General features: G+C 44.8%; 1 protein-coding gene across 2 annotated transcripts; it reads right to left on the bottom strand.

Moving 5' to 3' along the window:
- Positions 1-3,739: 3,739 nt before the first annotated feature.
- Positions 3,740-51,224, bottom strand: LOC110505498 (cysteine-rich motor neuron 1 protein). 2 transcript variants are annotated; one of them, XM_036962754.2, is made up of 15 exons: positions 50,356-51,224; positions 40,704-40,865; positions 40,306-40,479; positions 29,047-29,289; positions 25,074-25,253; positions 19,802-20,005; positions 17,724-17,852; positions 17,280-17,433; positions 14,198-14,319; positions 10,738-10,956; positions 9,958-10,173; positions 8,560-8,772; positions 7,666-7,791; positions 6,891-7,069; positions 3,740-6,290 (listed from the first exon to the last, which is right to left on the bottom strand). In XM_036962754.2, exons 1-15 carry the CDS (start codon positions 50,642-50,644, stop codon positions 6,099-6,101), a joined length of 2,802 nt encoding a protein of 933 aa, XP_036818649.1. In that variant the 5' UTR covers positions 50,645-51,224; the 3' UTR covers positions 3,740-6,098. The 2 variants fall into 2 exon arrangements, with proteins under 2 accessions (XP_036818649.1, XP_036818650.1); XM_036962755.2 differs by lacking the exon at positions 25,074-25,253.
- Positions 51,225-60,948: the final 9,724 nt, after the last annotated feature.

The following is a 60,948-nucleotide window of genomic DNA, read 5'->3' as shown; positions in this document are numbered from 1 at the left end:
AGGTCCAACTTAGTGAAAAACCTGGCTCCCTGCAGGATCTCGAAGGCTGAAGACATAAGAGGAAGCGGATAACGATTCTTAACTGTTATGTCATTCAGCCCTCGATAATCTATGCAGGGGCGCAGAGACCCGTCCTTCTTCTTGACAAAAAAAAACCCCGCTCCGGCGGGAGAGGAGGAGGGGACTATGGTACCGGCGTCAAGAGCTACAGACAAATAATCCTCGAGAGCCTTACGTTCGGGAGCCGACAGAGAGTATAGTCTACCCCGGGGGGGAGTGGTTCCCGGAAGGAGATCAATACTACAATCATACGACCGGTGTGGAGGAAGAGAGGTGGCCCTGGACCGACTGAACACCGTGCGCAGATCGTGATATTCCTCCGGCACCCCTGTCAAATCACCAGGCTCCTCCTGTGAAGAAGAGACAGAGGAAACAGGAGGGATAGCAGACATTAAACATTTCACATGACAAGAGACGTTCCAGGAGAGGATAGAATTACTAGACCAATTAATGGAAGGATTATGACAAACTAGCCAGGGATGGCCCAAAACAACAGGTGTAAAAGGTGAACGAAAAATCAAAAAAGAAATGGTTTCGCTATGATTACCAGAAACAGTGAGGGTTAAAGGTAGCGTCTCACGCTGAATCCTGGGGAGAGGACTACCATCCAGGGCGAACAAGGCCGTGGACTCCCTTAACTGTCTGAGAGGAATGTCATGTTCCCGAGCCCAGGTCTCGTCCATAAAACAGCCCTCCGCCCCAGAGTCTATTAAGGCACTGCAGGAAGCTGACGAACCGGTCCAGCGTAGATGGACCGACAAGGTAGTGCAGGATCTTGAAGGAGAGACAGGAGTAGTAGCGCTCACCAGTAGCCCTCCGCTTACTGATGAGCTCTGGCTTTTACTGGACATGAAGTGACAAAATGACCAGCAGAACCGCAATAGAGACAGAGGCGGTTGGTGATTCTCCGTTCCCTCTCCTTAGTCGAGATGCGGATACCTCCCAGCTGCATAGGCTCAGCTCCCGAGCCGGCAGAGGAAGATGGTAGTGATGCGGAGAGGGGGGCAACGGAGAACGCGAGCTCCTTTCCACGAGCTCGGTGACGAAGATCAACCCGTCGCTCAATGCGAATAGCGAGTTCAATCAAGGAATCCACGCTGGAAGGAACCTCCCGGGAGAGAATCTCATCCTTTACCTCTGCGCGGAGACCCTCCAGAAGACGAGCGAGCAAAGCCGGCTCGTTCCAGCCACTGGAGGCAGCAAGAGTGCGAAACTCAATAGAGTAGTCTGTTATGGATCGATTGCCTTGACATAGGGAAGACAGGGCCCTGGAAGCCTCCTCCCCAAAAACAGATCGATCAAAAACCCGTATCATCTCCTCCTTAAAGTCCTGATACAGGTTAGTACACTCAGCCCTTGCCTCCCAGATTGCCGTGCCCCACTCACGAGCCCGTCCAATAAGGAGAGATATGACGTAGGCGACACGAGCAGTGCTCCTGGAGTAAGTGTTGGGCTGGAGAGAAAACACAATATCACACTGGGTGAGGAACGAGCGGCATTCAGTGGGCTCCCCAGAGTAACACGGCGGGTTATTGATTCTGGGCTCCGGGGATTCGAAAGCCCTGGAAGTGGCCGGTGGATCGAGGCGGAGATGGTGAACCTGTTCTGTGAGGTTGGAGACTTGGGTGGCCAGGGTCTCAACGGCATGTCGAGCAGCAGACAATTCCTGCTCGTGTCTGCCTAGCATCGCTCCCTGGATCTCGACGGCTGAGTAGAGAGGATCCGAAGTCGCTGGGTCCATTCTTGGTCGGATTCTTCTGTTATGGTGAGTAAATGAGGACCCAAAAGCGAACTAACTTAAACAGAGCTTCTTTAATTACCAAACATAGGTAGGCTCAGATAGACCGGCAGATTCCGACAGGACAGGACAAGGTTACAGCAAACATGACGATAGTCTGGCTCAGGCATGAAACACAAACAAACAAGAATCCGACAAGGACAGGAGCAGAAACAGAGGGAGATATAGGGACCTAATCAGAGGGAAAAAAGGAACAGGTGGGGAACGGGGTGAATGGGTAGTTAGGAGGAGACAGGGAACAGCTGGGGGAAAGAAGGGGAGAAAAGGTAACCTGACACGACCAGCAGAGGGAGACAGGGTGAAGGGAAAGGACAGAGACAAGACAACATGACAGATGCAGCCAAGAGGCCCATGATCACTCTGGATGAACTGCAGAGATCTACAGCTGAGGTGGGAGACTCTGTCCATAGGACAACAATCAGTCGTATATTGCACAAATCTGGCCTTTATGGAAGAGTGGCAAGAAGAAAGCCATTTCTTAAAGATATCCATAAAAAGTGTTGTTTAAAGTTTGCCACAAGCCACCTGGGAGACACACCAAACATGTGGAAGAAGGTGCTCTGGTCAGATGAAACCAAAATTGAACTTTTTGGCAACAATGCAAAACGTTATGTTTGGCGTAAAAGCAACACAGCTCATCACCCTGAACACACCATCCCCACTGTCAAAAATGGTGGTGGCAGCATCATGGTTTGGGCCTGCTTTTCTTCAGCAGGGACAGGCAAGATGGTTAAAATTGATGGGAAGATGGATGGAGCCAAATACAGGACCATTCTGGAAGAAAACCTGATGGAGTCTGCAAAAGACCTGAGACTGGGACGGAGATTTGTCTTCCAACAAGACAATGATCCAAAACATAAAGCAAAATCTACAATGGAATGGTTCAAAAATAACATATCCAGGTGTTAGAATGGCCAAGTCAAAGTCCAGACCTGAATCCAATCGAGAATCTGTGGAAAGAACTGAACTGCTTTTCACAAATGCGCTCCATCCAACCTCACTGAGCTCGAGCTGTTTTGCAAGGAGGAATGGGAAAAAAAATTCAGTCTCTCGATGTGCAAAACTGATAGAGACATACCCCAAGCGACTTACAGCTGTAATCGCAGCAAAAGGTGGCGCTACAAAGTATTAACTTAAGGGGGCTGAAAAATTTTGCACGCCCAATTTTTCAGTTTTTGATTTGTTAAAAAAATTTGAAATATCCAATAAATGTCGTTCCACTTCATGATTGTGTCCCACTTGTTGTTGATTCTTCACAAAAAAATACAGTTTTATATCTTTGTTTGAAGCCTGAAATGTGGCAAAAGGTCGCAAAGTTCAAGGGGGCCGAATACTTTCGCAAGGCACTGTATACACTATACTATGTGGTAGATGTCCTAACCGATGTCCTAACCGACTTGCCAAAACTATAATGTGTTAACAAGAAACTTGTGGAGTGGTTGAAAAACAAGTTTTAATGACACCAACCTAAATGTATGTAAACTTCAACTGTGTATATATATGATTTTCTTTTACTCTGAAAACTTGGGGTGCCAAATAAAACTTCCCGCGGGTCAGTTGGGGAACCCTGCTCTAGGCTTTGAGAAACACCACACACAGATCTCTGGCCACATCCTCTAACACAACACAGATAAGCAGAGCATAGCAACTATGCTAAAGAGAAATGGGAATATTAAATCCTTTTGCAAACTAACGGATAGGGAAAGCTGATCACCTTTGGCAGCACTGGGCAAGAGTAGTTAAAGGAACAGATGTCATATCTAACCATGTTACCTCTTTTGAACCCAACAAGCACAGCACACTTCCTCATTGCAAACATGATCTCACCATGGAAATGACACAAACACTGAAATGTCTTCCCAAACGTTAAAGGCAAAGTCATTTTTGTTCACACATTTTATTTTTTCAAAATAAGTGTAAATGTTACAGTTCAACATCTAAGAAAAATGTATTTACAGTTTGCAAAAGTAAATAAATAAGCTTGAATAACAAAGCAGATAGAAATGGTAAATGGTTTACAATATCGAAAATGTACAGCAGATTTGGCTACCAAGTTCATTTGCCAAAAACACATCTCAAACTATAGATTAGTATTAATAAATAAAGCTATGTGAAAAAATAAATAAGGTACTCTTCTGTCCACTACTTTTATCTACCTTTTTTACACATAGGAAAAACAAATAACTGTATGCTTTTACAAGCCGCATCTTCACTTCATTTAAAGCACATGGTTGTGAGTCAAACAGAACCAAATCGACAGAATTACTTTCAGAACTCTTCAATAGAAATCTACTTTTGTCTCCACCCACTTTTGACATCACAATGGTCTTTGTATCGAGAGAGTGGCAATGTAAATAGGAAATCATGCCCAAAGATTTCTTATTAAACCCCAGTCTGTTTTGTAAAGCTCCAAAGCACAGCTCTTTCACTAGATCGATCAGATTGTTAATAAGCCAAGACTGTGCTGCAAAAAGTATGTTAACTTGAGTGGTTTATCATTACGTGCTAAATATGCCTATCAAATCCCCGAGTAGGCCTTTATCCCTCTAGGAATTCTCCCCCACAGCTTTTTAAAACACTGAACACTTACAAAAGTGCTAATTTTCATGAACATGCTCTGATGTTGTAATGTACTATTATTTACAGTTCATAGCAGTCTCCTTGAACCCCTTGCCTTTGTTCACTGTAATACGTTATAAACTGGTGGAATGGGGAGACCTTCAGTCAGGTTACCTGGGTATGGAATACATAGCACATCAGTTGAACTCTTCAAAGTGTACTGAATTGGGCTAGAATATGTTATTGTAGGAGAAACAATGAAATATTATAAACATTTAAGGCTGTAAAAGGAAGGCTACTAATGTTAACATTCTCTGGAAACAGTAGCTCCTGTTTGTGCATGGCTGTAAATTAACTTATATAAGTGAGGCTTACTGTATATCGACATTCCTCATGAGTAACTCGAGAAGGTCTGGCACTGCTTCTGTAGTTTCTTGTAACGAGTCGTCTTATCTGCAAGCTATAAAATAAGTCTGAATTCATGTTAATCCACTTCATCTTGAAGTCCATTGCCATTTCTACATGATGAAGTTCAGTCAATGGGATGATTGCTTCTGAAGGAAACCAGACTAAGAGTTATTGAGTAGAGAAGGATGAAGGACTATACTGTATTACAGACAGACACACTGGCTTCACGGCTGAGGCAGATTACATTCACTCATACTGTATTTGTTCCCTCTCTCCAGGGTAGCTGGTTGTTTTCTGAATGGAATGACTTGGTCATCTTTGAGGCAGACAGGAACCACTACAGTAAGTGGGAAGAGAAGAGCATCCTTCCTCTGCGTTAATGGAGAAAGTTTAGGCTGGTGTTTACAATGTTTTAATCTTGCCACCATGGAGACCATCACAAAACCAAGAAATACACTACAACTAGTACACAGAAATATAACAACAAAAAAAGAATCTAAGATGGATACCAAACATTCTAAAGCAGGAGTATGGGTCTATTTTCCCTGAGTCTGCTGGGTTCTGATGTTGCTCAGTCATTGACTGCGTAGAGGAGAGAGTCATGGATCTAGCCATATACTGTATCTGCTAATCCCTCCCATCTAATTTTGATTACAACTGATTACAGACCAGTTAAATTGGCTTCACATCCAAAACAATTGTTGATCAATTGAGTGCTGCGCTGCAGCACATGGAAACCAGCAGACTGGAGACCCTCTAGTCTAGAACCCAAACTTCTGTCCTAAAGCTTTTATACTCCTCCTATTAGCTTCATGTTCCAGCTCCAGAGGAGGCGAGAAGCAAAAATGATAATGTTCACAGTGCAGAGCTCTCTGGCTGAATAGTAGCCTCTCTGGCTGTCTTTCTGTCTGTGGTGAACTGTATGGCAAAGTCCCAGAATGGCCACATCCTCCTGCCTCCCCTGTCTCTCCTCACCGCAACAGCAGCCAGGCCACAGTAAAGCGCCAAACGCAGGATATAGCAGTATGATAAAGCAACAGGAAGTTGCAATGTTTTGTGTTTTGTTGTGGATCATCAGTTTTACTGCCAGAGAGAGAGGGAGAAGGGGGAGATCCCAGACATGTGTGTGGCTGTACAGTACAATATATAGTTTTGTGGATCGATCACCATGGAAATGTGTGAAAGAAAGAAGAGGAAGTACTGGGTAGCCCTGCGAGCGGTGTAGAGTTTGGGGGTCCGGTTAGGGGGCTGGTGGTCAGGGGCCTGTAGGGATCTAGCGCTGCCCCCTACCCTGGCCCATACTCAGCTTGGCCCGGGGGATGCTCATTCTCTCCACACACGGGGAGCTCATCTCTGGGGAGAAGTTGATGCTGCAGTCATTCTTCACGCTCTGGAACTTGTTCTCCTTTGAAGGTTCCATGTACACCAACGAGTTCTTATTCACATGCTTCTTCAGGATCACAGTCTAAGAAAGGAGAAGAGAGAGGAAAGATTCCCAGGGTTTCAAATATCAATTATTTTGCCAGTTATTGATTGGATCCTACTGCTTTGGGTTAGCGTGCACTGTGTCTAGTTCGGACGGGAGAGACTGTTCAGAAAGTATGTGACGATTTACGATTTTCTGTACCACTAGTCTTATTTCATGGGCGTGTTGTAAAACTATCACACTTGATGATAAACTTGACACAGTTCAAAGTGCTCCTTCAGAATTAAGTCCTGGAAAAAGACATGAATCCCTACTTTATGACGCCCTGAACACAAGTTGTAGCAGGAGCTGGAAGATCAAGGAAAACCCACGACCCACCCACAGATTAAAACCCAAAACAACCGCCCGCCCCACTATGGTGCTATGATTTAGCACCACAAGGGTCTAAGTTTGGGCAGCAATGCTGGGTTGCAGCAGGTAGTTTAGCGGTTAAAAGTCTGTGCCCTTGAGCAAGGTACTTAACCCTAATTGCTCCTGAAGTCGCTCTGGTCTGCTCAAATGTAAAGGTTGAAATTCATTGGTGAAACTGTGCGTTCAGTACAGGGCCTAATGAGCTGATTTACCCACAATGCCTCTCACCTTCTTGGGGGCACTGTAGCAGGACATCTGCACCCACTTCTTTTTCTTGTTGATGAGGAGCGCCACGATGAGGAAGATGATGATGGCCAGGAGTAGACCAGCCAGTATCCAGGCTGCTGATTGGTAGATGAGAGCCATCTCAGTTTGGCTGGGGGAGTTCTCTCCCAGGCTGTTCCCGTCTGCAAGGAGAATCAAACAGTATTAATATCAGCTCTCCCCCACTGACTAGACTACACACACTGCTGTCACACGGGCCAATATTTCCATTACATTATTCCCCTTCTAATCAATTGAAATGAAAAGCAGCTCGTGTCCTTCCTTAGTGTTTGGCAGTTTTCCACGGCCAATACCTCAGATACAGTCTTCAGATGAATGGTCTCTGTCCCAGGACTCTTATGGGTTAGTATTGTTTTGGCCACATCGATTCATCATGTGTCACTGTGCATTTATCTCATTTGTCAAAGTGTCCCTATATAATATATATACTTTTTTAAATGTAACCTTTATTTAACTAGGCAAGTCAGTTAAGAACAAATTCTGATTTACAATGATGGCCGACGCTGGGCCAATTGCGCGCCGCCATATGGAACTCCCAATCACGGCCGGTTGTGATACAACCTGGATGACATGTCAAGTCACAGGGCAGAGTTGAGGCAGGTGTTACCACCCAGTCCCATATTATTACTATTATTAGTTAACCATCGCTGTGGGCCATAGGACAAGTGAGTGAGTAAGTGAAAGAGAGGGACAGACAGACAGACAGTGTTAGTGTTACCTGTAGCAGCAATGATAGGAGGTACGGTGGCAGTGGTGATCCAGACTGTGTTGTCCACTGTGGTAGTAACCCTGGTCTTGGGGTCCTTGGTCGACACCATCATTGGAACAGATGTTGTTGTCATTTCTGTAAATCAGGATATCACAACCATAACTCACATACCCATTCACTCATGTAATGTCAAACACACTTGAACCAAAAACAAATCCCCACATAAGCCAATGTAACAGAAGGTTATTGTTTGGATGAGTGTCTGTAGATAAGGTGTGTTTACAGGACGTGTTCTCTAAGCTTCCATAACCCTCCTTTGTCAAGTGCTGTTTTCCACCGAGCAAATAACCAAAACAAAGATGAAACGGCTACAAATCACAGGGAACAATGCAGGCCTGTGCCAAGGTTTTCCTCTATAGGAAAAGCTAATGGAGCTTTGCCTTCTTGTGCCGCCATGGAGAGTGGCGGGCCGGCTCAGCCGGAGACAGGAAACACGTGTGAATGTGCGGATGCTTGGGGAATGTTTTCTGTCGAAGTGGGTTGTGTCACATGGAATGTTGCTGTGAGTAACCGTGTTTGCCCATGCAGCGCCAGCAAGACTGGCACTCAGGACGCGACTCACACATGCTTGCCTTATTGTAGCTAAAGACTTTTCCTCCCTTCCTACAAGTTACAGTGTGAATAATAATTTTCTCAATAACAAGCTGTACCTTGTCCCAAAGGAACGACTTGTTTTAATGCATACTTAATATGGGTTTCTCACAGTTTTCACAAGACAATACATAAATACTGTATTCTACACACCAGAATTACAGTGGACATCATTAGAGAGGGTAACAAGCAGTGTGCTCTCACCCAGCTAGACTTTCGCACACACACACACACACACACACACACACTCACCCAGACAGTGAGGGCAGCACTGGCCCTTGCGCAGGACGGGCACCCTGCAGTTGGCAGGCGGGCAGCGCTGGGAGAAACACTGAATGGTTCCGTTGTTGCAGGAACAACTGGTGCAGGCGTTGGCCTTCCAGGTGTCCCCAGCCAACAGCACGTCTCCCTCGCTGGAGATACAATACTCCTGCTGACTGGTGCTCACTGGGAGCAGGGGACCCTCTGTGGATGGAGGGATGGATGGAGAGAAAGGGTTAACTTTATCACAGATAATCCCCTGGCTCCCAGGCTAACACCGGCAGTATAACATCTCCCAGGCTAACACCGGCAGTATAACATGTTAATCCAGAGCGGTTATTGGACCTGTAGGTCTGTGTTTGAGATAAGATGATTTTAACTGTACGGTAAAAACTAGCAGGAGGCTAGCTAATGACTAGGGAACACATGGCTGCTGTGCTCTCTGTCAGTTAAATCTCTGGCTTATCTCTGTGTCTCATTGCCCCCGGGCCCATAGATCAGTGGCCTTCCTGTGACCAAAGACTTAGTTAGATTGTACACATATCGGCAGTACTGTACGCATACTGAACATCATGGGGCCTGTCATTGAAATGTGCATTATTCCCACATTCCTAAGAGCCAGGCTCATACATAAGGGCAAACTGCTTTTCTGGGGGAGATGTGGTGATAACGCAGCTAGCCGAGCATTCCCCAGGAGGCTCTGTGGGTTTCAGGAGCAGTCATGCATTTTTTATTTGTGGGGCTCATGCTTGTGGGGCTGAGGGAGGAGTGAGGGGTGGGAGGAGGTGTTGGGGCGGGGGGAGGAGCGAGGGGTGAGGGTACTGAAATAGTGCAGATGATCACCAACTCTGTTCTTCTCAACAGGGGGTGGGGTCACGTGACCTGACCAGGAGAAACTAGTTATATAGGCTATAACTAGGGCCCAGAGTTTTTCCTAGTCATATCACATTGCCAGGAAAAACTCCTGGCCCTACAAATGACCAGTGGAAACGGACAGGGTTGTCCACATGTGTTCCTGTCTGGAGGACATATACCAATGTAAACCCAGCCAGTTTGGTCTGGTTTCTTTATAAGCCTGACATTAAACTGTCCGACAGCGTTTAACATGCATCCAGGAAAGACAAGGCAAGGCTTCACAGTCCACAACCACATGTTGCGGATAATGGCTCCAGCTTAGATTTATCCCACTCTGACTGACCACAAACTGACATTTCTTTCTGGAATTATTCCTGGATGTACTGTAAGGGCTTTTGATATTATCTGAAATTGCTCTTGTCAAGGCTAATATGATGATGGAGTTCTACATTTACAGAGAAGAAAATGGCTTTGCATTAGATGCTTCCTATTAAAGCAGCCTATGACAGATGCAGGGGATGTAAGGTACTGTACCTGGGCAGACATGGCAACAGGTGTCCTTGTTCCTGGTTGGGGCCTGACACACAGCAGGGGGACACACTTCAGTGTCGCACAGGACGCGGCCCTTCCTGCAGGTGCAGCGTGTACAATCGTCCAGGTTCCAGGTCTCTCCCTCCACATAGAGTTCCCCCCCAGGGGCCCGGCACACCACCAGGTCCATGCCCTCCGGCTGACCACTTCCTGATTCATCTGGACAGATGATATATAGGTTAGGAAAGACAGATAACAGCAACACAACAACACACTCAAAGAGTTCAGAGTCTACAAAGAACAAGGTTCCCATCTTGCTACAATTAGATGTGTGACATCAATGCTGAAAGACTAAAGCCTGGCAGTTACACAACTATGTGTGGTGGACCATAGTTTCCTCTAGTCTAGTACAACTGTACAGATAAAACATTTGACTACCCATAGGGTTGACATTCGTAAGGAGTTAATGTCTTGTCTACTGACAAACGGGTGACTGAAGGTTGCAGACTTCTTTCACTCTTAAATATTTGAACAGTCCACTGAGTCACTCCCATATAAATAGACTGACTGGGAGGGGCATGGATGTGTAACTGTGTATCAATGTGTGTTGCTCCTTACAGAAACACAAAGTGTTCATGGAGCCTGAGTCCTGGGTTGACTACTGGGGCAAAAAGTGGGCGCTTAGGAGAGTGAGATCCTAGGGGACTGTGACCTGCCAGACCTGTGTGTGTGTGTCTTTGTATGTGTGTGTTGATAGACCAGGTGGCTCCAGACAAGACATACCTTCACAAGTGGGGCAGCACTGGTCAGGCCTGACCACGGGGTTGGCGCAACTGGGCACAGGGCAGGATATGAGCACACACATCTCTCTCCCAGTGTGGCAGTAGCAGTCGCGGCAGCCGTCGTGCCAGCTCTCGCCCTTCTCATAGCGGTGCCCGTTGGAGGTCAGGCAGTAGCTGGGCATAGGGGTGGGGGCAGTGGTGCTTGGCAGGTGGCCACTCTCTGGAAAACAAACATGAACACAGACAAACAGACGTTAGGCAGGGAGGGAGGCTGGTGACTTGAACCTGTGAGAAACAGTCACCAGGGATGTTTCAGGGCATGAGAAATTCAAAGTGGAAATTTCATTAAGAAGAATTATTTACGGTTTATAGTAAAGGCAGCAAATGTTATTGTCTTGGCTCTGTTACTGTCCCTGGATTCTCTCAGCTCCACCTTCACCAAACACCAATATGTGACCTTCTTTTTAAAGTCCCTTTATTTCCCAATAATCCATTTACAACAGCACCACAAATAAATAACGTTTAATCATTTCCTTGAGATTTTTGGCACCGGACCCAAAAGTGAGGTCCTGTGTTTCTTTTGAGGGATAGGTTTAGTTTATAAAACCCCACAAATGCCAATAACTGGCCTCCAATGTGTTACAAACCCAGTGTGGCTGTTAAGTCCTGGGAGAGCAGTGTTTTAGAATAGAACATACTGCAGTAGTTCAGTGAATCGCACCATGTTTTCACATCCAGGTCGGTGGTTTGTGCCTCTTCTCTCTTAACACACTGATATAACACACTGTTATACACACGAAAAAAGGTACAGCTCCCCAAAAGTTTCCTATCCATAAATACTTGAAAAGCCCACTGAGTACCTGATCCAAGAGTATCAAAATAAGGTCAACAACAGGACCGTGGAATAGACAGAAGTGTCTATGTGTGGGGAAATGGACCCACTGCACCGGCGTCTTGCTAAGCAAGAAACCAAAAATATATGCCAAGCTAAAATATTTATAATATTACTGAAAAAAAAGAAAATAAACATCAAATATAACTGTCAGTGTATAAATAAGCTGTTCGCAAACTTTCTTGAACTTTTGTGGTTGGTGAATCTAATCAGACATGCACACACAGGCCTCAGAGAGAGTTAAATAAAAACAAGAGTCAAAACATCCATTCATAACAGACCAGCTAAAGGTCCCAGCAAATCACATCTGCTACATAATGGGAGAAAGTCAACACTTCAGAGAGACTCGTCTCTCTCTAATTCACAGTATATCGCCTACTCCTCACCCTGAATCCTTTTAACAGGACACAGACACGATCACAATCACACACACAAGGTCACACACACACACAAATACACATGTACTGTATTTATTTATCTGTATGTTATGTATGCTATGTATGTATGTACAGTTGAAGTTGGAAGTTTACACACACCTTAGCCAAATACATTTAAACTCAGTTGTTCACAATTCCTGACATTTAATCCTAGTAAAAATTCCCAGTCATAGGTCAGTTAGGATCACCACTTTATTTTAAGAATGTGAAATGTCAGAATAATAGTAGCGAGAATGATTTATTTCAGCTTTTATTTCTTTCATCACATTCCCAGTGGGGCAGAAGTTTACATGCACTCAATTAGTATTTGGTAGCATTGCCTTTAAATTGTTTAACTTGGGTCAAACGTTTCGGGTAGCCTTCCACAAGCCTCCCACAACAAGTTAGGTGAATTTTGGCCCATTCCTCCTGACAGAGCTGGTGTAACTGAGTCAGGTTTGTAGGCCTCCTTGCTCGCACATGCTTTTTCAGTTCTGCCAACACATTTTCTACAGGATTGAGGTCTGTGCTTATTGAAGGCAACTCCAGAACCTTGACTTTGTTGTCCAGAAGCCATTTTGACACAACTTTGGAAGTATGCTTGGGGTCATTGTCCATTTGGAAGACCCATTTGCGACCAAGCTTTAACTTAATGACTGATGTCTTGAGATGTTGCTTCAATATATCCACATCATTTTCCTCCCTCATGATGCCATCTATTTTGTGAAGGGCATCAGTCCCTCTTGCAGCAAAGCACCCCACGACATGATGCTGCCACCTCCGTGCTTCACGGTTGGGATGGTGTTCTTTGGCTTGCAAGCCGCCCCCTTTTTCCACCAAACTTAAAGATGGTCATTATGGCCATACAGTTCTATTTTTGTTTCATTAGACCAGAGGACATTTCTCCAAAAAGTATGATCTTTGTCCCTGTAGTCTGTCTTTTTTATGGTGGTTTTGGAGCGGTGGCTACTTCCTTGCTGAGCGGCCTTTCAGGTTATGTCGATATAGGACTTGTTTTACTGTGGATATAGATACTTTTGTACCTGTTTCCTCCAGCATCTTCACAAGTGTCTTTTGCTGTTGTTCTGGGATTGATTTGCACTTTTCGCACCAAAGTACATTCATCTCTAGGAGACAGAACGCATCTCCTTCCTGAGCAACCGGCTGCGACTGAGAGGTCCGTGGGGCGACGCACAATTGGCCCAGCGTCGTCCGGGTTAGGGAGGGCTTGGCCGGTAGGGATATCCTTGACTCATCGCGCACCAGCGACTCCTGTGGCGGGCCGGGCGCAGTGCACGCTAACCAAGGTTGCCAGGTGCACGGTGTTTCCTCTGACACATTGGTGCGGCTGGCTTCCGGGTCGGATGCGCGCTGTGTTAAGAAGCAGTGCGGCTTGGTTGGGTTGTGTATCGGAGGACGCATGACTTTCAACCTTCGTCTCTCCAGAGCCGTACGGGAGTTGTAGCGATGAGACAAGATAGTAGCTACTAAAAACAATTGGATACCACGAAATTGGGGAGAAAAAGGGGTCAAATTAAAAACTTAGATAAACTTAGTGTATGTAAACTTCTGACCCACTGGAATTTGAATACAGTGAATTATAAGTGAAATGATCTGTCCGTTAACAATCGTTGGAAAAATTAAGTAGATGTCCTAACCGACTTGCCAAAACTATAGTTTGTTTAACAAGAAATTTGTGGAGTGGTTGAAAAACGGGTTTTATTGACTCCAACCTAAGTGCATGTAAACTTCCGACTTCAACTGTATGTATGTGTATATATACTGTGTGTATGTATGTATATTATTGTACTGCTCTAGGGATGTCATTTACTATCATGTATTGATTTTGACCTTTTTCAGATCATTTAATTACCATAGTGAATTATTGTAATATTTGTTTGTATCAATTAATCCCATAAGGGATGGTTTGCCAATTGCCGATTTTACCCGAAATAAAATGTAATTCACTCACTCACACACGCACACTTACACACGCTCACTCACACACACACACATGATCACACACACACACGCTCACACACACACACACACTACTTTTGTTGTTATGGACGTGTAGTCGTGTGACCGGCTGACCCAGAGGGATGAATATTGATGCGGACCAGATGAGACAGACAGACAGATGAGCACCATACCTTTGCACATGCAGATGGAGCAGCCCTTCCTGTTCTGCCGGTAGCCATCGCTGCAGTGCTTGTCACAGGTGAAGGGGGGACACTTGACACAGCGACACATCTCACAGCCGTGCTTATTCCTCCTGTGGGATAGATAGAACACACAGATGTCTTTATCAGATATGTAATGTGAGAGGGCAAGATAGGAAGGCCGTCTTTACAGCTCAAATTGTGCATGTTTCAGTGAAAGCTCTGAAGCCAGCGGTCGGGTGGAATGCTGCCGTGGAGCCAGATGGTCAGGCATGGTATAATAGATACATGGTTCTGTTATCCCCTGGTATATTAGTTGCCTTTGAAGAGGCCAGATAAAAGCAGCACCCTGGAACACGTGAAAGCCCCATGGTGCACAGCGCAAACACCATACCAATGCTAGAGTCTAGGGCACTGGGTTTAAAGCCAATTCGGATGCTTTCCATTAGATTCAACCTATTCAGATAGTTACTGTATTGCTACCAACTCCTTTGGCGGATATGTGAGGCCCAGAGCAGGGCCAAATGATATTAATGCAGCCAGGTTGATTAAGGGACATAGGTACTGAGAGGCCCTGCTCTCTATTAACTATGAGCTCATCATCATGGTTGATTTGTAAACAGAGCAGGGAGTTCAATTCTGTAGAGAGCAGATACAGACCCAGACACAGGGATGAGTTAGTACCAGAGGAAAAACAAACCCTGAGGAGTTTGAGAGACGATCTACATGGGGACTGAAATGAAAGTAAACCCCCACTAAATGGCCTAAAGGTATGAGGGATACAAACAGAGAAAACAGCCTGTTATTTAACTAGGAACAGACGCAGATCACGTGACCTAGTTGGATCCAGCTATGGATGTCATAAAACGCACACTGAGCGCACAAAACATTAAGAACACCTTCCTGGCCTCCCGAGTGGCGCAGCGGTCTAAGGCACTGCATTGCAGGCTTTACTTGGCTCATCGCGCTCTAGCGACTCCTTGTGGCCGGGCACCTGCAGGCTGACTTCAGTTGTCAGTTGAACGGTGTTTCCTCTGACACATTGGTGCAGCTGGCTTCCAGGGTTAAGCGAGCGGGTGTTAAGAAGCTCGGTATGGCGGGTCATGTTTTGGGGGACGCATGACACGACCTTCGCCTCTCCCAAGCCCTTTGCGGAGTTGCAGCAATGAGACTAGATCGTAATCACCAAAATTGGGGTGAAGGGGTAAAAAATTACAACAAAATTTGTTTTTAAATGAAACCTTCCTAATATTGAGTTGCACCCCCCCTTTTTCCCTCAGAACAGCCTCAATTTGTTGGTGCACGGACTCTACAAGGAAAGCGTTCCATAGGGATTCTGTCCCATGTTGACTCCAATGCTTCCCACAGTTGTGTCAAGTTGGCTGGATGTCCTTTGAGTGATAGACCATTCTCGATACACACGGGAAACTGTTGAGAGTGAAAAACCCAGCAGGGTTGCAGTTCATAACACAAACCAGGGCACCTGGCAACTACTACCATACCCCGTTCAAGGGCACTTAAATATTTTCTTGCCCATTCACCCTCTGAATGGCAAACATACACAATCCATGTCTCAATTGTCTCAAGGCTTGAAAATCCTTCTTTAATCTGTCTCCTCCCTTCCATCTACACTGATTTAAGTGGATTTAAGAAGTGACATCAATAAGGGATCATAGCTTTCACCTGGATTCACCTGGTAAGTCTGTTTCATGGAAAAAGCAGGTGTTCCTAATGTTTTGTACACTCAGTGTAGATGAGCAGCAGGTTGAGAAATTATGTTGATCAGATGGACTCATCTATTACATCACTCTAGCCTCTCTTTCTATATGTGTCTCCCACGCTCTCTCTTTTTCTGGAACAAGTAACCCATCTTTTCAATTAAACATTGAGCTTGTTAGGTGGGATTAATTATACTATTATTCTCTGTCGGCCACATAAATAAAACAGGAGATTAACCCTGTGTCCCACAGCAGCCGATCCACTAGCAGAGGGCACATCTCTGCTGAAACAGCAGTAAAGGCAGTATGGAGAGGCCAGGCTGAGCTCTGAGCTGGCTGGGTCCTCCGTGTACAAACACAGAGACAGAAAGTCTGGCCACCTTGGGAGCTGGGCTTTGTTTCAAAGGTGTTGTGTGGAATTTTGTGCACCATGCTTGGCTCTGGGGCTGCTGTCTCTGTGCCGGCCTGGGCAGCAGGAGAATGCCGTGCACGTCCAGTCAGATCCGATGATGATTTAGACCCATTGAGGAGGGGAAACGCTTTAAGTCCTCCTTTGTGTCCTGCTCAAGGCGCTCAACTGTGCCAAATGTCAATGTAAACACACCTTTAGGGCTCTGACCCACTCTGACAGCCCACTGCTCAGTGGTCACGCTTTCCCCCCTCTACACTGTTGAGATAAGAAAACTGGACTGTTCAAAGCAAGTATAGTTTATGAGGTTTGTATTAATTGTGGTTTAGTCACATACGCCACAAATTATATAGTTGATGATATAGTCTAGAGTTCTCTGCAGAGGTCATAAATGCAGCCAATTTATACAAAGCCGTCTCTGTGTTTTTTCACTGGTCCATTTTAGAAGCACCACTCTGCTAGAAAAGTGATGCATTACTTAGCTCATCGAGGATTCAGACTTCTGAAGCCAGTCCTGAACCGATGCTTATGAGTGATGAAGCCACCGCTTCCTGCTCCTCTTCCCCCTCGGGTTGCCTCTCTGCTGGCATCCTGTGCAGACATATCAGGCCCATCTTGAGCGGAGGCTCCAGAGAGCATGGTTCAGATACCAGAAGAATCTCATTGTATACAATTCATAAAGGCCGCTTTTGTGCAGATGTGTTTTTTAGCGTTGTTTTGAAACGGAAAGATGATTTATGAAATGTGTTTTTCCAGCTAAAGAGAGAGTGGATTGTGTGTCAGGGCCCATGTCAATAATAAACCAGACAAATCACCATTCCTTCAGGCTTTGGTCTTTCAGTCGTGACCAGTGGGTCTGTAACAGCCTTTGAGCTGCGTGGAAAATAAGGGGTGAATAATGAGCAGTGCTTAACTTGAAGATGTGTAGACCATTCAGAGGACTTACACATATCCGTAGGGGCAGGTCTTGCTGCAGGTCAGGGGTCGGCACTTGGGCATTGGAGAGCTGCACTCACACACCTCGCAGCCAAAGTCATCCTTCTCGTATCCCACGGGGCATTGCAGCGAGCAGTATTTCCCCAGGTCAGGGCAGGAGTAATCTGAAACAGTTCACATGGAGGTCACCTTACCATCGGCTGGCTCATCCATCAACACCATGTTAGTTTTCTATAGGGCGTTTCATTAGCGAATTCCAATGACAAAAAAACTGTGAATACCATGCAACCATGGTAACAAATGAAGTGCGACAGATATTTGCTTTATGTTTCTGTATTGGAGATAATGTGCCACGGACTTGACATTTGGAACAAGTTCCAGTATGTGTGTTCATGTGTGTTTATGTGTGTTTATGTATCTGTGTTTAACTCTTTGCGTCTGGTGTGAGACTCACGGTTGAGACACTGGCAGAGCAGGCAGCCGTTGTTGTCCTGCTGGAAGCCGTAGGGGCAGTCCTTCCCTGAGAAAGAGCAGTTCTCCAGACGAGGACACAGCATAGGGCTCACCGTCTCATACGAAGGCTCTGTGGGACAGAAAAGCTGCTATAACTCTCTATGACATGTCATACTATACCTGCCTCTGTGAAGCCTATAACACTCACAGACATGTCATACTATTCTCAAATTAGGATTTTATGAGAGCAAAGAGTAAAGAGCAGAACACTTAGACACACAATGTTACACATCCATCTCCATGCCAACAGAAATGGTTCAGTGTTCACGTTGCTGCCATCTGAGAGAGAGCGCTGTGATTAGAGATAAACGCAGGGCCATTACAGATATAGGTGCTCTCTAGCAGAGAGCTTTGATGAATGAGCACCTCACATGTTGTCTAAACGACCTAGAGGAGTGCAGGAGCACGGCTTGGCTCTAGCCCAAACAGAGAAGCCCCTGTGTGGGAGTCTGGTGAGTCAGAGGTTGGCACTGGACAGACCCAGAGAGCCACATCATCACTGGAGCCCACCAGAGATGAGGTGTAATGCTGGCCTGAGTCACACATGTACAAGCCACAACCAGGGGAAGCTAGGTGGGGGTCTAGTTGGGGGGCCCTCCATTATCTTGCTACATTCAGAGGGAGGAGCACCAAACGAGCTGTAACTAATTACGCTCACAGAAAAACAGTGATCCACTCCAATTAAGCTTGATCCGGCAATGCAGTCGAGAGGCTCCGTACGGTAGGTGTGACGTGATTGCGGAGCCTCAGGAGACTTGTGGAGGCCAAATCAAGCTCTCTACCGCATCGCCGTGAGCCTCCCAAATGTTGTAACAATGCAGAGAGCTCCGTATAGCTCCGCACTGACATGATCGGTTGAAGGTAGGTTGGGGCGGTACGTCCTGTATAAACACAAACTCACTTCCTTGACAACTTCCTTCACAACAGCTATTCTCTGCTCCGTGAAGCGCAGGAAATATGAATGCCCTGACTTCTGCAGAGGCCGCATCGCAGTAAATGCTGTGTGGCCAATACAGACACCGGAATGACCATAAATCGGATTTAACCCTTCAGTGTAAGCCGCGCCTCATGCAGGTGGGTCTCATACTGCAGGCTGGGCCAATAAAAAATCACAAAGGAGCCTGCAGCTGAAGAATGCTCTGTGGCCTCCTCTTTAATGAGCGGCCAACATGGCCTCCACATAGCTTCAGGGGGAGAGACTATCCTACAGTCCAGTTCCACCAGTCAGGTTCTGAGCTCAAACTGACTGTACTGTCAAACACAAATGTTTTTGTAGTTTGGTCCAGCGCAGTAGGAACCATTCCATTTACCGATGAAGACGTTAATTGTCAGATGTACATTGACATGTTATACATCAGATGTAGGTACATTGACATGTGAGGGGGTGGCCATTAATGGGGGTGAATTCCTGAAAATCAGCTGGCGAGTTGCAAGTTGTTTACGATATCAGTTTTGACAGATACACTATGTTGGCTATATCAAGAGCTCAATGGAATGCCAGATGCAATTGGTGGTGGTGCCCCTGACCCTTACACAATACATCAGAAACATTTCAATTAGACATTGTAATTAGATTCAAAACCGTGAGTTCATGTAACGCTCTTTCCTGCCCTATTAGGCTAGTTGAACTGAAAATGCAATCTTCCATCAAAACGTGTGGTATGTCCATTGTCTGTACATGCAATATAAGGCTACTTCAGAAGAAGTGCGACATGAGATATTTCCTTGTGAGGGAATTGACTGCTTATGACTATGTGGGCTATGTCTAGAACATATGTAGCATTACATTTGACCTGTTCCTTGCTAGTTTCAGACTTAAATCTCCAACTACTTCAACACTAGCCAATCGGTTTCTCTCAGTTATAAGCCAGCTGTAGTCCCTGCTACAGGCTGTATGTTTTTATTTTGGACTAGTAACCTTCCGGTTACTAGTCCAACGCTCTAACCACTAGGCTACCCTGCCGCCCCAAGAACAGTATGTGCATACAGATATTATTGTGTGTGTGTCTCCATACGAACCCTCGCAGAAGGGGCAGCATTCTCCAGGGATCTTGACTGGGTTCTGACAGCTCTGTTTGCAGGCCATGGCAGTACAGTGAGGGTCTCCATCCACACACTGACAGAAGGTGCAGTCATCCTCCTTCCACTGCTCCTCGTGGCCACGCAGCTTGTTGTTCACCCAACAGCTGGCTTCTGTGCTGTCCATAGACAGGAGCTCCACATCTGGACACACGGAGAGGGGGACAGACAGAGGCTGGGATCAGAAGGAGAGAAGCGTGGGAACTATACTGTGCTGTTTGGTATGCCATCCTTACTTGTAAATGCTGTGTGGTACATATGCCTTATGACACACACTCTACTTCCTAACAGATTCAATCAGATCATCATCATAGTCATCATCAACGCCGTTGTCATCATCAACTACGAATGTGGGAACACGTCATAGCCACGTAATTGAGTTAACAAAGGATATGGTGGAATCAGAGGTGAGGGAAGCAGGATATTCCTGGCGGGACTAGGAGAAACTGGTCAACCATCAAGACCGGTGGATGAACCCTCAAGAGCTCCTCAAGAAGTTAGAGAGTGGATGTAAAGCAAATGTACTGGGATCTAATGTATGTAAGTAGAGCTGGATGGAAGAGCATGTCATATCGGAGAAAGATTAGTTAATTAAAAACACAGCGAGACATACATATCTAATTTCCTGTCTCTGCAGTGTCTAGTCTTTCCCCATAAGAGGAGTTAACCTCAGCCACGTGCATGTCACACAGATACAGTTTCATCCGTGCCCCCAAAGGCCAAAGAACAGTTCAGGGTTCAGTGCCATAAATTTCACTCCAAAGCAACAAAATCCCACTTAAGAGCATTAGAGTGCCTTCAGAAAGTATTCACACCTCTTGACTTGTTCCACATTTTGTTGTGTTACAGCCTCAATTTGAAAATGATTAAATTTAGATGTTTTTTTGTCACCGGTCTACACACAATACCCCATAATGTCAAAGTGAAATGATGTTTTTAGAGAAAAAACATCAAATTAATTACAAATGAAAAACTGAAATGTCTTGAGTCAATAAGTATTCAACCCTGTTGTTATGGCAAGTCTAAATATGTTCAGGAGTAAAAATGTGCTTAACAAGTCACATAATAAGTAGCATAGCACTCTGTGTGCAATAATAGCGTTTAACATGATTTTTGAATGACCACCTCATCTCTATACCCCTACTCATGTAATTATCTGTAAGGTCCCTCAGTCGAGCAGTGAATTTCAAACAGAGATTCAATCACAAAGACCAGGGAGGTTTTCCAATACCTCGCAAAGAAGGGCACCTATTGGTAAAAAATAAGACCTTGAATATCCCTTTGAGCATGGTGAAGTTATTAATTACACTTTGGATGGTGTAGAAATACACCCAGTCACTACAAAGATACAGGTGTCCTTCTAACTCAGTTGCTGGAGAGGAAGGAAACCGCTCAGGGATTTCACCATGAGACCAATGGTGACTTTAAAACAGTTACAGAGTTTAATGGTTGTGATAGCAGAAAACTGAGGATGGAACAACAACATTATAGTTACTCCACAATACTAACCTCATTGACAGAGTGAAAAGAAGGAAGCCTGTACAGAAAAAACATATTCCAAAACATGCATCCTGTTTGCAACAAGGCACAAATTGATGTAGTTCTGTCCTTGAGCTGTTCTTGTCTATTAGTGTTCTGTATTATGTCATGATTCATGTTGTGTGTAGACTCCAGGAAGAGTGGGGATACTAATAAAATACCAATACCAAGATAATACTGCAAAGAAATGTGGCAAAGCAATTAACTTTTGGTACTGAATACAAAGTGTTATTTTTGATGCAAATCCAATACAACACATTACTGAGTAGCACTCTCCATATTTGCAAGCATAGCGTCGGCTGCATCATGTTATGGGTATGCCTGCAATCGTTAAGGACTGGGGAGTTTTTCAGGATAAAAAATAAATGGAATGGAGCTAAGCACAGACAAAATCCTAGAGGAAAACCTGGTTCAGTCTGCTTTCCACCAGACATTGGGAGATGAATTCACCTTTCAGCAGGACAATAACCAAAAACACAAGACCAAATCTACACTGGAGTTGCTTGCCAAGAAGACAGTGAATGTTCCTGAGTGGCCGAGTTACAGTACCAGTCAAAAGTTTGGACACACCTAGTCATTCTAGGGTTTTTCTTTATTTTTTACTATTTTCTACATTGTAGAATATTAGTGAAGACATCCAAACTGTGAAATAACACATGGAATCATGTAGTAACCAAAAAAGTGTTAAACAAATCAAGATATATAAAAAGTTGTAGATTCTTCAAAGTAGTCACCCTTTGCCTTGATGACAGCTTTGCAAACTCTTGGCATGCTATCAATCAGCTTCACCTGGAATGCTTTTCCAACAGTCTTGAAGGAATTCCCACATATTCTGAGCACTTGTTGGCTTCTTTTCCTTCACTCTGCGGTCCAACTCATCCCAAAGCATCTCAATTGGGTTGATGTCAGGTGATTGTGGAGGCCAGGTCATCTGATGAAGCACTCCATCACTCTCCTTCTTGGTCAACTGGCCCCTACACAGCCTGAAGGTGTGTTGGGTCATTGTCCTGTTGAAAAACAAATGACAGCCCCACGAAGCGCAAACCAGATAGGATGGAGTATCGCTGCAGAATGCTGTGGTAGCTGGTTAAGTGTGTCTTGATTTCTAAATAAATCACTGACAATGTCACCAGCAAAGCACCCCCACACCATCCCACCTCCTCCTCCATGCTTCACGGTGGGAACCACACATGCGGAGATCATCCATTCACCTACTCTGCGTCTTACAAATTTGGACCAAAGGACAGATTTCCACCGGTCAAATGTCCATTGCTCGTGTTTCTTGTCCCAAGCAAGTCTCTTCTTCTTATTGGTGTCCTTTAGTAGTGGTTTCTTTGCAGCAATTCAACCATGAAGGCCTGATTCACGCAGCCTCTTCTGAACAGTTGATGTTGAGATTACTTGACCTCTGAATAATTTATTTGGGCTGCAATTTGAGGTGCAGTTAACTCTAATGAACTTATCCCCTGCAGCAGAGGTAACTCTGGGTCTTCCTTTCCTATGGCAGTCCTCATGAGAGCCAGTTTCATCATAGAGCTTGATGGTTTTTTCAACTGCACTTGAAGACATTTTCAAAGTTCATGAAATTTTCTGCATTGACTGACCTTCATGCCTTAAAGTAATGATGGACTTTCATTTCTCTTTGCTTATTTGAGCTGTTCTTTCCATAATATGGACTTGGTCTTTTACCAAATAGGGCTATCTTCTGTATACCCAACCCTAACTTGTCACAACACAACTGATTGGCTCAAACACATTAAGAAGGAAATAAATTCCACAAATTAACTTTTAACAAGGGGCACCTGTTAATTGAAATGCATTCCAGGTGACTACCTCATGAAGCTGGTTGAGAGAATCCTACGTTTAACACTTTTTTTGGTTACTACATGATTCCATATGTGCTATTTCTTAGTTTTGATGTCTTCACTGTTATTCGACAATGTAGAAAATATGAAAAAATAAAGAAAAACCCTGGAATGAGTAGGTGTGTCCAAACTTCTGACTGGTACTATAAATCTACTTGAAAATCTATGGCAAGACCTGAAAATGGTTGTCTAGCAATGATCAACAATACAATCTGACAAAGCTTGAAGAATTTTGAAAATAATAATCGGCAAATGTTGCACAATCCAGATGTGGAAAGCTCTTAGAGACTTACCCAGAAAGACTGCCAAAAGGTGCTTCTACAAAGTATTGACTTAGGGGTGTGAATACTTATGTCAATAAGGTTTTACCCATTTGTTTGAAGTCTAGGACCACAACATAATGAATCCTGTTTGAGAAGCAACCCAGAAAACACATGGAGCTCCATTTGAGGTGATGTATGCCCTCTGAATTCTGGGAATCTATTTTGATGACCTAAGAGTTTACCATAAATGATCATGATTGTTTTTATTCAAAAATGTATTGTTAAGAGAGGCAGGCCATTACCACAGCAGAGCTGTGAGGTGGAGTTGGAAGGTGGTCTGAGGGTAGTGCACTGAACCTGTGTGTGTGTGTGTGTGTGTGTGTTTGTGTGTTTGTGTGTGTGTGTGTGTGTGTGTGTGTGTATGTGTGTGTGTGTGTGTGTGTGTGTGTGTGTGTGTGGTGAAGGAGTGGGTCTCCCTAAAGACGGAGTCCTATTTGCCCGATTTGATTCCAGCAGAGATTTGGCTGCTGTGACTCCTCCATCTGTGTGTGATTATACTGAATATGAAGCAGTCCTGCTTTCCTCTCAATCTATCCCTTTATTTCTCTCTCTATCCATCTCTCACATTATCAACAGCAAGCCTAAAAATACAAATTATAATGCCTTCACACACAGCCTTGAAACACTTTTAGGGCTGTAGGTGACTTGACCTGTCTACAAATAGATTAGAACAGGTGTGCAGCTTGGGTTGCTCTTAATAATGACGACAAACCAAATACCACCCCCAGCTTAGAACAGTAACACTGACAATGGCTTCCTCAATGACTGGAGCTTTCCATGGCCAAGCAGGGACACAAGATGAAAGCATTCCCCAAAATCTCAGGGGCTGAACATTCCAGATATACCTCCAACACTGACCTCCAATAACCTCCCTCAGTCTTCCTCCCTCTCATGTGGCTGATCAAAAACAGTGGCAGCCAAATCTGTACACCACCACTATGCTTCACGAGACCGTCATTTGTTGGCCATATGCGCTGCCCGAAACCCAAGCCTTTTAACAACTCCAACCGCAGGTACCAGTGTTTTTACTTGCCTCTGAGGGCATGTGTTTTAGTGTCGAGGACAGGTACAAAAGGGGTCTCCCTCCATTAAGGCAACCAGATATAAGGAAGCCAAAGCACTCACTCAAAGGAGGTTTATGTTCCTGACCTCCTACCCATTGCTCATTCTTTTGACTGGTCCTTGTATGTGAAGCATGTTAATGACTGCTGAGTCCAGCTGAATGTAAACGGAAGCCATTAAGGTAAGGATATTGTACAGCGTGTTGGGAGCCCTGGGGGAGTGTATTACAGCCCTGTCTGCTCCGTACGTCTGCATGCCTCCCTACTAGCCTCCCTGCCTGTCTGACCACACTCAGAGCAACACTAATGACAAACGGCCTCCCGAACTGTGCCAGCTCACCTCCACCAATCATACGAAATCTCACATACCTATAAAACTATCTGTAATAGATACAGTTGTGTAACTTTAAAATGATGTGTGTACCTATGCATACAGGGCAGCATTCTCCCTCTGGGATGTAGAAGTTCTCACAGTCCAGTTCCGCACATTCCGCTTTGGAGCAGAAGGATATCCCTCCTCGACACTGGCAGAGCCAGCAAGGGTCCATACGGTACACCTCCCCCTCGGAAAACTCCTTCCCGTTGTGGACACACTTGGGGGAAACTGGGAAGGTGGAAGGGGAAACAGACGCTGTCAACCTGAACGACATGTGGGGCTCTTGATGGCTAACATACATTCACGGCTGATGAATGAACATACTATGCTAAACCATCCCATTAGGTATGTATTAAATAGCTTATAAACACCGGGACAGAATGAGTTTGTTCCTTCTGTAACCGTGCATTAACTCAGATGCAATAATTACAGTGTAACTAGCTGTGGATGGGACAGAAGTGTATTTGTGTAACGTTGTGCTGAGCTATGCACTTGAGCCGAGAGCCCTGGGGACTGGGCTCCAACAGCATTAGACAATGAAGCCAGCTCCATTGGGTGGAATTTAGCAGAGATCTGTGGAGTCTTGGCGGAGGTGGCACCGCGCAGCGTAGCTCAGCTCAGCCCAGCGCTGGGTAAAAGAAAACAGCAGCGGGCTGGGCTGGCATAGTGTGGTCTGGAGTGCTGGGCTGCAGACAGCAGACAGGCCATGTAAAGCCAGCGCAAGTACCGGAAACCTCCACTGTTAGTCTCCAAGCGCCGGCCCACAGAACAATGACTACTGTACGGATCATTAGAGACCCATAACAAGCCCAGAGCAGCCGCCTTGCAGACACTACCGTCCAGCCACTGCACACGATGCTCCTGGAACACCCGAGGAGTGGGATGTCATTTTATTGGATTACCAGATAAACCATTTGTCTATGACACTGTCATTGGCTATGACTATGAGTCAGTGACTCAGGGCCTTGAAAGACCACATTAACTTCTCATTAAAACCATGACCATTAAGTTACTGCAGGAGAATGGTTACGTAAGTAGACCCTGGTCATTGTTTAATATACGGCGGAGCGGAGGGACAGGTACCAGCACCACACACAGGAGAAGTCTGCCTGGGTGCCCAGATGCTAACAAATGTAGCTAGCCCTATTAAGGTTTCCATGGGGGGAGGCAGCATCTGTATACCATACTTTGGTAGAGTGCTGTTCTGACCCCTCACCTTTCTCCCTGCTTCCTGGACCAGCCTACACTCTAATACAAAGCAGGTGGGCCAACTGAGTTGAAAGTAAAGTGAGGATTTGTTCTCTCTTTCTCTCTCTTTCCATGTCTCTCTTTCCCTCAACCTCCTTTCTCTCTCTCTCTCTCTCTCTCTCTCTCTCTCTCTCCCACTCTCTCTCTCTCTCTCTCTCTGCCTGCCTTGCGTGCAGCATAACCAAACAGACAAAATGCAATAAGTACTTTGCCGGGCAGAAATCAAAAGGCATGGCAACATTTTTAACGCTTGGGAAACAATAGGAAGTCACATGACAGGATGTTCACATGTCATTTCCCCAGTATTTGTTAATGGTAATCCCTAAAACAAACTTGCGGCAGAGACACTAAATTCCATTCATGCATTCTGATTTCCAGTCCAATCCATATTGAGGATGGGATAGCGGCAGGGGCTGAAGGTGCCATAAAACCCTAACCCTGGCCAACCCTAAAACATTCATGACAAACTGACATGGTGTGACTTGTCTTTCCCAGCAAACAAAAATGCAAAACCCAAATGATAAACAATAAATCTTTAATGTAATTTATTTTTACCCCGTTTTCTCCCCAATTTCATGGTATCCAATTGGTAGTTACAGTCTTGTTTCATCGCTGCAACACCCATACGGAGGCGAAGCTCAAGAGCTATGCGTCCTCCGAAACACAACCCAACCATGCCGCACTGCTTCTTGACACAATGCCCACTTAACAAGGAAGCCAGTCGCAACAATGTGTCGGAGGAAACACAGTGCACCTGGCCACCGTGTCAGCGTGCACTGCTCCCCGGCCCACCACAAGAGTCGCTAGTGCACGATGGGACAAGGACATCCCTGCTGGCTAAACCCTCCCCTAACCAAGATGAAGCTGGGCCAATTGTGCACCGCCCCATGGGTCTCCTGGACTCGAACCCAAAATCTCTAGTGGCACAGCTAGCACTGTGATGCAGTGATTTAGACCACTGGACAACTCGGGAGGCCATGATAAACAAGAATTCTGAGGAGATTTTTCTCAGTTTATGGCTTGGAAAGCATGTACCATACTAGTCTACATCAAGTGTCCTGTCCTGACCTAAATCCATGCTACATGGGACTCCAGACTGTTTGCTCATCTAAGGGTTGATAAACAGTAGGCTGCTGTAGCATGGTCATTTGGGACCATCTGCAATGTCAGATAACATCAGGTCAGAAAGACCATGCAAGCTCCTGTCCAGTCACCCAGACTCATTCTTCAGCCAGAGCTGGAAACGGTCTCTCGTCAAACATGGCCAAAAAACACAGGTTCATTGTCATATTAGTCTGTACACTGACCAAAAACCCACCAAAAGCCAACCTCTGGTCTGTAAAATCATGCCACTGACAGCTGGGTACTATTATGTGTTTCATAGAGAAATATTATAGGACGCCCAAACTTAGTTAATAATAGTGTGTTTTGTGGATGGGGCTTGGTGTTTGTGAGTGACCCAACATGTGGGATGTTTTGTTTCTGAGGAGGTCTTTGGGGAGGCTAGGGGGGATACTAGGGGGTAGGTGCCATGTCTTCATCCCCAGTCCCTCTCTGTGTGATTTCTGATGTGAGCGCAGTCATGCAGGGCTAACCGCCAGTAGGGCAGGCACAAAGGGCGTCAAGTCCGGAACCAAAGAGCAGCAGACACTTGTTATCAAAACACTGATCCCCTAGCCTCTGCAGCCGCCATTCAGCCCTCACCGGCCTGCCTGACTCGATTACACTCCCCCTGGCAGACTGGAGCACATAAAAAGCATTCCCATCAATGAACTGTTGAACCTTTTCCTCTTGGACGTGTGACCAGACAGGAACTCTTTGACACTGCACTTCTGTTGAGCAGATTGGTAGCCTAAGCACTTTTCTGGTCACTGCCCTCATTAAGTCCATTCATTCCGGGACACGGCACACATTTATGGACGCAGAGGTGCCAGAATGGGAATTTGTTCTGTTGGTAAAACAGCAAATATTTGCTGGGAGGGCAGAGTAAACAGCCAGGTTCAGGTCCCCTCCCTCCCTGCCTTCCTCCCTGCCTAACTCCCTCTCTCCCTGACTCTGTGCCTCCCTGACTGGCTGGCTGGCTGATTGGCTAGCTGCTGTGAATGTGAAATCTAACTCTGGGCTGTTGGAGGAGGAGAGTGACTTGGCTGCACTACCAACATCTGCTCTCTCTCTCTCTCTCTCTCTCTCTCTCTCTCTCTCTCTCTCTCTCTCACACACACACACACACACACACAAATACACACACACACACTCAACACACACACACACACTCAACACACACACACACACACACACACATACACACACACACACACACACACACACACAAATACACACACACTCAACACACACACACACACACACACACACACACACACACACACACACACACACACACACACACACAAAGGGCGAGAACACCAGTTACGAACACGCTCCACAGACACAATCACGAGGCTCATTATGATTAATATGCCTAGAGGTGTTGAGGTTATTTGCGGATATACCCCTGAAAAAAAATGTGAACCGTCGTCACACTCTGCAATGGCAGAGAGACTGATAAACAACCCAACTGTAATTACCATCTCATTGCTAACTGTCCTTTTCATCACAGGACATTTAGTCAACTGGGATTTTTGGGGGAAATTGTTTTCTGATTAAAATAATTACCTCCGCAAAGGCATAACATTTCACACCAGCACCACTTCTCTCAGCAAGAAAACAAAGAAGACTACACCAATTCTTGGCCTGCTAGGTTTATATACATTACCTTTCACGCATTCTAACACGTCGCAGCAGTCCTCTGGCTTGCCGGTGGCCTGGCTGAGTGGTACAGTCTTCTGGCCGGAGGGGCACTGGGGCTTGTGGCACGCGCGGAGGTCACAGGTGCACTGGGGGGGCACAGTGGGGCAGCAGCCAGCAGGGGGAGTGTAGCTCTTGGTCAGAACCGAGCCCTCAGGGCAGGAGGGCATGGACAGAGCAGGGCATGTGATCCCGACACACTTCATCTCCTCTGAAATATACATATACACACACACATCGAGTCAGTCACATACAATAACAACCCTCAGTGAGGCATACTGTAACACCACCTTCCACCCGGCTCCAGGCTACAACAGTGCCCACACTGTTCAGAGGGCGGCAGGGGAAAAGGGGGGAGAGGAGTGGGTCTCCCTGGCCTGCATGCTTGTGTTAGTGGAACAGTGTTGAACAGTGGTGCTCATGTTGCAGGCTTGGGGCTGAGTTCACAGCTCAGTACAGTCATCAGATCCCCTTCACTCCGTGGCAGCTTTACAGCATCCTGTTAGGATGGAGAGTAAGAGCTACGCTAGACTCTAGACACGACAACCTCTCAGCACATCCTGTCTAATGCCTGCCCTGATCTCTGCCTAACCACTGGATCCAGCTCTCACCCCAAACAGCCTCTCCATCTCACCACCCATTAATACAAGGCCATGTTCAACACTGCCCTTTTTCTCCTGCCCTGAGCCTTATTTTAGAAATCACACTACACTTAGCATAGCAGGAAGCCAGAGCCAACATAATGGTCCTGATACCCTGGTTAGGGGGTGCAGGGGGCTCAGGGGTATACTTTGGACACCATTCAGGAAAAGTAAAGTGGACTGGAGTGCCCCTCTGTACTCATATTGTAGAAGAACAGTAGCTACCTTACAAAGCTTGGCTTACCCAATCCTTAACCACAGTTTATTTTTGGTTCTACCATGTCACTGTAATATATACAGAGTCGAGGGATTGGGTGCTGCAGACTTACATCCTGTCCAATAAGTCTAAGTCATTTCACAGATCTGCTACTAGGACTAGGCTAGAGTGTAGATCTATGGCTTTTACGGAGGAAAAGGGAAGAGTGTGGAATAAAGCAGTGTATGATGTTGACAGTGGAGAAAATTGGTAATTATGTTTCTATTTCATGTATTCCCTTGGGCCTTTACAAAAGGGAACGCCATGAAGCTGATAAATGACTATTAGCCTCATAAGAGAGGGAAATGTAATGGCTATGATTGCGTATGAGAGGAATAATTCAATCTCTGCATGCATTCTGGTTTTGGTGGAGAGAGAATAAAATGGGTTGAAAAAGCTTGGGGTTAGTGGATCGTCCAAAAGCTGGTTTGTTGATGTCCTTCCCAGACTTTCGGCGGTTCCCTGGTGCAACACGACTCTAGCAGAGGATGTGTCTTATCCCTAACATTTGAGCACCTGTAAGAGGATCCCTGAGGCTTTTCCCACCAGATGGGAAACTGAAATGACAAATGGAGGGACTGGAGCCCAGGGGTCTGACTGTTGCCCCACTGACAGACAGTCCAACTCCACATACAGACAATGCCTCTAGTATTACTTTCAGTGGTCAAACCCTCCGAGGTTGAATATATCGGTCTGACCCAATGCTCGCCTGGCTTGTTAATTGTCTGGTTAAGAAGTCATTTGAAGTTTGCCTGACCCAGAAAATATGAAATGTTAAGTTGTGACTTGAGCAGGAGAATCATATTTGGGGTGGGGGAATATCTGACAGATGAAATTAAGGATAAAGTGTTGGATTTTTCCATCCCTGAATAAATACTGCAGGAGTGGGAGGTAGCGGTCTTCACAGGTCCACCCCAGATCCAAACCAAGACCTGAGCCGTCCGGGTCGAAAATTCTAGCTTTTCCAGCAGGTCCGGGTCGGAACCTGTTTGACTATCATCGGGTCTTGGGTCTATGTAACTACAGCTGATAGACCCGAGTGGACCTGAATGGATCCGACCAAGGATCTGCATAGCCTACAGCATATTTATTGTACCCTAATAAGGGGAATATAATGACAATAATATAAACGCTACATGCAACATGTTTTCTGAGTTACAGTTCATATAAGGAAATCAGTCAGTTGAAATAAGTCCATTAAGCCCGAATCTATGGATTTCAAATGACTGGGCAGGGGTGCAGCCATGGGTGGGCCTGGGAGGGCATAGGCCCACCCACTTGGGAGCCATGTCCACCCACTGGGGAGAGGCCCAGCCAATCAGAATTAGTTTTTCCCCACAAAGGGGCTTTAATACAGACAGAAATACTCTTCAGTTTCATCAGCTGTCCTGGTGGCTGGTCTCAGACGATCCCGCAGCTAAAGAAGCCAGATATGGAGGTCCCGGGCTTTCGTGGTTACACATACTCTGTGTTTGTGAGTCCGTTTGGACATACTGCTCAATTCTCTAAAACAACGTTGGAGGCGGCTTATGGTAGAAATAAACATTAAATTCTCTGGCAACAGTAATGGTGGACATTCCTGCAGTCAGCATGCCACTTGCATGCTCCCTCAAAACTTGAGACCTCTGTCATTATGTTGTGTGACAAAACTGCAAATTTTAGAGTGGCCTTTTATTGTCCCCAGCACAAGGTGCACGTGTTGTGATCCTGCTGTTTAATCAGCTTCTTAATATGCCACACCTGCCACACTTGGTGGATGGATTATCTTCGCAAAGGAGAAATGCTCACAAACAAGAATGTAAACAAATTTTTCCACAAAATTTGAGAGAAATTTAAAAATTCTGGGATCTTTTATTTCCACTACATGTTGCATTTATATATTTTTTCAGTATATAAGGCCTAGCCAACATAAAGATATATGTCTTAACCAAAAAAGCAACTTGGTGGTAAACATAAAAACAATTGTCACTCGGGTCCAATTGAAACGGACCGGTTAGGTTACGGGTTGGGTCTAGGTCTGGTTAATGTTGGGTCTACTCGGGTTTGGTTCTGATTGTTTTTGTGGCTGGGTCCCCCTTTCAGGGCCGAGTGGCGCATCTCAGTGCTAGAGGCGTCACTACAGACCCTGGTTAGATTCCAGGCTGTATCACAACCGGCCATGATTGGGAAACCCATAGGGCGGCGCACAATTGGCCCAGTGCCTTCCTGGTTAGGGTTTGGCCGGGGTAGGCCGTCATTGTAAATAAGAATTTGCTCTTAACTGACTTGCCTAGTTAAATGTTAAATAAAAATAAAAAATAAAATAAATACAAATATTGCGTCCATTCGGATCTGGGTTTGATTGTCCTCGGGCTCATTTGGATCCGGGTCTGGTGGTCCTCAGGTCCATTTGGGTTCGAATCCAACTTTTTTGATCCAAATATACCTTTAGTGTGAGGTATCTGTACTGTACGGTTTGCTCTAGGAACCTGTGAACAGTTGGGGCTGGCACAAAGCTTGCATTGATAAACTTTGTTACTGAATAGTGTCATAGAGAAGGGGAAAATTCCCCTGAATTAAGTCGAGCAACAACCATTTTAACTGTTTTTGGCCTAATTCCTGCATTTGAGTTAAATAAACTTCAGTTAGATAGAAATAATACCTCTGAAATCAGCCTAACAGCAATAAGTCAGTATAAAATCAAATCAAATCAAATGTTATTTGTCACATGCGCCGAATACAACAGGTACCTTACCGTGAAATGCTTACTTTTCCAACAATGCAGTGTTAAAAGTAAGAAAGATTAGCCCCCCCACAGAAAAAGGAAATAGTAACACAGTAAAATAACAATAATGAGGCTATATACAAGGAGTACCGGTACCGAGTCAATGTGCAGGGGTACGAGGTAGTTGAGGTAATTGTAGGTAGGGGTAAAAGTGACTAGGCAATCAGGATAGATAATAAACAGAGTAGCAGCAGCGTATGTGAAGAGTGTGTCTATGTGTGAGTGTGTGTATGTGTGCTGCTGTCCAATATAGTGATTTGCATATGAAGACTTTTTAAACCATGAATTAAATGTTGTGCAATGTTTGCATTGAATAAACTTTCAGTGTATTGTATGTGCCCCAGTCAAAGAAAACAGATTGCTCATTCACTTCTAACAATGGGTGGACTGGAGTACGCTTGGAAACAAGCTGGCAGACATACTATTGTCATTCAAATGAATGACATTGTAGCCATTTGTGGAAATGCTCCAAACCAAGGAGGTCCAATTAATATCATTTTCTAAAAGATACATTTATGAGCACAACAGGCATGGAAACAGCATGGTAAACTCAGTGGAAGATAGATTTCAGCACATGTTTGTGTTCTATTTGGAAGCACCAATGGGGTAATTAGAGAGTCAGTGGTAACTAGAGCAATCTCTGTATCACAATGGTTGCTATTCTCTAGCTCAAAACAAAAACACAAAGTCCTAATTTGTCATGCTTGATAAATTCAGTCTGTAGAATGGCCAAAATATTCTCTTGTTGGGGTGGTGAGATAGTATGGAAAACCTAGCAACACTACCAAAGCCTTAATACCCACACACACATGCACAAACAAACACACGCAGACGCACACACGCACACATTCACATGCACACACACCCACGCAACCTGAAGCCAGGCTTGAGGTGGAATCTGAAAATTGGTTTATTACCACAGAATTGTCTATTGTAAACAATGCATATTTCTGGCATCTCAGAGCTCATTCAAGAAAAAAAAACTCTTTGTAAATGAGCTTTTTTTCTACAGAGGGCACAGATGCACAGTATTTGTCTGACTAGAGCAGCTCTGGTAGGCAGAGGAGGCTGTGTTGACAGCCTGAGTTTACTCATGGAAAAAGCGCACAATGTGAGTTCTGTTCAGTGACTGACTTTGGAAGCAAGTCAGCAGAGAACAAAGCTGTCTTAGTACAGCTGCCCTCCGTGGGCTTCTGGTCCGTCCTCAGGTTTTATACAGTTTGTCCGCAAAGGGACCCATCAGGCCTGTCTCTCTCTCACAAAAGCTGTGGAGGTCTGGCAATGTGCCCACTGGCGGTTGGGGCTGAAAACGTCTGCATTGTTCTCTATAATAAAGAACTAAGTCTGAGAGGTGGCAAAAGCCACAGGGTCACAGGAGAGAGAAACATAGACATCTGAACCTCACACTCTAGTTAGAACAGTCAGGAGAGAGAGCAGCAGCAGCCCACCGTCCACACTCAAAAACACACACAGATCTCACAGCTCCTCGCTCTCTCACTCTCAGGCTAAATATTTGTGGCTGAAAAACGGGATCCTGGTGTCTCAGGCAGCAGAGCCGCAGCTGCGGGTCGAGTGTTCTCTTCTCTCAGAGTAGCTCAACACACCCTTCCCCATATTGTCAGATCTCCAATGAGATTGGCCCAGGGAAAGTGAGTGAGAGAGGCTGAGCTTTTATGATGCTGAAAGGGCTGAACAATGTCTGAGAAAAGGGGACTGATTCTTTTCAATGGGCCATTGTCTACAACAGAGCTGGAGCAGAATGCATGGGAGTGGAAGGATGGCACAACTGTGGTTCAAGTTGTATGAAACAGGAACAAACGGGCCATGAGTGGAGCTTCAAACAGAGTTAACGGTCTCTGGATCAGCCTTAGAAGACACTGAACATAAAACATGATTTGGGCTGCTACGCTCTGCAGCTGCCAAGTTTGTGGCAGTTAAGGCTGTTGAGTTACTCAACAGTGTTGGCCATCTGCTCATGTTTACTTACCGACAACCAGGAAAAGCAGAGGCTGGTGATATGATCTGTGCCCAGGCTAGAGCTGGAGAGCTGGGGCAAGGGCTGGAAGGCAGAGATGGATCTGTGGCTCGTTGCAGGGGCTGGGGCTTGGGTTGGGGCAGGGCAGGGCAGGGCTTGAGGGCCGGAGCACGGCAGGGCTCGAAGGGTTGGGGCTGGGGCTTGGGAAGAGTTGTGGTGTCTGGTGATCAGGGCTATAAGCTGACTGAGAGCAATGAGAGGACTGACAGGCTGAGACAGTGATCCCAACTCGCCTAGTGGAGACGCTCTTTGCCTGAACCACCACACAAGCTGAGACACACACACACACACATGCACACACCCGCACACACACACACACCCACACACAAACAACACACACACTTGGACATGAGCAGGCTCGCTGGGCGCGACAGGGGCCGTAGTTTCCGCAAATGACACACAAACACAGAGAGAGGAGAAATCTAGCACCCCTGCCAGCTACTGGCAGTCTGGAATGGCGAGTAATAGCAATACCACAAAGAGGCTGCAGCCAAGTAGAACTAATGATGCTTTCAGGAGAAGGACCCGGGCGGGAGGGAGTGTGGTGCTACAGGTGGGCCAACTCCGTAGTAACGAGCTTCATTGTACCATGGCATCATGGTGGGCACGGCTCCCGTGTCTGACCCGCATCAACTCCACTTTCTCTCTTTTTCCTCCCTCCACTTCCTCCCTTTTAAAAGTACTCATACGATTATACTAAACTTCAATACTGCCCCATTTTACAAATGATGTATTCAAACAAATGGAATTCTACAGTATTACATTGCATGTATTTAAGTATTTTGTTGTTGCAGTGGGGACAGTAACATTAGTACTCTCGAAAAATGATACTTTAAAGTAAATGGCTTTAGATATTGATTTATTTTTATGTTTAGCTCATGTTTAGCTCAGATAATATAATTTAAACTTATGAATTAAGGTGTCTGTATTATAATAAATGTGTCAATGTAGACATTAATAAATGCATTTCTATAGCTTCCAAAATACCAACATGGAGGAACGGTGGCTTCAAAACAGTGTGTCTGTCACGCCCTGACCCTAGTTTGCTGTGTATGTTTATATGTTTTGTTCGATCAGGGTGTGATCTGAGTGGGCATTCTATGTTGTATGTCTAGTTTGTCTGTTTCTGTGTTTGGCCTGATATGGTTCTCAATCAGAGGCAGGTGTTAGTGGTTGTCTCTGATTGGGAACCATATTTAGGTAGCCTGTTTTTATACGTTTCGTATATAGCGTCACGGTCGTTGTTCATTTATTGTTTTGTTCAGTTTACTTCGTGTTTTTTGTCATCTATTAAATGATGCATTCACACCACGCTGCGCTTTGGTCCGCTTCTTACGACGATCGTGACAGTGTCAGTCACCTAGTATATCAGTATACCAGTCAAAGTTTGGACACGCCTGCTCATTCAAGGGTTTTTCTACATTGTAGAATAATAGTGAAGACATCAAAACTATGAAATAACACATGTGGAATCATGTAGTAACCAAAAAAGTGTTAAACAAATCTAAATATATATTTTAGATTCTTCAAAGTGGCCACCCTTTAGCCTTGTTGACAGCTTTGCACACTCTTGACATTCTCTCAATCAGCCTCATGAGGTAGTCACCTGGAATACATTTCAATTAACAGGTGTGCCTTTGTGGAATTTGTGGAATTTCTTTCCTTCTTAATGTGTTTGAGCCAATCAGTTGTGTTGTGACAAGGTGAGGTTGGTATTAGGAAAATAAACCTATTTTGTACAAGACCAAGTCCATATTATGGCAAGACCGGCTCAAATAAGCAAAGAGAAACGACAGTCCATCATTACTTTAAGACATGAAGGTCAGTCAATATGGAACATTTCAAGCACTTTGAAAGTTTCTTCAAGTCCAGCTGCAAAAACCCTCAAGGTCTATGATAAAACTGGCTCTCATGAGGAACTCCACAGGAAAGGATGATCCAGAGTTACCTCTGCTGCAGAGTTACCAGCTTCAGATTGCAGCCCAAATAAAATTCTTCACAGAGTTCAAGTAACAGACATCTCAACATCAACTGTTCAGAGGAGGCTGCGTGAATCAGGCCTTCATGGTCAAATTGCTGCAAAGAAACCACTACTAAAGGACACCAATAATAAGAAGAGACTTGCTTGGGCCAAGAAACATGAGCAATGCACATTATACCGGTGGCAATCTGTCCTTGGTCAGATGAGTCCAAATTTAAGATTTTGGTTTTCAACTATTGTGTCTTTGTGAGACGCAGAGTAGGTGAACAGATGACCTCCGCATGTGTGGTTCTCACCATGAAGAATGGAGTAGGAAGTGTGATGATGTGCTTTGCTGCGGACACTGTCAGTGATTCATTTAGAATTCAAGGCACACTTTTAACCAGCATTGCTATCACAGCATTCTGTAGCGATACGCCATCCCATCTAGTTTGCTCTTAGTGGGACTATCATTTGTTTTTCAACAAGACAATGACCCAACACACCTCCAGGCTGTATAAGGGGTATTTGATTAAGAATGAGAGTGATGGAGTGCTGCATCAGATGACCTGGCCTCCACAATCAACTAACCTCAACCAAATTGAGATGGTTTGGGATGAGTTGGACTGTAGAGTGAAGGAAAAGCAGCCAACAAGTGGTCAGCATATGTGGGAACTCCTTCAAGACTGTTGGAAAATTATGCCAGCTGAAGCTGGTTAAGAGAATGCCAAGAGTGTGCAAAGCTGTCACCCATATTAACCTTCGGAGGTTAACCACGGTTGGGTGTTTAAAGTTGAAAGTACATTGATGTAACGTGATATACAGTAGTTGTGCAAAACAACCCAACGGTTTACATCCACCTTCCGTTTTCCCAGATCTGCTCTCTGTAGGCCACTACAATATTACGTCATATGAGCAACATGAATCAAATCAAAGTATTAGTAGCTGCAGAACAAGTCACTCTTCTGAAGGCCACATCGGGAAACTCCTTGTGCACAGCAGCTTAAAGCTTAATCATTAATCAAAGTCATAAAAGCATACACCGGGCCAGAGAACTAAGCAGAGACCCCAGGCCATTTTCTGCACTTGACACAAATAACTTGTTAAGATGGCTTCCCTGACTATCCCTAGCCAGCTCCCTAGCTGGCTCCCTGGCCTGGCCTCCTTCTCTTCTTAATCTGATCAATCTTCAGAGATTCTGTCTAATACTTCCTCCTTAGCAACACATGGTGCCTGTGTCAATGTCACCTCACAGCAGCCATCATGACATTGACCGCCGTTTGAAGTTCAACAACGTGCGTCAGCATGCGGAAAGTACATACATAGAGAACCTTTAAAAGTACTAAGAAATGGCTGTTGGTGATCAAGCGCTGCAGACAGTGAAGTAGCAAATTACGTTTGCGCCCCAAGTCTTCAAACAAACAGTAAACAGGAACACCAGTCAGGACGGTTGGCTCGCCTCAGAAGGCTATTCGATAATCTGAACATGAAGAGCCAGTCCCAAACCACCACCATGTGTAAATGTACAGACAGAGGATGCTATGTTCAAATACAGGGCTGAAAAAGTGCTTAAAGTACTGGCAATAATTTTGCTTTCATCTTCAATTGCGTGTGAAGAGGGGTCGGAATCACTGTAAATCTCATGCAGCAAAACCAGAGCTTATATTATATGTAGACATCACACGCTAACAGACACATTCATACAGAGCTAAAGCACTACTTGGTGAGGTGGGTAGGCCCACGGTCCCTCTAAAGTCCCTGCCACTATGCAGACAGACAGCAAGACATCCTCCAAGCCAGTCAGACAAAACAAGTTAATTATGACTGCCTTGAACACACACACGCACGCACGCACGCACGCACGCACGCACGCACGCACACACACACACACACACACACACACACACACACACACACACACACACACACACACACACACACACACACACACACACAAATAAACCCGTTACTTAATGAGCGGCTGTTGGAAGGGTGTGTGAGGAGTGGTGAAAACCCATAGGCTGCTAAAAAATGTTGTTTACTGTTTTCAGTGTTGTCATTTCACGCTGTCGTCCTCTCTTGGCCGTCCTTGAGGACAGGAGGTTGCGAAATACAGCAGTCGACTGGTGTATATTTTTCATAGTGACACAGGAGAAGCTAATGACACTCTCTCTCAACAATACAATGTGAGCACAGTTTCCCACATGTCTAGAGGGATTTACTGAACAAATGTGGCTTAGGAGAAATATCCAAATACACAGCCAAGGGACTGTAAATGCTCTGTAACAACCCCAACATTTCTTTATAGATCTAATAACCTCAGATAGGCCTCTATGGCACGTCGCCAGCTATAGTACTACAGCTACACTGGCTGCTCTACCCCAGACATCATTATATAATCAGGAATTATACCGATTTGCAACAACAGATTTTTGCCATTTCCCAACTGAATTATGCAATAAAAAAAAAAGAATGAAAGTACAAACATAATCTGATGTGGCAAATCTAAAACACACTTTTTAGTTCTGGAGCTAGTCAAATCAAATCAAATTGTATTTGTCACATGTGATGAATACAACAGTTGTAGACTTTACAGTGAAATGTTTGCTTACGAGCCCTTCCCAACGATGCAGAGTTAAAAAAACTATAATAAAAATATGAATAAAAAACATGGAATTGGGCCTCCTAAGCTGAACAAATGTGCTCAGTATACTGACGTGAGTCTGGGCTTCTGGCACAATGTGGCTGTATAGTATTGTGAAGCAACTAATGATAACTAACACAGCGAGACAGAGAGAGTCTCGGAGTTCACTCACTGGCACTTTTTCAATGAGACCAATGTTCTTCATACGTACAGAGAGAGCTGCCATATTGGCTTTATGCATCTCTCTCACAGTTCTGTCAAAGCGGCGAAATAGAACCCACCTTAATAACAATTCTCACTTAGAAGTGCCAGTCAGAGAGTCAGCTACGTGAATACTTACACTTGGCCTCTCTATGAACCACATTTAAACAACCAGCCCATAATAGTCACTCTGGTACCTGAGCTCTGTGGAGTTCCATCTTCCTCCTCACTCAGGGCTTTAACCCTGGACAGGGACAGCATTCAGCCAACACACTATACTGTTACACTTTACAGCCTGAACACTGTGTAAGCAGATTTATAACACTTCATATTTCCACAGTGCATTCTCCTCATATTATAACTTCTCTCTGCCTTTCTGTCTGTCTCAGTGTTGGCATGGAAAGGACTTAGAAATAGACTGACTGGTTGTCTACTACACCTCGTTGTGCTGACTCGCTGTACTGTATGAGTCAGGTAGCACATGACTCTACGTAAATATTAGGGTACATGCCTATCACTATTACCACATATGCTTAATAAGCTGAGATCAACTCAAATAGAGATTGAGTAAAAGACAGCATACAAGGGTTTTGTAGGATAAAAAAGGTCAGATCTGTTTATGAATCTGCATCTACATTTTGTTCACTGTATCAGCCCACTTTCTGCAATATGACTTGAGTAGTTGTTGGTTAGTTTTGGGTTAGTTTTAGGTTAGTTCAAGGTTACCTGCGGCCTCCTGGCACTGGCTGCGGTTGATGTAGGTGAAGTGGTGGTGGCAGCTCTGGGACTCACACACACAGCCCTGTCCTGTCAGGTTGCACCCAGAAAACATGCAGGCTGGGTTGGAGGGGCCCACAAACTTCTCCCTCTGCCTGTCCCGGTGCTCATGTCTACGGCTCTCTAAAAGAAAGAGAAGAGGGGACAGGAAATAGTCAGTCATCATGAGTCACTGACATTAGCACCACACAGATCCACGATGGGGCACCCTCATGCAAAGCCTGAGCTTGTGTGTCATCACTAAGATGTTCCTAGCGTTAGTCACCAGCATTCAACATCTGATACGGATTAGCAACGTTCAAAGGATTGCATTCTTTGCTCCTGACTGCTAGTTGTGGGAGACTCACCTGTCTTGCCGGCCCTCATGCAGGATTCCATGTCAGGGTAGGCGAAGGAGCCCAGGCAGGATTGACGAGCGTCACACACACACATGGCCCCCGCTCTGTCACAGCCCGTCTGCAGGGGGCAGCGCTCATCCTCCAACCCAGCCTCCGGGCTGTCAGGCAGAACTGTGGAGAAGAGGAGACGTGATATTAGAGGAGAGGAGAGAACAAGAAGAGAAGCATCATCAGAGCGATCCAGCACAGTGTAGTGGGGCCTGGGCTGAATCAGAGCAACCCAGCGCATCATAGTGGGGCCTGGGCTGAATCAGAGCAACCCAGCGCATCATAGTGGAGCCTGGGCTGAATCAGAGCAACCCAGCGCATCATAGTGGGGCCTGGGCTGAATCAGAGCAACCCAGCGCATCATAGTGGGGCCTGGGCTGCTTCAGAGCAACCCAGCGCATCATAGTGGGGCCTGGGTTGAATCAGAGCACCCTAGTGCATCATAGTGGGGCCTGGGCTGCATCAGCTATCCCTCCCTGATCTGTTCCTGCCCTGCATATCGTGCCATAACACCGCTGTTGAGCTGATGTGTTTGCTTTTGTTCCACTGCGAAGGGCCCTCCCAGGGTTCCCCTCTGCTGGCTGTCCTGATTCCTCCTCTGCTCTCTGTGTGCCACCACCTACACCATAGCCCATGCCAAACCATGTGATTAGTGTTTCATTTGAAGGTTAAAAAAGTGCCTGTCTCTCATTTTAAGGTGAACCCTGTTATGCGAACAGAACTCTTATTTTAATACGGTGAGACTATTATTATTCATTGCTATTTACTCCATAAGAAACATTGAACATCTGATAGTCAAATCATGGTGTAAAAGCAGGTGAGCTGGTTCTATTCTTTTTGGCCATTTTCTGGTGTTTTGTTACTCATAGATAGACAGGCTAGAAATGTAAAAAAAAAGATATAAAAGAATGCCCCTCCCTGTTGCACACAACAAGCTTCCATTCCCCCCGTCACAAGGGGATTTATGGCTGATCTAAGATGAAATCGCCAACCCTGTTACGGTCAACCCTGTTACGGTCAACCATGTATTACGGTCAACCCTGTTACTTTATTTGGCAGTTAATAGTCACTTACAGTATTATTTTATTTATTTAACCTCTTGAGATGGGAAGACATGTTTTTATTAAGGCGAACATGTGCTCATCATGACAGAATGTTACAATTATGTGAAATGAATAATTCACTAACCAAAAGGGACTGATTTCGTGGAATGACCCAGCTCCTCCAGGCTGAGCTCTACACAAACACATCTAATGACAATGGTGGGTGGAGGGTGGAGGGGAGACAGGGCCCCTCTCACCATGTGGCTTAATTACCACCAAACCCCTGGGATCAGAAGACCCACCACGTCAGCTGCCGGGCGAGCCCCCCTTTCTGCTCCTCAGGGACCCCCACAGGGTGGCTCTGTTCAAGCCTGATGCAGTGCTGCCTGCCACAGAGTAAACAGGCTCAAACAGAACACGCCACAGCACAGTGCTCTGCTCCTCTCCCTCCAACGGCTTAGCCCCTGGGCCTCAATCAACAACGTAAAGACTTGATTACTGCTTATCAAAATATGCTGGCTTCTCTCACAGACACATTTAGAACTGTTGTAGAAAATGAGTGCCTGAGCGGTGCCATGGGTATACTTTTCATTGAGCTGCGATGGGTATACTTTTCATTCTTTTCTTTCAGAAAGGGAGACCTTGCTTTCATACTCTTCCCTGGGCCAGGAGACAATGCAGTGATGATTCATTAAATATGATGGTGTACGAATGAAATGTCTTGGCTGGCTTTGAAGAAAATACTTAAGAAAATTCACGTTGTTAATTTATTAATAAGAAACAGAGAATTGTGTTATTAGATGTTGTGGGAAAACAGGGATGAACTTCTATTCCTTTCAGAAGTGGTCCTTGAAGTAGAGCTCGCTGTCTGTAGCCTATAGTGGTCACCCAGACTAACCCATGGCTCTCTCTGTGGTGTTAATTCTGCAGCTCAAAGTGTGAATATGGCCAAACAGAATATTTATCAGAGACTCTAAAAGTGATTATTTCCAGAGTTAAATATTGGGTGGCAGACAGTCATGGTCCCTATGAGCTAAAACAGCTGAGACATTAGGGAGAGTAGAGGGGGGAGGAAGAGGTACCCACTACCCATATTAACTTTGGCTTGGCCTTGAAATGTCATCTCATAGAAAACTCCTCTGTCTATCAGGCAGCCTGGGTAGACCAGCCAGCTGGTAGAGAGAAAGGACAAGCAGGCTTTTCAAACAGACCTCTACTGCCTCGCCAAAACTCTTCCTCGTTTCCTGTCACTTTTAAATGATCCGCACCTCCAACTTTTTGGGCTTTTCTGTGCCTAGGAGAGTATTTGTACGCGGCAGTCATTGACACTGGGTGTCTGAGTCTGTGGGATGCTTCAGGAGTAGGAGGCAGGAGGTAGACAAAGCATAATGAGAGGATGGGGGGGGGGGGTGAACCTTTAATTACTGTAGCTAATGATTAGGTTGACCCCCTGGCTGTGATATGACCCCACTCAGCTGGCCTGGCCTGGTCCTGCTCTGACTCTGGCCAGGGCTTGGATCACAGTTGGGTCTCTGGGGGAGTCCTCTCAGCCATGGAGACTGCTTGTCTTGGCATCTGGAGCTGCGGTGGGAAAGTTGACCTCTGAGACCCTGTGGCTGATAGCGGGCCAAAAAGGAAGTCTTTGAAATATTAGATCATGCTAGAGGAAGAGGGAAGTGGACAGCATGTGAAGAATTACTGGAAAAGACGCAGTGTCCAGTCTGTGCTCTTGAGGACAGACATTCTGTGAGGTGGTATGTAAGTTCTCTGGAGAAGGTGGGAGCTTTGAAGAGAGAAGAGGGGGCACTAACACAGTGAGACAGCTAAAACAAAAACACCCTGGCCAAACATTGATATCACTCAAGTGGTGCAATACTCTTTGGGGGTGAAATTAGTTATCTATGTGTTTGGATTCACAGGCAACTTTCCCTAATCACAGCTGTCATAACAATAAACAACCACTTTATTGTTAAATGTGCAACCAGAGGGAAAAAAACTCTAGACCACCTTTACTCCACACACAGAGATGCATACAAAGCTCTCCCTAGCCCTCCCTCGCCCTCCATTTGGCACATCTGACCATAACTCTATACTACTGATTCCTGCTTACAAGCAACAACTAAAGCAGGAAGTACCAGTGACTCGCTCAATAAGGAAGTTGTCAGATGACACGGATGTTAAGCTACAGGACTGCTTTGCTCGCACAGACTGGAATATGTTTGGGGATTCTTTCGACGGCATTGAGGAGTACACCACATCAGTCACTGGCTTCATCAATAAGTGCATCTTCCCTACAGTGAAGGTACGTACATACCCCAACCAGAAGCCATGATTACAGGCAACATCCGCACTGAGCTAAAGGGCAGAGCTGCAGCTTTCAAGGAGCGGGACTCTAACCCGGATCCCGCTATGCCCTCTGGCGAACCATCAAACAGGCAAATCGACAATAGAAGACTAAGATTGAATCGTACTACACCGGCTCCGACTCTCGTTGGATGTGGCAGGGCTTGCAAACCATTACGGACTACAAAGGGAAGCACAGCCGCGAGCTGCTCAGTGACACAAGCCTACCAGACGAGCTAAATAACTTCTATGCTCGCTTCGAGGCAAGCAACACTGAAGCATGCATGAGAGCATCAGCTGTTCCGGACGACTGTGTGATCACGCTCTCCATAGCCGATGTGAGTAAGACCTTTAAGCAGGTCAACATACACAAGGCTACAGGGTCAGACGGATTACCAGGATGTGTACTCCGAGCATGCACTGACCAACTGGCAAGTGTCTTCACTGACATTTTCAACCTGTCCTTCACGAGTCTGTAATACATGTTTCAAGCAGACCAAGAACACCAAGGTCACCTGCCTAAATGACTACCGACCCGTAGCACTCACGTCCGTAGGCATGAAGGGCTTTGAAAGGCAGGTCAAGTCTCACATCAACACCATTATCCCAGAAACCCTAGACCCACTCCAATTTGCATACCGACCCCAACAGGACCACAGATTATGCAATCTCTATTGCACTCCACACTGCCCTTTCCCACCTGGACAAAAGGAATACCTATGTGAGAATGCTATTCATTGAGGACAGCTCAGCACCCTCAAAGCTCATCGCTAAGCTAAGGACCCTGGGACTAAACATCTCCCTCTGCAACTGGATCCTGGACTTCCTGATGGGCCGCCCCCTGATGGTAAGGGTAGGTAACAACACATCTGCCACGCTGATCCTCAACACGGGGGCCCCTCAGTGGTGCATCCTTAGTCCCCTCCTGTACTCCCTGTTCACCCATGACTGCATGGCAAAGCACGAATCTAACACCATCATTAAGTTTGCAGACGACACAACAGTGGTAGGCCTGATCACCAACAGCGATGAGACATCCTATAGGGAGGATGTCAGAGAACTGATCGATACCATCGGTCACCACATTCTTTTGGAGAGATTGCAAACCCAAATTGGTCTACACGGACAAGTTCTGGCCTGGTTTAGATCTTATCTGTCGGAAAGATATCAGTTTGTCTCTGTGAATGGTTTGTCCTCTGACAAATCAACTGTAAATTTTGGTGTTCCTCAAGGTTCCGTTTTAGGACCACTATTGTTTTCACTACGTATATATTTTACCTCTTGAGGATGTCATTCAAAAACATAATGTTAACTTTCACTGCTATGCGGATGACACACAGCTGTACATTTCAATCAAACATGGTGAAGCCCCAAAATTGCCCCCACTGGAAGCCTGTGTTTCAGACATAAGGAAGTGGATGGCTGCAAACTTTCTACTTTTAAATTCGGACAAAACAGAGATGCTTGTTCTAGGTCCCAAGTAACAAAGAGATCTTCTGTTGAATCTGACAATTAATCTTGATGGTTGTACAGTCGTCTCAAATAAAACTGTGAAGGACCTCGGTGTTACTCTGGACCCTGACATCTCTTTTGACGAATATATCAAGAATGTTTCAAGGACAGCTTTTTCCATCTACGTAACATTGCAAAAATCAGAAACTTTCTGTACAAAAATGATGCATGAAAATTAATCCATGCTTTTGTTACTTCTAGGTTAGACTACTGCAATGCTCTTCTTTCCGGCTACCCGGATAAAGCACTAAATAAACTTCAGTTAGTGCTAAATACGGCTGCTAGAATCTTGACTAGAACAAAAATATTTGATCATATTACTCCAGTGCTAGCCTCCTACACTGGCTTCCTGTTAAGGCAAGGGCTGACCTACAAAGCATTACAAGGGCTTGCTCCTACCTATCTTTCCAATTTTGTACTGCCGTATATACCTACACGTACGCTACGGTCACAAGACGCACGCCTCCTAATTGTCCCTAGAATTTCTAAGCAAACAGCTGGAGGCAGGGCTTTCTCCTATAGAGCTTATTTTTTATGTAATGGTCTGCCTACCCATGTGAGAGATGCAGACTCTGTCTCAACCTTTAAGTCTTTACTGTAGACTCATCTCTTCAGTGGGTCATATGATTGAGTGTAGTCTGGCCCAGGAGTGTGAAGGTGAACGGAAAGGCTCTGGAGCAACGAACCGCCCTTGCTGTCTCTGCCTGGCCGGTTCCCCTCTTTCCACTGGGATTCTCTGCCTCTAACCCTATTACAAGGGCTGAGTCACTGGCTTACTGGTGCTCTTCCATGTCGTCCCTAGGAGGGGTGCGTCACTTGAGTGGGTTGAGTCACTGACGTGATCTTCCTGTCTGGGTTGGCACTCCCCCTTGGGTTGTGCCGTGGCGGAGATCTTTGTGGGCTATACTCGGCCTTGTCTCAGGATGGTAAGTTGGTGGTTGAAGATATCCCTCTAGTGGTGTGGGGGCTGTGCTTTGGCAAAGTGGGTAGGGTTATATCCTACCTGTTTGGCCCTGTCCGGGGGTATCATCGGATGGGGCCACAGTGTCTCCTGACCCCTCCTGTCTCAGCCTCCAGTACTTATGCTGCAGTAGTTTATGTGTCAGGGGGCTAGGGTCAGTTTGTTATATCTGGAGTACTTCTCCTGTCTTATCCAGTGTCCTGTGTGAATTTAAGTATGCTCTCTCTAATTCTCTCTTTCTCTCTTTCTTTCTCTCTCTCGGAGGACCTGAGCCATAGGACCATGCCTCAGGACTACCTGGCATGATGACTCCTTGCTGTCCCCTGTCCACCTGGCCGTGCTGCTGTTCCAGTTTCAACTGTTCTGCCTGCAGCTATGGAACCCTGACCTGTCCACCGGACATACTACCTGTCCCAGACCTGCTGTTTTCAACTCTCTAGAGACAGCAGGAGCGGTAGAGATACTCTTAATGATCTGTGATGAAAAGCCAACTGACATTTACAACTGAAGTGCTGACTTGCTGCACCCTCGACAACTACTGTGATTATTATTATTTGAGCATGCTGGTCATTTATGAACATTTGAACATCTTGGCCATGTTCTGTTATAATCTCCACCCGGCACAACCAGAAGAGGACTGGCCACCCCTCATAGCCAGGTTCCTCTCTAGGTTTCTTCCTAGGTTTTGGCCTTTCTAGGGAGTTTTTCCTAACCACTGTGCTTCTACACCTGCATTGCTTTCTGTTTGGGGTTTTAGGCTGGGTTTCTGTACAGCACTTTGAGATATCAGCTGATGTAAGAAGGGCTATATAAATACGTTTGATTTGATTTAGTCCCAGGATAACAACCTCTCTCTCAACGTGATCAAGACAAAGGAGATGATTGTGGACTATAGGAAAAGAAGGACCGAGCAAGCCCCCATTCTCATCGATGGGGCTGTAGTGGAGCAGGTTGAAAGCTTCAAGTTCCTTGGTGTCCACATAACCAACAAATTATCATGGTCCAAACACACCAAGACAGTCGCGAAGAGGGCACAACAATTCCTTTTCCCCCTCAGGAGACTGAAAAGATTTGGCATAGGTCCCCAGATCCTCAAACATTATACAGCTGCACCATTGAGACTGGTTGCATCATTGCCTGGTATGGCAACTGCTCGGCATCCGACCGTAACGGACTACAGAGGGTTGTGCGTTCGGCCCAGTACATCACTGGGGCCAAGCTTCGTGCCATCCAGGACCTCTATACCAGGCGGTGTCAGAGGAAGGCCCTAAAAATTGCCAAAGACTCCAGCCACCCTAGTCATAGACTATTCTCTCTGCTACCGCACGGCAAGCGGTACCGGAGTGCCAAGGCTAGGTCCAAAAGGCTTCTTAACAGCTTCTACCTCCAAGCCATAAGTCTCCTGAACAGCTAATCAAATGGCTACCCAGACCATTTGCATTATCCCCCCATCCCAGCCCCATTTTTACGCTGCTGCTACTCTCTGTTTATTATCCTTGCATAGTCACTTTAACTCTACCTATATGTACATTATGACCTCAATTACGTCGACTAACCGGTGCCCCACACATTGACTCTGTACCGTTACGTCCTGTATATAGCCTTGCTCTGTAATTTTAATGTTGCTCCTTAATTATTAGATATTTTTCTATTTTTCATTATTATTATTATTTTTAACTTCAGTTTATTTCAGTAATGACTTTCTTAAAACTGCAAAACTGAAAGAATATTTCACTGTAAGGTCTAAACCTGTTGTATTTGGTGCATGCGACAAATACAATTGGATTTGGTTTGATTTTAAGATGAAAACTGTCCTTTAAAATGACTGCACTTAATATACGGTATGCAAATCCAGTCCAAAAGTCGTTATAAGCTTACACTTACTGGATATTTTGCATTCTGTTCAATATCAATTGTACAAAATATTTTCTCATTGACTGTACACGTTTGTCTACTACAGACATCACATGAATACTTGGTCTACTTCCTTCGACCTCTACCACTCTTCCATATTGACCACCCAGAACAAGGAGCAGAGAGAGAAGCAGGAATCAGAGAGCGGAAACATTTACCCCCTACTCCTGATTGCGACCTCACTTTAATATCCTACCCCTGGCATGGGAGGGAAATCCCGGATCAACCTGGGCCCTGTGAGGTGTTTATTTACCCGCACCCAGCCAACTCTGCTGGGGGGCCACGTGCATGTGCTGGGGCCCACCGCTAAGGGACCAGAGGCACGACTCAATCATGGAAGCCATTCACTTGGACCCATTCAAAGTTGTTAATTTGACAGAGGAAGTATCTGGGGGTATGAAAGGGGATTAAGGCCTCTGAGAACAACCTTAAATAAAGCCCAATCAGGGACACTGTCTCCTGGGACACCCTGGGGTCGGAGACCCCCAGACCCCACAGCGTGATGATGGAGGGCAGGGTCATGTAGATCTGGCCCCAACGTGGGACTGCTTTCTCTCACCTCTGGTCATGTCAGTCCCATGCAATCCCTTTATTTCAGTCTGGATAGAGACCAGGTGAGGGGCTGACTGGCAGGGGGTTTGAAGTGATCCTGACCATGCCCCATGCCCACTTCTCTCAGGGGGAAACTCCTGTTCTCCCTCACCAACTGTGTGAAGAGCTAATCTTGGCTAGAACACATGCACCCACCCACACACACACACACACACACACACACACACACACACACACACACACACACACACACACACATGGTGATGGATGGGTAGCCTAGAGGCCCTATAAGAGATTTAGAGAGCCAGCCTCTGGAGTATAATCTTCCTGGGAGCCAGGGATATCATGTGCACAACAGCTTTATAGACTGTTAGTATACAACTGGTATAGGACATGGGTCTGATAGGAGGGAAGGCAGGGACACTACAGTGTGATTCATGGTAAGGTCATTCAGATAAATCTGCCAATGACCTTTGCAATTTTGCCTTGACCCCAAGGGAGCCCTCAGAGCCACATCACAGGCCTACTGATTGTGTAGCCACATCACAGCAAAACACTTTCTACAAGGACAGCCAATCTGTTTCAGGATCAAATTAAGACAGAGTACTTGAAGTGTACATGCACAGTTACAGTCAACACATTTCCCATTGTTAAGCCACCCATGCTTTTGAAATATTAATTTCTGTTTAATCTCAATTCAATGACTTTTTTTTAGAGATGTCAGGTTGGGCTCTGGCAGTAAAGTCTGCACTCTAGTAAGACTGACGTGGAGGCATGCTGCCAAAGCTTTGGCAACCAAACCTATTGTCATGCCTGCAAGCGAAGAGAGCTGGTGTTTAAATGGGGAAAGTGAACAGTCTATCTAACATGAGACGTCCTCTGTTGGCAGTCAAGAGCTACTAAAACCTTGAAATCTGGTCCAACCAACCCACTGAGAAGAGAGACAATGTCAACACAGCACAGTCAATGGAATCATGAACTGGCTGGCACACTGTAGTGTAGCCAAGCCAAATGACAATAATCACTTACTACGGAGATTACATTTTTATGCCCTGAGCTGAGAGTGATCTTGATGAACAATCGTGTTGTTGGAACCTCAAAGCCAAACCTCCTATTCTTCCATCAATCAATAAGAAATGATTTCCTAGTAGCCTTACTATAAAATTAAGATATTTTTGACACTCTAGGTTATGCTCACATTTCAGAATGGGAAACAATACTAACATTTAATTGGGACTACTTTATTCATAAAGTGATACAAGTCTTATTTTAGACATAAGCTACCCACCTTTACAAACTCCTATATCAGGGAGCGTTACAGCTCCCGTTTGGCTGACAGCCGCGCAGGTTAGTCCTAAAGAGCAGTAGCCCAGTTCCCAGTCCTTGCCGCCGCACGGCTCCCACTCCAGCCGGCTACACTGGTCGCAGCATCCGCACGGGTCCTTGGCTAGAGTCCGGCCACTCTCGCAGGCTTTCAGCGGACACGTCCGGATATCACAGGGCTTACATTCATGAGCCATCAACACACGCACCAGAATTGAGAAATGCAAGAATGTGACCAAACACTTACTGAACATATTTCAAAGCTGATGATGAGTCCAACAAGTTTGGTATGTTAAAAATGTAAGCAGACTATTTTCTTCTGTCAAGTGAATCGCCACATGAAATCCGCGAGGTCCGTTGTTCCAAAATGTAAAAGTTGCGGTTGAAAAATGAATTTAAAAAGTTGTTGGTGCCTTGCGCTGTCAGTACCTTCACTACAACAGACTAGGCAGCATAAAGCCTTCTACAATAGCCTACCGTGGAAAAGTGAACGGATGCTCCTGGTCTGAACTCTCCGGCAGGAGAGATGCCAGTAGGTATTTGTACTTTCAGTGTCGTTTCAATTAAAATAATATTTTGCTACTCTCACGCCGCGTCCTACGACATCCACTGTGCGCGTATGTCTGTCTTCTGCGTTTGGAGAGGAGTGAGGATGCCCTAACACCAAAACACGGGGATGCAATCTGAGACCCAAATTGACATTTCAGGCACATAGAAATTAGCAGCACCCCTTCCTCTTGACTGACATGGACGCCACCCAGTCACAAGTAGCGAACGGAGGGAGGATTTGAATTTAGATATCCCCTAATCGTTCGGCTGGTCCTCTCGTTTTGTTACGCAATAGGTATGCATTCTCAATATAACCTTGACAGTCCCGTTGAACATAATGTTCTTTCCACTTTTGCTTTTCTTTTATACTTTTTTAACTTAATGACAAATGCATAGTTAAAAAATGTTCATCATGTTCATCACATTTTCTATTTTAATATACTGTATATTCAATTGAGGATTATGGTAAATGCTCATTGTAACGGATTTTGAAATAGATTATTACGCTTGTATGCAATTCAACAAATACATGTTTTTCAATCAGTAGGCTGCACACTAGGGCATCTCAAGAAGCATGTAGACCAGCATTCAGGTGTGATCTCAGTCACACACGAACACAACAACATGCTGGGCACATTGCTTAATTAACATCTACACACTGGACATCATTCAATCCCAATAACTCCAGTTGATGGCCCATGTCAAAGTATAATTTGCCTATCCAATAGCCCTTGTCCACCTCAGAGAGCTGTTAAGCAAGGCTCGGCCACATCTTGAGTTCTCTCTGCCCATAGAAAGACAGTGCAGTGACCAGTGGAGACCTAAAGTAGTGGTGCCAATGACCAGTGGACACCTTGGTCAGGTCTATATGAGGTATGTCATATTGTGCCATTTACAATACCATTTACAAAGTAGCCTTCAACATCCCCTGTTAGCTGTTTAGCTCGCCAGTATTAAGACATGTTGGCTATAGGCCCTAGTCATGTGTATTGTCTTGAGATGTTCAGCAAAACTTAGCTACCGTTAAAGATAATTCCTTAAGACTGGACATTGGGTGCTTTTTTGAAACATGGTGGGTCTCTTGAGAGTCCACTGCTGTAGCTCAGAGCTCAGAGTGGGGTCCGTGATGGCCAATGGGGGCCCCGGCTTCATGTCATACAGTCAGGATACTGGACTCAATGATTCTCACACAGAGGACAGGCTGCTTTCATTTAGCTACAGTTGTTTTATTCACATTGTTTATGTTATGACGACATATCAGATATTGGTCCAGAAAAGGTCTTGTAACACACAATATTTCTACATTTGTTTATGTTACTTGTCGGCAAAGCACCACAGTTTATTGAATCTTTTTCAGCTCACTATGACTCCTGGTGGTAATCTGTTTTGGGTCAATGTTTCCCTGCTTATGCTCATGAACAGAAAGCAGTGCTACTCACTAAAACTCAACAACTGTTAAGAAATAATCTACTAGGGTTCAGTACTGGATTTGGCAAAGGATAAATGAGTCCTTGTGCACAGATATGCTCTCTTTACAATGGAATTTTCAATGGAATGGAACCTTTACTGTATAAAAATGATTCATATATACAGCTCTGGAAAAAATTAAGAGACCACTGCAAAAATTTCAAATTCTCTGATTTTACTATTTATAGGTAGGTATGTGTTTGGGTAAAACAAACATTTTTCTTTAATTCTATAAACTACTGACAACATTTCTCCCAAATTCCAAATAAAAATATTGTCATTTAGAGTATTTATTTGCAGAAAATGACAACTGGTCAAAATAACAAAAAGATGCAGTGTTGTCAGACCTCGAATAAATTGTCAGACCTCAAATTTTTAAACAACACAATACTAATGTTTTAACTTAGGAAGAGTTCAGAAATCAATCTTTTCAATCACAGCTTTCATGTGTCTTGGCATGCTCTCCACCAGTCTTTCACATTGATGTTGGGTGACTTTATGCCACTCCTGGAGCAAACATTCAAGCAGCTCGGCTTTGTTTGATGGCTTGTGACCATCAATCTTCCTCCATTGTTTTCAATGGGGTTCAGGTCTGGAGATTGGGCTGGCTATGACAGGGTCTTGATCTGGTGGTCCTCCATCCACACCTTGATTGACCTGGCTGTGTGGCATGGAGCATTGGAAAAACCAATCCTCAGAGTTGGGGAACATTATCAGAGCAGAAGGAAGCAAGTTTTCTTCCAGGACAACCTTGTACGTGGCTTGATTCATGCGTCCTTCACAAAGACAAAACTGCCCAATTCCAGTCTTGCTGAAGGACCCCCAGATCATCACTGATCCTCCACCAAATTTCACAGTGGGTGCGAGACACGGTGGCTTGTAGGCCTCACCAGGTCTCGCACCCACTGTGAAATTTGTCATCAAGCATTATCCCACCATCATTAATCAGCTAGATTCAGACATTGTGTGGTGTGTGTATTAAGGCGTCCGCATGCTACCCAACCGAAACAGTTCAGAATTTTTGCATGTATTATGATGACATTTTGTGACGTTTTCGTTTGTTTTGGACTTCGGTGAGGGTTTTATCCGGCTGTTTGGGCACACAAAATTGTTTCTGAAGGTAAGCCGAAGTTCGGAGCCAAAGTCTACGCCCCTTTGTCCGTGATTGCTCAACAGTAAAGCTTCTTCGATAAAGTCTTTGTTGTCATTCAACAAGAGACGACTCGTTTTCATGCACATTTTTTCATTGAAAAATACTGCCCCAAACATCTCAAAAACGTCAAAATGAATGACAGATTTCTTGTATTATTTTAGGCTGCAGTCCCAAACACATTATTTTGATTCCCTCAGCCCTTGCTCTAGCCACTTTCCTTTGGGGGAATCCCGTCGAAACCAGATGCAATTTGATTGCTATCTTAAGTGGAGGTCCAATTCACTAACGTTACCCCCTCGGTCTTCGATTTAGCTTAAGGGAGCGAGTGAAGAACTTTGATCACTTGTGAGGTGACTGCGAAGTGTCACATGGCTGCGAAGTGTCAATTTGAATCAACATTGCTGCATTTTCGGTATGTCAGACAAAATTAGCTTGCTAAAAAAATATGTAGATGACCTTCATTTTAGCATTGTCAAATTGGCTTAGTTTTGTAGTGGGGACGCTATGTAGCTAGCTTTTGTAAAAAAAAAAATTTGGGGGGGGGGATTCTGAAATGTATTGTAATAAATAACTGTTAACTATTAAACTAGCTAGCCAGCTATGGGTAACTGTAGTTAGCTAGCTACCTGACAGGAGTGCTAGCTAGTTGTGTTAGCTTGCTAGGAACATTAATAGCTTTAGGTTGGTTGTTTTTAAGATCCATTTTAAGATTTCCACCAAGGACGCTGCCTCTCAGATCATCACTCTCCCTCGCTTGGCCAAGCGACATTTAAGGTAAACTCGGATGTGACGATGTAAAACGTCATTCAAGGGCCGAGGGTTTAGGGCCGAGGGCTGTCTTCTTTGAATTTGGACTGCGGCCTTAGATTCCTTCGGACTATTTTGATGAAGTGTATACTGACTACGATGTTTCAAAATGGACAAACAGTACTATTGTCGCTTTTTTCTTGTTTTTCAGGCCTTTTAAAGGATTATGTGGCCACTCTGAAATGTCATTCCATGAGGGACTATGTAATAAAGGTCGTCTCGAATCCTGACATTGAGATCCAAACAGAATTGGATCCGTCAAATTCCTACCTGAGCCCGACAGGTTCTGGTCATTAAAAAAAAAAATCTATATACACAAAGTATACATAACATAGACTGACCAGGTGAATCCAGATGAAAGCTATGATCCCTTACTGATGTCACCTGTTAAATCCATTTCAATCAGTGTAGATGAAATGGAGGAGACACGTTAAAGAAGGATTTTTAAGCCTTGAGACATTTGAGATATGGATTGTGCATGTGTTCTATTCAGAGGGTGTGCCTTTGAATGGGGTATAGTAGTAGGTGCCAGGCACACTGGTTGATACTGCGCACTGGTAGAAACTCCAAATACAGTTGTGCCAAGCTTGTAGCGTCATAGCCAAGAAGACTTGAGGCTGTAATCACTGCCAAAGGTGCTTCAACAAAGTATTGAGTAAAGGGTTTGAATACTTATATAAACGTGATATTTCCATTTAAAAAAAACTGTTTTGGCTTTGTCATTACGGGGTATTGTGTGTAGATTGATGAGGGGGAAAAATGATTTAATACATTTTAGAATAAGGTTGTAATGTAACAAAATGTGGAAAAGGTCACGGGGTCTGAATACATTCCGATGGCACTGTATCTGACCATGTGGCACAACACTGTCACGTCTAAGACAGAAAACCTCTTGATGTCACACACAAGATGTCTGTTGATGTCTGTTGACACGGACCAGGTCTCTCTTGGAAAAGAGATATTATCTCAATGAGAAAAAAACCTGTAGAAATAAAGGTCAAATAAAAAATAGAATGAGTCAGTTTGCTTACAGCAGCCTTAGTCCATCCAGAAGTTGTTGGCACTGTAACAGCAACATGTACACATCACAGTATGTATCCCCCCTGTGCACTACTGTATGTGGCACAGAGAGTCCTCATCCTCCCTCACAGCCCCACTCTGTTCTGTTATCCCTCTCTGGAGTTAGCAGGCAGTGAAACCCACCAGTTAAAGCAGGGAGAATGACAGTGGGTCCATGAGATAATGAGCTAGTCTTAAAAATACTTGAGTTTTATGGGTGTTCGAAAATTATTTAAAATAAAATGAATTGCTTTCTTACTGTCTGGCAGTGAACTTTAACATGCATTTTCGGTTGTATCTAAAAATAATTGATTTGTGGTCTACAGTTTAGTATTTTCAAAATGACATGCCTGTAGTTAGATGCAGAACATTACGAGGTTTTCAGAAATATATCATTTCTTCAGGTCATTATCATCACGTGCCAGACTGAGAGCAGCGAAAAAATTAATGAACTTTTAGTCTGTAACCTTAAATTCTGTAGGCCTATTATTTTACTGTGCTTATTATATAGTTTTGATAAACTCTTTTGAAAAACCTAGATTTATACTTAAGGTAGGCTATAGCCTATTTGACCATTAAGCTTCCTACTGAAGGATGGAGTCTACCATCTGCATTCCTGTGTCATTTCCAACAGTTGTGATTTGTAGGTCTAGGTTTGAAGCCTATTTCCGATATGACAACACTACTATAATTGGATGTGGAGCATTTAGAGGTTTTCAGAGATCTGTTCACTTTGTTTCTGTTGACCATATTTTTTAGATTGCAGGATTTTTATGTGGTGATTTTAGGACGCTAACTAGGCTACAGTCAGCGAGTCACTCAGCTTTGTGCTGACAAATATCACACTTGACTCGAGTCATTCAACATAAGTTAACAAACTGTTATTTTATATAAAGAAAATAGCCCAAATAAAATAGCAAAATAGCTTACTAAATAGGCCAAGTCTAAACAAACAAATGAAATAGCCTAAATAAACTAGTAAATTGAATAAATAAAACAATTAAATGAAATAGCTCAGGTCTTGAAATTATGAGCAACCTTTTCCCCTACCGTATCTACATTGTGCATAAATTAGGCCCATACAGACGATTTGCCTGTTGTTTTTTCTACACTGTATGCTCTTTAATTCCGTTTCTTTTTCACATCAGCAAAGAACAACTCAATGTTTCAGAAACTCACTTTATATAGTCTAGGCTATCACTCTTTTCCTCTGCGTCCTTCACCTCTCCCACAACAAGTAGCCTATTTTACCCCAGCGCAAAGTGGCTCGTTTTCATAAAGCATATATGCCGTTTTGTCACAAAATTATATTTTGACACATTTGGTTTGATGAGCAATCCATTAAGAGAACAACATGTAAAGGTGTGACATTGTGAAATTACTTTGTTTTGGTCGGTATTTCACATATTCTTCACACAGATCTGAGGTCGGTATTTACTGATCCCATGCAAGTTTGTAATTAAGGCACATGAAGTTCACATGCTCCTGTTTTTTTCTCTCAAACGGCCCTAAGGTGAAGTAGGATCTAGCGTCATCTGCCCCTGTTGGGCTGGCATGTCACATTTGTTTGTGTAGGTGTTAAACGTTAGGTGTGAGTGCAAGTGAGTTGAAAAGGTAAAAGGTTAGGCTGTGTTTGTTTCCTTGCAGTGGCAGATTGATGCTCTGTGTGTAGGCACAGCTGCTGTGGGCAGGACAGAGGCACAGACCCAGCTCCCTGTAGTGTCAACAACAGATGACAAAAGCCTTATGTGAACCATGAGGTAAGTTCCTGAGGAAGAGGCGTCTTGATCTTTTAGACAGCATTGGGGAGATGCGGAAAACAAGGCAAGGCAAGGGAGAAGGGGTAATAGTCCTTAGCTGGCTTATACTATATTTATAATACCTTCTATTATACATAGTGCCTTATGAAGCTTGCTATAAATAGGAATAACAGTCGGTGTTGCCTTAGAGGAGTGTAATAAATAAAAGAGAGTGTTGCCTTAGAGGAGTGTAATGATAGAGGACACATTAGTAGCCATCTAATGCCATACCAAATTATTTTACTTTTATGGTAAACCCAATAACACCTCCTTCATGTGCAACATCTGCCGTGGGCAACAGGTTCCAACACAAACACTGCATCCAGGAAACCAGCCTCCAGCACGCATAATCAGCTCTCGCTAGACAACCCTGTTCTTGTTTCCCTAACCCTCCTTCCCTCCTCCCTCCATCCCTCCTTACATCTCCTCTCAAACGGACCGACTGCTGGTTGCTGGTCGCCCGGTGCTCTCCAACGACAGATCGGAGACAGAGGTTAGTTTCCATTCACTCGTAAAGATCCAGCCCCCCGAGAGGTACAATTACCTATTTGCTCGGGATCAGCTTTTAACTAGGTCCAGCTGGCTACGCAAAGGCCACTCATCTTTCCCTATCGTCCAGCAGGGTTTGCTTTGGCAGGGTGGAAGAACACCAAAGCTCTCAGGGAACACAACTCTCTCTCTCTCTCTCTCTCTCTTCCTCTCTTCCTCTCTCTCTCTCTCTCTCTCTCTCTCTCTCTCTCCCCCCCCTCTCTCTTTCTCTCTTTCTCTCTCTCTCTCTCTCACTCTCTCTCTCTTTACATGCAGTGTGAGCTACTAATCAGATCTGGCTTTGCCTGGAACAACAGCATAGAGCCTACACCTCCTGGAAGGGAAGGGAAAGCTGTGGTATTTCAAGAGCAAATCATTAGGCATCATTTGTCTGTCAGAACCTCAGTGATTGGGAACAAGCCGAGTGTGACATACAGAGTTCAATGTCATTATACCCACTCTGATAAGGCCGTTTGGCCTCAGTCTGATACAAGGCCTGCTAGAAACCTTTGTTGTCTCTGACCTCAAGCAACTCATTTTGACTTTTGAAATGAAATGTTATCTTAGTACAGAGCTCTTGGTAACTTAGAGGTGATGCTTCAAAACTTGTGTGTTTGTTTGCGTGTACATGTACTGTACATTTCTGAGTCCCAGGGCAGGGAGCAGAGAGCTGGTGGGTTACCATACATTCTCAGTTCCTGAATGTGCTGGTGGACTGACTCATGGGCTAAGGAGCACCAGGGGCGCTGCTGCTGTTACTAACTCCCCCAACCTGCAGCGTGTCCATCACTCTCCCCCATGACCCCAGGGTGCAGACACAGATACCCTGGTTGTCTCATCATCCCATATTTGAGGAGGCCTACAGTACAGCTGGAGGGGGTTATTAGGGTGGGGCCACGTTTGAGGGGCTGCCACAGACCCACAGTACAGGGCCCATGGTGACGCAGCAAGCCCCCTCCATGGCCACAGGCTATGTGTTACAGCCTAGAGGGCTATGTGTTGAGTGTGTATGTAGTGGGCAGCGTGTGGCACACCTGATTACAGGCCTGAGGATGTAAGGAGGGATATATGGGCCTGCTATCGCACACTCTATGCTTATCAGTAAACGTATAGCACTGAGCTGGGCCTCAAGGCCATGGTGATGGCAATGCAAACATAGTGACAGTTTAAAGAATTTTCCAGGCGTTCACATGTCTATAATGAATAGCAGTGGAGATACGGAGCTGTTGGTACTGCAGTACAGTAAGTAATAGAGCATGCTGAATTGCCCTGCTTAAACACAAGCAATGTTAGTTAGGTCATCTGTTTCTTATACACTCATCACCTACTCACTCAAAAGAGAGAAAACATGAATATGCGAAGGAATGATAATGAGCCAAAACAACGTTTCTTTAGCTTTTGATGGCATGGCATGTGGCAGAAAGTTGATGAATACAACACAACACTTAGTCTTGCCCGTCTCCGACATCTGTACAGCATATTGAGGTAATAACAAACATGGGTTATTACTTTCCTTTTCCATAATTATTATCCAGAGGGACTTTCAATTCTCACGATACACCTTTCATTTGTTGGGGCCTCTGTGGAGAAACTGAGGAAACCCCAGTGGTGTAGTGGGGCCTGGAGACGTGGGTATACTCTAATTGTTCTCCAAAATGTTCCAAACGGCCCACCCAGCAAAAAAAAGGAGCCCTGTGTGAAAAATTCTATGAGAAACAGTGACATACACTGAATGACCTAAAATGATGAGGCCAATCCAAGCTGTACTGTGTAGTATGCTAATAGTAGGGCTTCTGTTGAAACAGATAAACTGAGTCAGAAATTCACAGGTTTTAGATTTAGCCAATTTTTTTTCAGGTTTTCATTCTCAAAGTCACTTTTTTTTAACAGAAAAACATTCAACTTGCATATTCTAAGTCTACAACAATGCTTAAACCACATCAGGAGACCACTTTTGAGTTCTGGGGAAAATCTAAGAAATTTGAATTTTTGACAGTAGTTACCCTTTAATTAAAGTGTGCAGGCACCTAGCACCATTGTTTGATTTGCATGTTTCTATAGCAAATGAGATGGAGTTTGCAAAATAAATGGCCACTGAATGATCAAATAATCATGATATCACTCTGACAGGTAGAAATAGGCTACTTTGTAGCTAGTTACCATTACTAGTGAACAAAAATATAAACGCGACATGCAACAATTTCAACAATTTTACTGAGTTAAAGTTCATATATGAAAATCAGTTAATTGAAATGAATTCCTTAGGCCCTAATCTATGGATTTCACATGACTGGCCAGGGCGCAGCCATGGGTGTGCCTGGGAGGGCATAGGCCCACCAATCGGAATGAGTTTTTCAGTTTCATCAGCTATCCGGTTGGCTGGTCTCAGATGATCCCGCAGGTGAAGAAGCCGAATGTGGAGGTCCTGGGCTGGCATGGATACACGTGGTCTGCGGTTGTGAGACCGGTTGGATGTACTGTCAAATTCTCTAAAATGACGTCGGAGGCGGATTATGGTAGAGAAATTAAAATGTTCTGGCAACAAGTCTGGTGGACATTCCTGCAGTCAGCATGCCACTTGCATGCTCCGTTAAAATTTGAGACATTTGTGTCGTTGTATTGTGTGACAAAACTGCACATTTTAGAGTGGCCTTTTATTGTCTGTGTAATGATCATGCTAGTTTAATTAGCTTATTTAATCAGCTGCCAGGTGGATGGATTATTTTGGCAAAGGAGAAATCCCTAACAGGGATGTAAACATATTTGTGCACAACATTTGAGAGAAATAATCTTTTTGTACGTATGGAACATTTCATGGAATCTTTTATTTATTTAGCCAATTTTTATCATTATCTGGGATCTTTTATTTCAGCTCATGAAACATGCATTTTTATTTTTGTTCAGTATTGTCACGATTGTTATAATGATTGGACCAAGGCGCAGCGTGCATAGAGTTCCACATATTTTAATAAATCGCAACTCACCAAACAAAACAATAAAGCACAAACGAAATGTGAAGCTAACAGTGCTACTAGGCAACTATACATAGTCAAGATTCCACAAATCACAAATGAGGAAATGGCTACCTAAATATGATCCCCAATCAGAGACAACGATAAACAGCTGTCTCTGATTGGGAATCATACCAGGCCAACATAGACAAACAAATCACCTAGATGACCCACCTTAGTCACTA

The sequence above is a fragment of the Oncorhynchus mykiss genome, chromosome 25 (genome assembly GCF_057628025.1).
Source record: "Oncorhynchus mykiss isolate SJ-2025 chromosome 25, ASM5762802v1, whole genome shotgun sequence".
Taxonomy (NCBI): domain Eukaryota; kingdom Metazoa; phylum Chordata; class Actinopteri; order Salmoniformes; family Salmonidae; genus Oncorhynchus; species Oncorhynchus mykiss.
The sequence above is the reverse complement of the archived record's forward strand: the minus strand, read 5'-3'. Positions and strand labels throughout refer to the sequence as shown.

What these genes read in the sequence shown, in the direction of transcription:
- LOC110505498 (XM_036962754.2), bottom strand. Translation starts at nt 50,644, where the DNA reads ATGTTCAGTAAGTGTTTGGTCACATTCTTGCATTTCTCAATTCTGGTG. An exon ending in GCTCTGCCAGTGTCTCAACC is followed by an intron (nt 17,434 to 17,723) that starts GTGAGTCTCACA and finishes GAACTGTTTCAG; the next exon opens with ATTACTCCTGCCCTGACCTG. An exon ending in TCCTATCATTGCTGCTACAG is followed by an intron (nt 7,070 to 7,665) that starts GTAACACTAACA and finishes TTCTCCTTGCAG; the next exon opens with ACGGGAACAGCCTGGGAGAG.